The sequence below is a fragment of the Heptranchias perlo genome, chromosome 1 (assembly GCF_035084215.1).
Source record: "Heptranchias perlo isolate sHepPer1 chromosome 1, sHepPer1.hap1, whole genome shotgun sequence".
Classification (NCBI taxonomy): Eukaryota; Metazoa; Chordata; class Chondrichthyes; order Hexanchiformes; family Hexanchidae; genus Heptranchias; species Heptranchias perlo.
Window position 1 is genome coordinate 130,127,879 of NC_090325.1, and position 72,089 is coordinate 130,199,967.

Consider the following 72,089-nt stretch of genomic DNA (forward strand, 5'->3'; position numbering starts at 1 on the left):
CAAGCATTTTTAAGAACATAAGAACATAAGAAATAGGAGCAGGAATGGCCATATGGCCCCTCGAGCCTGCTCCGCCATTCAATCAGACCATGGCTGATCTTTGACCTCAACTCCACTTTCCCGCCCAATCCCCATATCCCTTGATTCCTCTAGAGTCCAAAAATCTATCTATCTCAGCCTTGAATATATTCAATGACTCAGCATCCACAGCCCTCTGGGGTAGAGAATTCCAAAGATTCACAACCCTCTGCATTAAGAAATTCTTCCTCATCTCAGTCTTGAAAGGCCGACCCCTTATCCTGTGACTATGCCCTCAAGCTCTAGACTCTCCAGCCAGGGGAAACAATCTCTCAGCATCTACCCTGTCAAGCCCCCTCAGAATATTTTATGTTTCAATGAGATCACCTCTCATTCTTCTAAACTCCAGAGAGTATAGGCCCATTCCACTCAACCTCTCCTCATAAGACATCCTCTCATCCCAGGAATTAATCTAGTGAACCTTTGTTGTACCGCCGCCAAGGCAAGTATATCCTTCCTTAGATAAGGAGACCAAAACAGTACACAGTACTCCAGATGCTCACCAAAGGCCTGTACAACTGTAGTAATACTTCCTTACTCTTGTACTCCAACCGCCTTGCAATAAAGGCCAACGTGCCATTTACTTTCCTAATTGTCTGCTGCACCTGTATCCTAACTTCTTGTGTTTCTTGTATGAGGACACCCAAGTCTCTCTGAACACCAACATTTAATAGTTTCTCGCCATTTAAAAAATATTCTGTTTTTCTATTCTTCCTACCAAAATGAATAACCTCATATTTCTCCAGGTTATACTCCATCTGCCACCTTCTTGCCCACTCACTTAATCTGTCTATATCCCTTTGCAGATTCTTTGTGTCCTCCTCATAGCTTACATTCCCACCGAGCTTTCTGTCGTCAGCAAACTTGGATACATTACAGTCAGTCCCTTCATCTACGTCAGTAATATAGATTGTAAATAGCTGAGGCCCAAGCACCGATCCTTGCGGCACCCCACTAGTTACAGCTTGCCAACCTGAGAATGACCCGTTTATCCCTACTCTCTGTTTTCTGTCCGTTAACCAATCCTCTATCCATGCTAATTTATTACCCCCAACCCCATGAGCCCTTACCTTGTGTAACAACCTTTTATGTGGCACCTTATCGAATGCCTTTTGAAAATCCAAATAAACTACATCCACTGGTTCCCCTTTATCTACCCTACTAGTTACATCCTCAAAAAACTCTAATAAATTTGTCAAACATGATTTCCCTTTCATAAAATCATGTTGACTCTGCCTAATCATATTATGATTTTCTAAGTGCCTTGTTACCACTTCCTTAATAATGAATTCCAGCAGTTTCCTGACGACCGATCTCAGGCTAACTGGCCTATAATTCCCTGTTTTCTCTCTCCCTCCCTTCTCAAATAGCGGGTTAACATTTGCTACCTTCTAGTCCACTGGCACCATTCCAGAATCTAGAGAATTTTGGAAGATCATAACCATTGCATTCGGTATCCTAGGAAGTAGGCCATTAGGTCCAGGGGATTTGTCATTTTTTAGTCCCATTAGTTTGTCCAGTACTATTTCTCTAGTAATATTAATTGTTTTAAGTTCCTCACTCTCATTTACTCCTTGGTTCCCCACTATTTCTGGTATGCTTTTTGTGTCTTCTACTGTGAAGACAGATACAGAATATTTTTTTATAACGCATCTGCCATTTCCTGATTCTCCATTATAATTTCTCCTGTCTCGTCTCAGCCTCTAAGGGAATAACGTTTACTTTGCTACTCTCTTCCTTTTTACATACTTGTAGAAGCTATTACAATCCGTTTTTATATTTCAGATTTTTAAGTCACTAAGCCCCAGTCCATCTTATATGGGTCCTAGCTGATTGTGGGAAACATATGTCAGTTTGTCCAAGAGATAGCTAGTCTCACAGCAAAAGTTGAAGGTGGAAATATCTAGGTGTGAAAACTTTGATGATTATTTGTTTGAATGTGGTGACAACAAGGTGCAAGAATATGGAGAAAGTACTGCAGTAGATAATCATGTGTGTATTCAAAACAGAGATTGAGGAATTAGCATGAAATCATGTTGTATTACCTTCATGTGGTTTTCTTGCTGTTTTTGAGTGGGATGAAGAAGGTAGCAAACATTGTCAATGAAAAAATCACAAAACCTCCAAAAATATTCCACTTCTGTGAAACAGTGGAGAGAATAATACATTTCCAACTTTGTGGATCTTAAGCGGACTTTGTACAGCATTCATCACATACTACTATAAATGGTCTTGCACTTTCTTTCATATCCAGATGTCCAGATGGATAACTTGACCAAAAACACATACAACAGAGGCTAATGCTGAAACATTAGTAATTGAAGTAGGAAACTCAGAAGGCTTCAAGACTTAAACAAGGAATTGGTGGCCAATGTTACATTAAAGTGACAAAAGTGTTGAGGGCTTGAGGCAAACTCTAAGTAAGATCAAGGGTTTCATTTTGACATGAAAGGGAGTTGGAAATAGCCACCAATTTACATCACAGGCTTTAATTTTGCAGATGACATTATACCACTATCAGATACCAACACAGGCATGCAAGAAATTGCAAACATTCTATATGACTCAACAGCAAGGATATGTTAGATAGGAGGCAAATGAAAAACAAAGTAATGGGTGTCAGCAGTGTTCTAGGTTGATCTGTGTTAACGATGTGGGTCTAAGGGCAATTACAGGAAGCAAAAGTATTTGTCATAGAAACATAGAAACATAGAAAATAGGAGCAAGAGTAGGCCATTTGGCCCTTCGGGCCTGCTCCACCATTCAAAATGATCATGGCTGATCGTCTAACTCAGTACCCTGTTCCCGCTTTTTTCCCCATATCCCTTGATCTCTTTAGCATTAAGAAATATATCTATCTCCTTCTTGAATACATCTAATGACTTGGCCTCCATTGCCTTTTGTGGTAGAGAATTCCACAGATTCACCACCCTCTGAGTGAAGAGATTTCTCCTCATCTCGGTTCTAAATGGCATACCCCATATCCTGAGACTGTGACCCCTGGTTATGGAATCCCCAGCCATCAGGAACATCCTCCCTGCATCTAGTCTGTCTAGTCCTGTTAGAATTTTATATGTTTCGATGAGATCACCTCTCATTCTTCTAAACACTAGTGAATATAGGCCTAGTCGACCCAATCTCTCCTCATACGTCAGTCCTGCCATCCCAGGAATCAGTCTGGTAAACCTTCATTGCACTCCCTCCATGGCAAGGACATCCTTCCTCAGATAAGGAGACCAAAACTGCACACCAAGATGTGGTCTCACCAAGGCCCTGTATAACTGCAGTAAGACATCCCTGCTCCTGTACTCAAATCCTCTTGCAGTGAAGGCCAACATACCATTCGCTTTCCTAACTGCTTGCTGCACCTGAATGCTCGCTTTCAGCGACTGGTGTACAAGGACACCCAGGTCTCGTTGCACCTCCCCTTTTCCCAATCTATCACCATTCAGATAATAATCTGCCTTTCTGTTTTTACAACCAAAGTGGATAACCTCACATTTATCCACGTTATACTGCATCTGCCATGTTCTTGCCCACTCACCCAACTTGTCTAAATCACATTGGAGCCTCTTTGCATCCTCCTCACAGCTCACATTCCACCCCAGCTTTGTGTCATCATTGTCCAGGTAGCCTTAGACTGGTAACTAGTAATGGAAAGTGTGGAAAAGAACTAAGATGAATTTTGCTCATTGGTGGGAGTGAGTAATGAACGGCCTCAATATGGATGTGGTACATCAGACATTTATTTAAAAAAAGAATGAAAGGCTGTAGTTATTAGGTTGTGACTGTGCTACAATGTTACATTTACACAACAGGAGTGATGACCACACAGGAGGAACAACTTGTCATTTTCCATTGTTACTGATTCCACACTGGCTCACTTAAGTAAAATTCTAGATGCTTGCAGATTTGTTGACTATATTAAGGCTCCTTAGTTTTTAAATAATCTTTCAACCTACAAAACTATGCCAAACAACGTTTTTATATGATCAAACCATTTCTCGGTATTTGCTTGTAAATCTTAGGATATTGACATTTCTAAACATTAACACCATTATGAAGATGAATGTATGTTTACAAATATTAGTTGGTCTCCTTTAGCATGGGTCGTGGACAAAGTTTAAATGAGATGTGCATCTCTCTCGTGCACCTGCTTCGCTCCCATTCAGTAATTCTTTCTGCCTATTTCTTTGTTTTTCTGGTTGTTTTCCATCTGTCTCCTTCCTCTCTCTGTATGCCTCTCATATACTTTCATTGTCACTGTATCTCTTTGTCTCCAACTCTATTTCTTACTGTTTCTCTCTTTCTTTAAGCCTCCATTTTCTCCATTTCCCCTCTCTTCTGTAATTCTCCCACTGTCTCTCTATACCTCTCACACATTCCTCTACTGATTCACTCAACTTTGTATTTTATACCTGTGTAAAATGCTTTGTATTTTAGGTGTACAGTGGTGTTTCCCCAGGGATCAGTGCTGCTTTTTTTGATATATATAAATTAATGACTTGGAGTTGGGTATACAGGACACAATTTCAAAATTTGCAGATGGCACAAAACTTGGAAGTGTAGTGAACAGTGAGGAGGATAGCGATAGACTTCAAGAGTTCATAGATGGACTGGTGGAATGGGGGGACATGTGGTAGATGAAATTTAACGCAGAGAAGTGCGAAGTGATACATTTTGGTAGGAAGAACGAGGAAAAGCAATATAAACTAGAGGGCACAATTCTAAAAGGGGTACAGGAACAGAGAGATCTGGGGGTATATGTGCACAAATCATTGAATGTGGCAGGGCAGGTTGAGAAAGCAGTTAAAAAAGCATACGGGATCCTGGACTTTATAAATAGTGGCATATGGTACAAAAGTATGGAAGAGTCTTGGGGGGCAAGTAAGCAGAGGTCGTTCAGAGCTACAGCAACATGTCTGAGTATCTATCTCTTTCCGATCAACAGGGATTTTCACAACAGAATCTTTCTGTCGTTCTCAACCCCACAACAGTGTCAAGTTCTCTCCTCACACCACCTCCCCACCCCCTTCCTCCCTGTCTCTCCACTTTACTGTCCTCCCTCCAACAAAGGCTCATTCTTCCCCCTCATTACGGTCTCTCTCCCTGTCCCACACCAACAAGGTCCTCGTCTTTTCCCCACAACACCAGGTTTTTTACTCTCTCTTCCATCCCCCTTAATGGGGCACATAACTGGTGGCATGCTTCCAGAGCACACCCAAACCAGGAGGCCCGAGGTTCATCAAAAATTGGGCCTCAGGCCTCATTTTAATAACGGGGGCAAGCTGCCAGTGCCTCCAGAGGCAACATGCCTTTGTAATCTGATCCAAATTGGGCTGCTTACCTTGCCAACAACAGCCCTATGGTAAGTCCTGGAAGGGGGGTGGGGGGGGGGTGAAGAACAGGAGGGGGCGATTGCAGGCTGGCAGCAGCCCTTAGGAGTGCTGTGCAGCCAGCAAGTTAAATAAAAAACATACTTTTTGGTGGCGGTTGCTTGTTTCGCCACAGTAATCCCACCAAAACCTGAGCGGAGTAGGCCCAGCACCTGCTCTGCTCAGCACTTACAAATTTTGCTCAGGGGTCCTTAGCACCAGCATTTGCAAGGGGCCTGAGGCCTGTTTAAGGTGTCCACCTGTGAAAATGGTTATTTTTGCCCATTTTCCACCCGGTATATGGGTGCAATGAGGACAAATTTCTACCCCTCTGCCTCCCTCCCTTCAATAGAGGTTCCTTCTCTTTCCCCCTCTGTGGGGTCACTCTCTCCCTGCCATCAATAGTGTTTTTCTTTCTCTCCCTCTCTTCAACATGGCCTTTCTTGCTCTCTCTCTCATTGTGTTTCTTCCACACAATGTCACAAACTGCTCTTGGTAAAATATATTTTTTAAATTGTGTGTCTCTTTCTCCCCCTACAATTGTCTATCTGTTTCTTTCCCACTCCACAATTCTTTTTGTTTTCTCTTTCTCTCTCTAAGGCTCTAACACACTTTCTCTCATTCTCATCTCTGTCTCTCACTCTATTGTTCAATGCAGATAAAAAATAAAAGGTTTAGTACTCAAGGCTGAAGTATCAACTGCCACTTGCATTTGACTTTCATCCTCCCCTCTGCCCCCATCTCCCTCCCTGAACCTGGGTTAACCTGTTTCTGGTTGCACTGCCCTGCTCCAAGCCCCAGCGTTCCTCTCACTTGTTTGACATTGAGGCTGAAGGCTCAACCCAGACTGAGAACATGCATCCTAGCAGTCCCCCCGCCGTTTCCCCCCCCCCACCCCACCCCACCCCGAAGCATTGCCTGTTGGAGGGCCAAACACCCAATACTGCTCAGCTGTTTCTCATTCTTATTGCATTGCATCAGGGGCAACATCCTACAGCTAGGGCAGATCAACCCTGAGCCTCTACCCTGGCTGAAGCCTCCGCATGGGCCAGTGGACATCCACAGCCAGCCCCAAAACTCACACGCCCAACCCAGATCCTGAACCAAGATTTGCAATAGAGTTTCTGGGGTAATTTGCCACCTCACTGCCTGGATGGTAATTCAGCAGAACTGACCATCAGTCCATTAGGGAACCTGCCCCTATTTTCATTCCGTTCAAATCAATGGGATGAAAATCAGCGGATTCTACAATGGGTGGGCAATCTACTCCACCAGGTTACCACCCAGGCAGTGAAGCTGAAAATTACCTCCTGTTCCTCTACCTACACCCCATCCTCAACAGGGACTCTCTCCTGTTTTCTTCTCCTTGTCCTTTTCAGGACAGGGTGCTGGAAGTCCTTGTATGGAACGATGCCAGCGGGGCTGTGTACATACCAAAGTGTCCCATATGGGCACCACGCATTTAGCAGTGGGACCAATGCCTGCGTATATTGGGCGCAGGCCATTCCACTAAATTGATATGCTTTGTTCCTGCTTTACACCCGAGAAACGGGCACAATGTTACCAATTTCTTCCCCAAACCCTTCCATATAATTAATGTCATGGAGCAACTGGACAGGAAGTTGTGGACCCAAAATGGCAAGTTTCTATGTGGAGTGCGAATGAGGTTTTTGTGCAGAACTCCATTTTTCAAAGCAGAAAGTAACACAGGAGTCAGAGGTAAAACTCAGATATGCTGGATTTGTCTTGTTGTCAGCAGGGACTGGTCTCAGGTCTGTAGTATAACGGTGACTTCAGTTGCAACTCAATTGAGAATACTGCTGCAGAAGGAAGATGAGGAGTTAGGCTCTGCTTAGCACCATCTTGTAACCACAGTGGCACTGGCAACAGCATATTCAATCTGTTCATTTACTTGAACAGTACTTTAATTTAATTATATCTTTAAAGCTTGGTCACAAATGACTTTTTTGCTTCAAATTTATGCTAGTCTCTGCCACCTCACTCTATTAAATAGGCCAGAATGCCGTAATACTGGCAAAATGAAATTGGTGACAAATACTCGGAGGGTTAATCTGTTGGCTTCAGATTGATTTCAGCTTCTTCGGTTAACTCGGAACTCGTATATTTCTGTTACTTGCTTTAGAAGATTTTGTTTTGGTGAATTATAGTTACAACAGTCTTGTAAGTCATAGATTTCAAGATAAATTTAGATAATTTATGCCAATCAAAATTTTAAAGCAATGTGCACATTGAAATGATTAAAAATGTATACAGAATTACAATTCAGTCTTTTGAGCATGGGGAACAGTATGTCAGTTTTCCACATGTGTTATTTTAATCAGTGTACACAAAGTACATTGCAGTATGGCTTTCATCCGGTGTTCCTGTAAATTTGGGTCATTATATGTTCTGGAGAACGAGGTATATACATACATAAAAAACTTTGTTTAAATCTTTTTTTAAAATGTTCTGCTTTTACAATCAAGTTTCCTCACTACCAAAGGTAATTTGATTAATTTTATTAAAATATTTTTGATGTATATGTTCGATTAAAAATCAAACACAAACTTGGGGGGGTGGGGGGAGAAGTTGTTTTTATTTAGTGTAGTGGAAACACTGAAGAAAGATCAACTCCCAACAATCTCCAGTTATGGACAAAATGATTAATAATCATGCAATACCTGTATGAGGAGGGAAACTTGCAACCCCAGCTCCCTTTCCAATTACAAGTATGGAATGAAGACTAGCCAGAGGTTCTGGAACTCCAGTTATTAGCAAAATTATTAATTATTGTCCAATTCTTGAAGACCTTGACAGAATAGAACTTCAGTACCCCAGTCCAGTTCCATTTCAATTACAAATAAGAACTGCTAACTGTACGCGAAATAAGGGTGGAAATTGCGGAGGTGCTGGCCATAATCTTCCAATCCTCCTTAGATATGGGGGTGGTGCCAGAGGACTGGAGAACTGCAAATGTTTCACCCTTGTTCAAAAAAGGGTGTAAGGATAAAAGGGGCAACTACAGGCCAGTCAGTTTAACCTCGGAGGTGGGGAAACTTTTAGAAACGATAATCCAGGACAAAATTAATAATCACTTGGACAAATGTGGATTAATAAAAGAAAGCCAGCATGGATTTGTTAAAGGCGAATCATGTTTAACTAACTTGATTGAGATTTTTCATGTGGTAACAGAGAGGGTTGATGAGGGCAATGCAGCTGATGTTGTGTCTATGGATTTTCAAAAGGTGTTTGATAAAGCACCACATAATAGGCTTGTCAGCAAAATTGAAGCCCATGGAATAAAAGGGGCAATGGCAGCATGGATACGAAATTGGCTAATTGACAGGAAACAGAGAGGAGTGGTGGACGGTTGTTTTTCAGACTGGAAGAAGGTATATAGTGGTGTTCCCCAGTGGTTGGTACTAGGACCACTGCTTTTTTTGATATATATTACTGACTTGGAATTGGGTGTACAGGGCACAATTTCAAAATTTGCAGATGACACAAAAGTTGGAAGTGTAGTAAACAGTGAGGTGGATAGTAATAGACTTCAAGAGGACATAGACAGGCTGGTGGAATGGGTGGACACATGGCAGATGAAATTTAATGCAGAGAAGTGCGAAGTGATACATTTTGGCAGGAAGAATGAGGAGAGGCAATATAAACTAAATGGGGCCTCAGACAAAATACAGTTAATGAGTTGTCACAAATGAGATGCCAAGATAACATTTGATGAATCAGTTTCCAAAAATGAGTTTTGTTAATGAGTTCTATTAATGATACAATTCTAAAGTGGGTGCAAGAACAGACAGACCTGGGGGTATATGTGCATAAATCTTTGAAGGTGGCAGGACAGGTAGAGAAAGCGGTTAAAAAGCATACGGGATCCTGGGCTTTATAAATAGAGGCATAGAGTACAAAAGGAAGGAAGTTATGTTGAACCTTTATAAAACACTGGTTTGGCCACAACTGGAATATTGTGTCCAATTCTGGGCACTGCACTTTAGGAAGGATGTGAAGGCCTTAAAGAGGGTGCAGAAAAGATTTACTAGAATGGTTGCAGGGATGAGGGACTTCAGTTACATGGATAGACTGGAGAAGCTGGGGTTGTTTTCCTTAGAGCAGAGAAGGTTGAGAGGAGATTTGATAGAAGTGTTCAAAATCATGTAGGGTTTAGATAAAGTAAATAAAGAAAAACTGTTCCCATTGGTGGAAGGGTCGAGAACCAGAGGACACAAATGTAAGGTGATTGGCAAAAGAACCAAAGGCGACATGAGGATAAACTTTTTTAAGCTGCAAGTGGTTATGATCTGGAATGCGCTGCCTGAAAGGGTGGTGGAAGCAGATTCAATCATGGCTTTCAAAAAGGAATTGGATAAATACTTGAAGGGAAAAAATTTGCAGGGCTAGGGGGAAAAAGCGGGGGAATGGGATTAACTGGATTGCTCTTACAAAGAGGTGGCACAGGCTCGATGGGCCGAACGGCCTCCTTCTGTGCTGTAACCATTCTATGATTCTATATGTAGTGAAGAAAGCTTTCCTACTTCATGATTATAAACATGGACCACTGATAACAATGCTCAACTTGAGAGTTCTGCAGCTCCTGGATATTTGCTTCTCAATTTCAAGCATCCTCTCAGTTAGGGATACTTCCTATATCGAATCTAACTTCCTGGTAGAAATTTCTCAACTACGAGTATGTTTCACCAACCATACAAGAAATTGAGGTCTTAGGTTAAAGGGATGTTGTTGCTGGATTGGGAAAATTTCAGACAGACTCAATTTCTGCACAGCCAGAAAGACTCTGCTTCAAAAACTCTACAGAAATTCCATCACACTGGCTAATAGAATAAGTTGCCACTATAAAGGGTGCAGCGCATTTTCTGACCTACAGGCATTAAGGTGCTGTAGAATTATTTGGTATACATTCTTTCACTTGGTGCCCATGCAAAAATGCTGCAATTTCTGATCAATAGCATCTTAATTTACAGTAAGCTGAGACAACAAGGAGTAAATTTTCCTCTGTTCTTTTTAGCAAAAAAAAACAGTAGATATGAATAAAAAGTACAGTTTCCCACTTTATACTCACTGCTACTTTTCACTAAAAAAGCAAATAGCAAGTCAGAGGGGGTTGGTATTATTCCAATTGACTACCTCAGTGAGGCCCCTTTATGTTTGCTAATGAATGCAAATTAATGTAATAATGTACACTGCAGATGATAAAACTGGAATTCAGAAAGTAGAGGCAGAAATGGCTGTTTTTCTTACTTCAAATTGTTCTTTTTAGTTATAAATACAGTTCCTAACATGTAAAGATGCCTTCTTCAAAAACTGCAGGGAGCCTTGTCCGCCAGCAGCAAATATCAGAAAGTTGTTGGCACACCATCCCACCCTTTGATTGTCTATCTTTTGGGCAGAGTTTTGCAGTTTTCTGATAGGTGCTGTCACCAGTATATACTCAGACATTTACCCTCCCCATAAGTCTTAATCACTTTTAGGAATATGTGAACATAGGAACAGGAGTAGGACATTCATCTCCTCGAGCCGGTTACGCCATTCAATTAGATCATGGTTGATCTAGATCCTAACTCTATTTACCCACCTTGGTTCCATATCCCTTAATACCCTTGCCTAACAAAAATCTATCAATCTCAGTTTTTAAATTTTCACTTTTAAAAAGCACACGCGCAGAACTTTATCGAATGCCTTCTGAAACCAAAATAAACTATATCCATCCGTTAATTTAGTTATCGCCTCAAAGATCGGCAGCAGATTCATGGATCATGACCTGTTGCTCTTAAACATAAGAACAGAAGAACATAAGAAATAGGAGCAGGAGTAGGCCATATGGCCTCTCGAGCCTGCTCTGCCATTCAATAAGATCATGGTTGATCTTCTACCTCAACTTTACTTTCCCGCCCTATCCCCATGTCCCTTGATTGCCTTAGTGCCAAGTATCCATCAATCTTCAGTCTTGAATATACTCAACAACTCAGCAACCACAACCCTCTGGGGTAGAGAATTCCAAAGATTTCCAACCCTCTGAATGAAGAAATTTTTCCTCATCTCAGTCCTAAATGGCCCACCCCTTCTCTTGAGACTAAGACCTCTAGTTCTAGACTCTCCAGCCAGGGGAAATAGCCTCTCAACATCTAGCCTGTCAAGCCTTCTAAGAATTTTATACGTTTTAATGAGATCATCTCTCATTCTTCTAAATTCCAGAGAATAAAGGCCCAAAACTAACGACTCCCTCTGGCCCCTGTTCTCTTTAGATGAACATTAAAGCATCCCTTATTATGCTCTTGAGTTCCTTATTATGGGCTTTAGGCTAACTTATACATAATTGCTGGATTCATACCTCGTTTGATTTTTGAACATTGAGATGAACAGCTATTATCCTCCAAACCTCAGGTACAGCCCCTGTGTTTCCGAAGTTTGTGAAAGGTTTTAGGGTATTTTAATGAGCTGTTTTCACTTTCAACAGTCTTGCTACTCTCCCCCTAAGCAGACCTCATTTTCCCGACAATACAGAAGCTGCTGTCCCTTAGGTTTTTGCCCCTGCAGAGAACTTGTACCGCTAGGACTCACACGGTTCCTAGTTCTCCAGTGTAACTGGCACTCTTCCTTTGGTGCTAGGTATTCCAGAAGATGGAAAATCAACACACCACATGAGTTAACCTCAGACACCAAAATTAATTACTAGGGCCAATTTTCTGTGACTTTGTTCACGACATGGAGCTTCATTAGCAGCATATCAGAAAATTGGGCCTCTGACCTCATGTTGCCCCGCACCCGATTTTCCGATAGCCATTTTCCTAGTAGTAAGTAGGCCTGCCTAACACTCATTTAACAATGTAAGTTATGTTAATAAAGTCCCACTTTATTAACATAACTTACATTGTTAAATGAGTGATTTTTCAACTTTGGGTGAGGATCAACCATCGGGAAACCTCTCACCTTTGTAAAATGGATACATCTGTTTAAAGCGGGATTGGCCTCCTTTAGAGCTTCTCTTAAAGTTGGCTTGCTATGATCTTCTGTGTAGTAATTTCAAAGGGATTTTTGTTTTTTGTCTGAACATTTTGTGTAGATGCATTGGACATCTTGCACGTTGTGTTTAGACTCTATTTTTGGGAAATTCTGCTGAAGCATGCATTTCTGCAAGGCACACTTGCCTGCAGCCTTGGCTGTTACAGTTGCTGTCCTTTGCATGACTTGGATGAGGAGGATGAATCCATATGGGCACATCATTTTCAGGCACCTCAGGGGCCAGTACTCAGGACCCAGTATGCAGATCATGCTGGTTGCACCTGGCGATATCCAAAGAAATCTGCCTTCGGCACCTCCTCTTCAGCAAAGTGGCAGTGACTGAGCTAGTGATCTTCAGACAACCTCCAGAAATGCTATGGCTCTACTCTGAGCTGAAGGTGACAAAGATCTTACATTTTTAATACCGGATCCTTCCAGGCCACTGCAGGGGACATAACCCAAATCAGCCAGTTGGCTGTACACAGATGTATAAATCAAGTGACATGTCATATTTGTCAGGGTTAGCACCTTCATAACTTTCCAAATGGAAAGATAAAAAAAGATAGTGTAAACTTTCTGCTTTCTCTTTCTGGCAGGTGGCCTTGTCTGCCTAGCGCGCATATCAGAAAATCGCATGATTGCAGCCCAAAATCCTGTGCTCCTGGCAGGCAAGGCCTTGTGCATGAAGTGCAGAAGCTGAAAATCTATCCTCATATATATGACCTTAACCACTTTCCTGAAACTGCCTTTCTATTCTCCTCTTACCCCTACCAATGGTCCTATGGCTCTTCAATTCCTTGCACTTTTAAAAAAATAACTCGCTTAACTTGTAGATTATTTTTGACCTTCTAATCCAAGCATTGTGGTTTTGGCCAGCTATTTTGCTCCTCTTTCTCATAGAGTTGTATTTCCTTTCCACATCCCTTAAAGTATCCTTGAAAAACATTCAATTTTTGTTCGGTACTTTTACTTCTTAGATCTTAATTATTCCCCAGAGTTCGTCTCATAGCCTCAAAGTTTACTCTTCTAAATTCTTTCCTATCTATGTTGTTACTTTTGGTATTGGCTCTTCTGCCCCCTCCCAATGTAAAGCTTTACTGCCAGCATTGATACCAAGCTAAACTCTCATAGTCAGTTGATAATTTTACTGGCAAGAGAAAAGTCTAGGCCCAGATTTATTTTGGCAGATTAGGCCTGTATTACATAAATCATACACACTAGATTTCTATAACCACAGAATGAGAGATGCCTGCCAGTAATCTTGGCCTAGAACTGGGTGCAGGGAACATTCCCTGCGGAACATGTAAACCCAAGGTCCACCCGATATCGGGCCTTGGGCCTCATTTACATCAGACCGGTGAGCGGTGATGCCTGCTGAGCAGCTCGCCAGCAAAGAGATTTTAATTTCAGGTCGCTGCATCGCCAGGTAGGTCTTTGAAGGCAGTGGGAATGATCAAGAGGGAAGCGGGCGATCAGGAGAGGGGGGAAGTGATCAGAAGGGAGGGGTGCAATCGGAAGAGGGGGGAAGCGATTGGTAGGGAAAGGGGCAACCAGTAGAGGGGGGAAAGTGATTGGGAGGGAGGAGAACCACTGGCAGAGGGATCAAGGCAGCAATTGGGAAGGAGGCAATCTGAAGGGGGGCTTGCGGTGATTGGTACCAGCCTGTGGTTTTAATGAGGAGCCGAGAGGGGCATTCCTGCTATTAGCCTGAACCTTGAATCTATCTAGCTCAAGCTTCATCTTTTATGGCATACTGTTTTCTTGAAGTATGCTGACATTTTCTTCTTTTGAATTTCTTCAGATTTCTTCATTATATTTGTAGTTTGGTTTATTTATGACTATTTTTGTTCCATGATATAGTTCCAAGCCTACTTTTTTTTTTATTCGTTCACGGGATGTGGGCGTCGCTGGCAAGGCCGGCATTTATTGGCCATCCTTAATTGCCCTTGAGAAGGTGGTGGTGAGCCGCCTTCTTGAACCGCTGCAGTCCGTGTGGTGACGGTTCTCCCACAGTGCTGTTAGGAAGGGAGTTCCAGGATTTTGACCCAGCGACAATGAAGGAACGGCGATATATTTCCAAGTCGGGATGGTGTGTGACTTGGAGGGGAACGTGCAGGTGGTGTTGTTCCCATGCGCCTGCTGCCCTTGTCCTTCTAGGTGGTAGAGGTCGCGGGTTTGGGAGGTGCTGTCGAAGAAGCCTTGGCGAGTTGCTGCAGTGCATCCTGTGGATGGTGCACACTGCAGCCACAGTGCGCCGGTGGTGAAGGGAGTGAATGTTTAGGGTGGTGGATGGGGTGCCAATCAAGCGGGCTGCTTTATCTTGGATGGTGTCGAGCTTCTTGAGTGTTGTTGGAGCTGCACTCATCCAAGCAAGTGGAGAGTATTCCATCACACTCCTGACTTGTGCCTTGTAGATGGTGGAAAGGATTTGGGGAGTCAGGAGGTGAGTCACTCGCCGCAGAATACCCAGCCTCTGACCTGCTCTCGTAGCCACAGTATTTATATGGCTGGTCCAGTTAAGTTTCTGGTCAATGGTGACCCCCAGGATGTTGATGGTGGGGGATTCGGCGATGGTAATGCCGTTGAATGTCAAGGGGAGGTGGTTAGACTCTCTCTTGTTGGAGATGGTCATTGCCTGGCACTTATCTGGCGCGAATGTTACTTGCCACTTATCAGCCCAAGCCTGGATGTTGTCCAGGTCTTGCTGCATGCGGGCTCGGACTGCTTCATTATCTGAGGGGTTGCGAATGGAACTGAACACTGTGCAGTCATCAGCGAACATCCCCATTTCTGACCTTATGATGGAGGGAAGGTCATTGATGAAGCAGCTGAAGATGGTTGGGCCTAGGACACTGCCCTGAGGAACTCCTGCAGCAATGCCCTGGGGCTGAGATGCTTGGCCTCCAACAACCACTACCATCTTCCTTTGTGCTAGGTATGACTCCAGCCACTGGAGAGTTTTCCCCCTGATTCCCATTGACTTCAATTTTACTAGGGCTCCTTGGTGCCACACTCGGTCAAATGCTGCCTTGATGTCAAGGGCAGTCACTCTCACCTCACCTCTGGAATTCAGCTCTTTTGTCCATGTTTGGATCAAGGCTGTAATGAGGTCTGGAGCCGAGTGGTCCTGGCGGAACCCAAACTGAGCATCGGTGAGCAGGTTATTGGTGAGTAAGTGCCGCTTGATAGCACTGTCGACGACACCTTCCATCACTTTGCTGATGATTGAGAGTAGACTGATGGGGCGGTAATTGGCCGGATTGGATTTGTCCTGCTTTTTGTGGACAGGACATACCTGGGCAATTTTCCACATTGTTGGGTGGATGCCAGTGTTGTAGCTGTGCTGGAACAGCTTGGCTAGAGGCGCAGCTAGTTCTGGAGCACAAGTCTTCAGCACTACAGCTGGGATGTTGTCGGGGCCCATAGCCTTTGCTGTATCCAGTGCACTCAGCCGTTTCTTGATATCACGTGGAGTGAATCGAATTGGCCGAAGACTGGCTTCCGTGATGGTGGGGATATCGGGAGGAGGCTGAGATGGATTATCCACTCGGCACTTAAGGACTCCATTGCAAGGACACCATTTGTAGTCTGTATTTCTGCAGCTGTTTAATCAACTACAACTCCTTCTTCCTATTTTAAAGTACTGAGTAGTTTTAAATTGATGTCCAGAATTTCAGCAACTAAATTTCAGGAGATGTATCTTTGTTTCACCTACATTAACTCCAGGTTAATTTAATCCCAAATTTATATTTTCTTGCACTTCTCAGCACAACCACTACTCCTATTAAACATATACCTGATTTTCCACAATTTGTATCGACTTATCAGGACTGTACACGCAGTTCAAATAAATAACTTCAAAAATTAGAAACACAGGGGTAAATTTTTCATTTTAACCACTTGGGCACAAAGCATTTCTTGGGTGGGGAAGATTGAACATCTGTAACAGTCTCTGCCCGATTTTCTGCCCATGTAAATGAATGAAAGAAAAGTCAGAAGGACTTTGTTACATATGTGTGATCCTCCCCACCTGATTTTCCTCTCTGCGCTCTACCCAAGTGAAACTTAACACCCAGGGGGCAAAGAAGAACACCTCCCTCAAAGGATTCATTTCAGAACTAGATACATAGGCGAAGAATTTTGCAGCGGATCTCCTGCTCACCCCCCATAACTTTGGCAGAAGAGCTGCAGAAAGCACAGAAAAATGGGCAAATGGCATTTACACCATTTTTCCAGTGTTTCTACAGCTTTCATTGAAGTTACTGTGGACAAATGGGAGAGCTCCCACGGACATTCACCCCATGGTAAGCTAGAAATATTTCTGGGGGTAAATTTAACCTCCAAGAACGGGTGGGTTGGGGGCGGTTGGGCAGTGAGAATACTAAGTTTTCGGAGCGGAACCGCATCCCGGCTCCAACGCGCCCACTTCCGGGTTTGACCCAGACGCATTTGGATGCGTGCATGCTTCTGGCACCCGGAAGTCCCACCGGCACTTAAAGCCGATAATTAAGGGGTCAATTTAGGCATTTAAACCACATAAGACGATTAACTTTTTGTGTATTGAGTTACACAAACCATTTTACATTCTCCTGAATCTGTCTCCCGTGGCCTCTGAAACACAACATGGAAACTGAGGCGAGTTGCAGCCGACCCTCATTTGGACCTTTAAACCAGTGACTGACACATGTGAATAAATGGTGAGTTTTTGCAGCAGGGCAATTAGTTCTCTCAGACAAACCTTTGGCTGGTTGTTCTTTGTGTTTAGACTGAGACTTCTTGGTTCACACTGAGAATTCTTTTGTTCAGACATATTTACCTACATTTTGGACCTTCTCAAACTGACATCGGGATGGGAGCACAATGGATCTATTCAGCATTACATCTGAGGAGGAGGCACATCACCATCTGCGGCAGGCACAGCGCGCACTTCTGTGAGTTGCAGGTGCACAAGAACAGAGGTGCGCCATAAGGACCTGCAGAAGAGCAGAGAGGGGGCCAACGAAGGGGTCAAGGTCACAGGAGGCACTACGCACGTGAGAGGGTCTACAGGCAGAGGCTGAACTTCCTGGACCTCTCTGAGGAGCAGTGCCTACGTAGGTTCATGAAGTAGGTTCAGATTGAGTCGCTAGGTGGTCACAGACATCTGCAGGCTCCTTTATGCAGAGTTGCTCCCGGCTGGACCTGGTGGTCACGCATTGCCCGTCGCAGTTAAAATCACCACTGCCCTCAATTTCTTTGCCTCCAGATCCTTCCAGAGCGCCACTGGTGACATCACCAGGGTGTATCAGTCGTCTGGTATATGACAGGTCACAAATGGTTTGTTTGCCATGGCATCCGACTGCGTCAACTTCCTCTGTGACGACATCAATCTGAATGAGAGGGCAGTGGGTTTCAACTCTCTGGCTGGCTTCCCACAGCTGCAGGGCACAATTGATTGCACACGTGTCGCAATCCGAGGGCCTCCACATGAGCCAGGAATGTTCATCAACCAAAAGGAACATCACTCCATCAATGGGCAGCTGGTTTGCGACCACCGGAGGAGGTTTCTGCAGGTGTGTGCCAAATTCTCGGGCAGCTGCCATGATTCCTTCATTTTGCGTGAGTCCAACATCCCGACCCTCTTCTACGCACAAGACACACTTATGAGCTGGCTCCTTGGAGACAAGGGATACCCCCTGCAGATGTGGCTCGTGACATCTGTGAGAAACCCCACCAACGAGGCACAGAAGCAGTACAACGACAGTCACATCACCACCAGGTCTGTGAGGGATCCCTTCAGTACTCACCAGCGAGGGTGTGCCGAATAATAGTGGTGTGTTGTGTCTTGCACAACATCGCTCAGCAGAGAGAGAGTTAGAGGTGGAGGAGCTCGAATGTACTCATGAAGCATCGAATGTACTCATGAAGCATCCTCATCTACCATTAAAGAAGAGGATGAGGAGAAGACGAGGATGAGGATGAAGATGGGCACGCCATCTCCAGAGCAGCAGCACACATGACTACCCGTAATGCCAGGGATTCACTCATATCAATCAGGTTCTCATAATAAGATCTACAAACTGAATAAGATCTACAAACTGAAGATAGTGAACTACTCAGACAGCCTGGAACAGCCACCATCACCAACACCAGCCACCCCCCCACCCAACCCCCCGCACAAAACAGTCCTTCAACCACACATACACCCATTGTAAACGCACCCAATGGGTGGCATCAAGTCTTGGCATTCATGATGAAGCACATAAAAAGACGCTTTCACAAAAGGGACTCAAGAATGGGCAAGACGTGGCAGTGGTGGTGAGAATTATAACATTTAATGTGCATTTAACAAAAAACAAATATAAATGAAAAACATGATGTTCCATTAGACACTCTTGTGCGTACCCTTGGTGATTACAAAACCTTCGCCTTCCTCTTCCTAGTGTGGTGCATTCCCCGTGGCTTCAGCAGAGGTTGTGGCAGGTTGCTCAGATTCATGCCCTGACTGCTGAGGTGCTCTCAGCTTACGACTTCTGGGTTTTGGAACTCATGAGGGCCCCACCAAAGACTGCACCACCTGCACCTGTGCAGGGGCAGACTCGGACATCAGGAGAAGAGGCAGCATTGCGGGTATTGGTTGAGGGGGGTCAACGGGTGAGACGTGGGAGTGGAGTCCCCACTTCCATGTTCCCTTTTGCCATCATCCCTCTCTTGGGCTGGCACAACATCACTCCAATCACTCTGCTGGACAGCAGGCTGGTGAGGAGATGTGGTGCTTTCTAAGGCCACAGATGAAGTTGAAGGCGGCAGACATATTGGTATCCAGAGTCTGCATGGCCATTGTCATAGCCTGCGTGGACTCATTTGAGAGCCGTGCTTGAAACTCAATGGTTGCTGCCATTCTCTTCATCGAAGACATTCCCGCGCTTACCTGCGCCACCAATCCACTAGCGATGGAGTTGGACTCTTCCATCCTATCTGCTATTGTGGGGAATGTGCATGGCATCTTTTCCATTACTTCGTAAAAGTGGAAATGTAGCTCGATCATTCTCACTCTCAACGATGTCCCACGGGGTTCACCATCTGTGTCCAGTTGAGCAGAGCTTGGAGAGGAGTGCGACCCCTGACGCGGACTCTCCATAGCTGCCCCTGCCACCAGTGTCTGCTCATGCTCACTTGTAAGTGGTGAATCACCAGTTGACAACCCAACTATCTGCCTTTCAGGACCTACCAAAGTGCCTGTATCAGTGCTGGTGCATGGCTGGATGTGATGAGATGGTGCGGCCTCAGAGGAATTGAGTTCCTCTGAGGAATCACCTTCTTCCATGGCGCCTGCCTCCTCATCAATCCGTGAAGGCCCTGGAAGAGAACATAAAGCAATATTAACAATCATCGCAGAAGTTAGTTTGCAATGAGGATACTGAGGGGTGCAACAGGTCAATCATTGATAACATCAATTCATGATGTGCGTGAAGGATGTTAAAGTTCTGTCACCGGCCATCTGCGGGTTGAAAATCTCACCATCTCTGACAGCCAGGCATTCAACCGTGCGGCTGAGATCCAACGCCTCTTCCTCCGCATCCGTCAGGGGTACTATTTGTGGATGTCCCCCTCCAGTCCTACTGCTCTCCCCTGCATTTTGCGCTCTCTTCTTCTACAAGGGGAGAAAGAACAGACGTGTGAGTGACTGAAGGTGACAAGTTCATCCAATGGATGCATTGCTTTGGGTGAGGCTACCAATGAAAGAGATACATCAGAGGGTGACTATCAGACACATTCATGACATTGCATCAGGATTGGGCTGAGTGGGAGAGGTGGGTTCACAAATGGGGAGGTGAGGAAGCGGAAAGAAAGTGAAGGTAAGTTGATAATGAGACTTAAGTGGGTGTGAGGTGTGATGTGATCGAGTAGGCTTGGCAAGACAAAGTGAGAGGCGGGTGTTGTACCCCACAGGATATAGGTGAATTAGTAATTGTACTCACTTTTCCTGACTTGGTTAGGTCATTAAAGCGCTTCCTGCATTGTACCTATGAACTTGCCACCATTCTCCTGCTGCTCAGCTCCTCTGCCACCTCCAGCCACGCCTTCTTGGTGGCAGAAGCAGGGTATTTCCTCTGGTCAGCCGAATACAGTATCATCCACCTGTTCCTCACACCAGCCAGTAGCAACTCAAGAGAGGAGTCGCTGAAGCGAGGTGCTACCATACTCCTTTAATGCTGCATCACTACACATTCCTCCTTTCTCCATCAAAATCCATGGTTGCAATGACCCTTCAAATACTCCAGCTCCCAGCACATCATTTGGGTGCACAGTACGCCCGCTGCACAGCATGGAGATGCAAAACCCGGAAGTTACATTAAGCGCCTTCAAATTAGTCATGATCGCTTGAGCCGACGCAGAGAAAATTTTTCCAGGTTTCCCATGTTATCCACCCTGCTGAGTTCCTGCTGCCATGTTAAAATTATACCCCTGATCTCCACACTTTAAAAAGCATATAGAGACACTGGAGAAAGTGCAAATAAGATTTACTATGATGATACCAGAAATGAGTGGTTATAACTATCAGGAAAGATTGAATAGGCTGGGGCTCTTTTCTCTAGAAAAGAGAAGACTGAGGGATGACCTGATAGAGGTCTTTAAGATTATGAGAGGGTTTGATAGGGTAGACGCAGAGAAGATGTTTCCACTTGCGGGGGAGACCAGAACTAGGGGCCATAAATATAAGATAGTCACTAACAAATCCAATTGGGAATTCAGGAGAAACTTCTTCACCCAGAGAGTGGTAAGAATGTGGAACTTGCTACCACAAGGAGTAGTTGAGGCGACTAGCATAGATGCATTCAAGGAGAAGCTAGGTAAACACATGAGGGAGAAGGGAATAGAAGGATATGATGATAGGGTTAGTTGAAGAAGGATGGGAGGATGCTCACGTGGAGCATAAACAACGGCATGAACCTGTTGGGCCGAATGGCCTGTTTCTGTGCTGTACATTTTTTGTAATTCTTTGTAAATATGCAGGCCTGAAAAAGATAATTAGAATCCATCTGGTCATTCCAAAGTTCAAAAAGTTTACCTCGTACCTTTCTTTGCAAAATATTTATCCAGGTCCCTCTTAAACTGGCCAACACTATCCAGCTCCACTGTCTTCCCAGGCAGTGTGTTCACCTTCACTCTTCTGAGTTGGAATCTGTGCCCCTTTGTGATTATGTCTAACATTTAGCACAGGTTCAATTTAGCTATAACCTTAGATATAATACTGAATATCATCTTTAAGATCTCACCTGAGTAGCCTTTCCTCCAGTGTAAACATTCCCAGTTTCCACAGCCGCTTCTAATGGATTAGGTGCCTAATCCAAGGTATAAATTTAGTTGCCCTTCAATGTACCCACTTGTTCAAGAGATGATAACATTATTCAAGTAGGATGCAATTAACTTGACAACAACATTTGTACCACTTCATTTTGGTCAGGCAGGTGTCTGGCACGCAGGAAAACCCATCATCGTGCTTAAGAGTTACCAGTTCTCCCAATATGGCCAATATTTATTCCTCAACTAACACCTAAAAACAGACTATCTGGTCATTATCACATTGCTATTTGTGGGAGTTTGATGTGTGCAATTTTGGCTGCCATGTTCCCTACATTACAACAGTGACTACACTTCAAAAGTACTTCACTGGCTGTAAAGCTCTTTGGGATGTCCTGAGGTCATGAATGATGCTATATAAATGCAAGTCTTTCATTTTTTCAAACCAAACTACTGAGAAATCCACACAAGTTGAGCTTCTGTTTGCCTGATATGGAATGCAGACTCTTTCCCCATAGGATCACACCCCATTTACCCAAGTCTAGAGAGCTTAAGCACAGGTTGACAAAAGCCAAGGCTTAGGGACTCCCAAGTGTGCACATAGGTTACTGCCAGAGTTTAACTAGCTTTCCACCCCTTGTCCAGCCAGAACCATCCTACTCGTTAAGACACTGACCTGTAAGGTTATCTGAAGCAGAGAGGGATAAATCTCAGTGGCAAGTTTACCTCTCCAGGACCCATTAATGAGCCAGGCTGGCTAGGCAATTAACAACAGCAGATATTGGATAACCAAGTTTGCCACAAAAGGTTCAATCAGTTCCAATCTTCCATTACCAGGTGCATCATCTAAGAATCATCTTGACCCCCAAAGAAAACCCACTTGCATCCCTCTCACCAGGATGTCCCCATTCTGTAGTACAGTGACCAGAATTGTACACAATACTCCATCTTGTTTTGGATAAAGTCAGGTACAAACAACCTGATACGCATCTGCGTACATTAGCTTTTCATCTTGGTATTCAAGGGGGAGTTAAAGTGATTTAAGTGGCATGCAAATGACCTGAGGGCACCATTTATATTATTTGGAACCATTCCCTCAGGATGCATTTATGCTGCACATCTAGTGTTAGTACAAAGTGATTTCAGTAAGCGTGCAGTGTAAATCCAGAATGAGGGTCTGACTTGACTTGGGAGGGGAGTGGAGGGGCGTGGAGGGAGACCACCTGGAGAGGACAGTCTCATGCCGCTTCAATTTAACAGAGTAGGGAATCTCCTCTCTGCACTCTCTAAACATTTAAATGTTTGGAGCGAGCTCACAGCATACATGTATCCAGGCATGTGCAGAGCTTTCTTCTGGACAGAATGGTTTTTCCAGCCAGGCAGGATTCAAGCAATGTAAACAGGGTTCTGCCTGACTGGAACCTGAACTGCAGTTGCCAGTCTCAGACTAGTAGCTGCAGTGTTAGCACAACCTTACTTTCCCAAGTCAGTTATGGGCACATGCAACCATAACGTAAGGCAACAATTCTTCCATTTAAAACTAATCAGATTTTAATCTGAGGACGGGGGGTGGGTAGGGAGGAGAGGGTTATAATTCAAACACTTGTTAGCACCCTGGCCTGACAGGAACAGGAATCCAATTCTAGAATTTTGTTTGTGTTTGTGTTAAAAAGTGAAACCCGACCATGCACACGGATCATACCTACTGCCCGTTGGTCTTCAGTGCATACAGGTCTAAGAAGCTGCTTGTAGCAATAGTTACACAGCTGGCTCAGTGAGAATCTTCCCACACCTTACAGACTTGGCAACAAATCATAATTTGTGGTTGCAACAAAATGAATTCCCCTTCAAAAAAAGTCCTTTTTGCACCGGGCACACTCAGGGAACTGCCCTGCAGAGTTTAGGATGTCCACAACAATATTTTCACCATTATAAATCTTAACCTGTTAACTGGCCATCTATTTATCAGAGTCTGATGGTTGTCATTATTCTATGCTTAAAGAGAAATGTTCAGCATTATTATATGATTTAATATTATTATATGAATTCACATTAATTATTATATGATTTAATGCAATTAAATGCAACTGCTGACAGTTTGGGGAAATGCTTGTCTTTTTGAGCCATCTACTTTTGGTTGCTTTTACAGCTCATGCACTAAATTAAATACCAAAAGGATAACTTTACATAAAAACAATGGCATTTAAACATTTTACCTGACGAGGGGCTGGAATTTGGGGCTGAACCTGTCCACACCCCTTCCGTCATGAAGTCACTTTTAGGGGGAGTGAGGTGTGGAGTGGACTGGTGGATGCCAGGCTCCCCCAGAAATTCAGCCAGTTCCGCAAGCTGTATGTGCTGGACACTCCGAGGAAACTAACTTTGAATCAGGGACGTGGACTCAACATAATTAACGTATGCAAATTAAAAGTAATGAAGAAAGTAATGGCACTAAAGAGTAACAAATCCCCAGGACCCGATGGTTTCCATCTCAGGGTTTTAAAGGAAGTAGGTGAGAACATTGCAGATGCCCTAACTATAATCTTCCAAAGTTAACTCGGTCCAGGAACCATTCCTCTAGATTGGAAAATTGCACATGTCACTCTGCTATTAAGAAAAGTGAGAGAGGGAAACCAGGGAATTACAAACCAGTTAGCCTAACATCTGTTGTCAGGAAATGAGTAGAGTCTATAATTAAGGATAGAGTGACTGAACATGTTGAAAATGTTCAGCTGATCAGAGAGAGCCAGCATGGATTTGTAAAGGGTAGGTCATGCCTGATGAACCTGATTGAATTTTTTGAAGAGGTGACTAAAGTAGTGGACAGGGGAATGTCTATGGATGTTGTTTATATGGACTTCCAGAAGGCATTCGATAAAGTCCCTCATAAGAGACTGTTAGCTAAAGTTGAAGCTCATGGAATTGAGGGCAAATTATTGACCTGGTTAGGAAATTGGCTGAGCGGCATGAGACTGAGAGTAGGGATAATGGGCAGGTACTCAAATTGGCAGGATGTGACTCATGGTATCCCACAGGGATCTGTGTTGGGGCTTCACTGTATTCACAGAATTTATTAACAACTTAGATGAGGGGATAGAGAGCCACATATCCAATTTTGCCAATGACAAAAAGATAGGCAGCATTGTAAACAGTGTAGATGGAAGCATAAAATTACAGAGATATTAATAGATTAAATGAATGGCAAATGGATTTCAATCTAGGCAAGCATGAGGTCATCCTCTTTGGACCTAAAAAGGATAGATCAGAGTACTTTCTAAATGGTGAAAAGCTCGAAACAGTGGAAGTCCAAAGAGAGCTAGGGGTCCATGTACATAGATCATTAAAATGTCATAGGCAGGTACAGAAAATAATCAAAAAGGCTAATGGAATGCTGGCCTTTATATCTAGAGGACTAGAATACAAGGGGGTAAAAGTTATGCTGCAGCTATACCAAGCCCTAATTAGATCACACTTGGAGTACTGTGTTCAGTTCTGGGCACCGCACCTTAGGAAGGATATATTGGCCTTGGAGGGAGTGCAGTGTAGATTTACTAGAATGATACCTGGACTCCAAGGGTTAAATTAAGAGGCGAGATTACACATACTAGGGTTGTATTCCCTGGAATTTAGAAGATTAAGAGATGATTTGATCAAAGTTTTCAAGTTATTAAGGGGAAATGATGGAGTAGATAGAGAGAAACGATTTCCGCTGGTTGGGGAGTCTAGGACTAGGGGACATAGACTAAAAATTAGAGCCAAGGCGTTCAGGAGTGAAGTTAGGAAACACTTCTACACACAAAGGGTGGTAGAAGTTTGGAACTCTCTTCCACAAACAGCAGTTGATGCCAGCTCAATTGTTAATTTTAGATCTGAGATTGATAGATTTTTGTTAACCAAAGGTATTATAGGATATGGGGCTGAGGTGGGTTTATGGAGTTAGGTCACAGATCAGCCATGATCTCGTCGAATGGCAGAACAGGCTTGAGGGGCTAAATGGCCTAATCCTGTTCCTATGTTCCTATGTACAGCCAGTGGTAAATGCATCTGCATGAAGCAGGTGTACTTTCAATGCAGTGCTGTATGTGAACCACATAATGGTGTATCTAAACGGCAATTGATCTCAGAGGGATTGACTGCCATTTGAATATGGTCAGACCAGCAAGGGAACAGCATTGGAGGGGAATTTAGGAGTATGGAGAAGGGAAGTACTGGGGTCTAATAGCATTGGGACAGGAATTAAAGGGCTATGAGCACTGAGAAGGGGGTACCAGGGTTCAGGACTACTGTAATGGTGTTCTGGGATCGAGTAGCATGGGAGGTTGTCTGGATCTAGCAGCATTGTCCGCCAGAGGGTCGGTGGGGGGACAGGTCTGGCGGCATTAGAGGCCTCAGTGTTTGTGGAGGAAGGGGCATAAAGCACTCGGGGAAGGGTGTCATGTTCGGGTATTCAGGGGGAGATGGGCCCAAGAGAATGTGACCTGACCCACGCAGCGTCCAATTCTAACCATCAAGCAGTGACCACCCCCTCCCCCCCACCCCTCCTTGTTGTGCTCCTTGGTCACCAGCCTAGGTCCAAGTCTGAAGTTACTAATACTGTAGTTGCTGACTGTATGTGTGCGTGTAGTCAACAGATACAGTATTAAAACGTGAGTAACTCTTAAAAGCAGTTTCAGACCAGGACTCGGGCTGACAGTCCAGGAATGCAAGGGAAGGTCCTGACAGCCGGGAACAGGTTGCAGCAGGTCACAGTGGGCCAGAAACAGGCCTCAGCAAATTGGGGTGTGCCAGTAACTTGAGCCCCATAACCCTAATAGAGGTTAGATCTCAGGGGGCATAAATTAATAGATGCCTTTCTGACAGAAGTTGAGCAATTTTATGGATGTTAGAATATATTTTGCATTTTTTTTTTGCTTCAATGTTACTTTTGTTACAAATTGAATTTTTTCTTCTGAATGTAGTCAGCACAGCAGATGAAAAGAATGGCTGATGAGTTTTCTTTCCCAAAGAGTTTCAAGCAATTTGGTTGGTTCACCTTCTTTCTAAAAAAAATTATTTGAATGAATCAAAATTAGGAAACTTCCACATCAGTCAATCAGAGTTCTTGCTGTTTTTTGAATATATAATTTGAGCAACAAATATATATTAACTATGAATACATAGTTTCACCAGTCAGATTAAAATGTGACAGATATTAGTTTGTTTACATTTGCTTGTGTGACAAGCAAATTCTCAATGGCATTGCTCATTGAAAGGCAGTGGGTGCTGTGTTTTTTAAAGACCAGGAATATTATACCATGTAAAACACCACATATTGTTCTTCTGCTAAAGTGTTGATGTAACTTTTAAGGTTATAGGCCTAGAAATTCAGACGTGCTCATTTTTGGGTGAGATTCCCTGCGCCTTAACGGTGATGCCTGAGGCGCCCCCGATATTGGGCCTCAGGTCTCATTTACATTGAGCTACTTGCACAACCCCCAGCACCACCCCCACCCATCGTCCCTCTCCGAGTCCAAAAATTTGGCAGCTCTGCATGCACTCCTGCTCCACCTAGCCCATAAGGAAACCAATAAAAAAAATTAAACTTACCTGTTTGGACTTGTTCTGGCCCTGGATCTATCCACCACCAGCTTTCCCGGGCGCGTTTGACACTCAGTGACAGCCACATGGCCCAGATTAAATTTGCATTGTGGTCCGAATTATGTCATCGGACTCTGACTTTTGAATGTTTATGAGGCCCTCACCTGTTTGCGCCTCCCGAAAGGCGAGTTAAAATATCGGCCGGTTGGATTTCGGCACAAACTCTGTTCTCGTTGGGTGGGAGGGGTTAAAATTAGGGTTGTAGAGTCGGTTAGAACTTAAATTCCTCTGCAGTACAGGTTGAGGAGCTGGGAGATGCAAAATTGAGTTGCTCTGGCACCACCACTGTCAGGAGAGTGTAACCACAGTGTCACAAGTTTACAGAGGCACTTTCCATTATAAATGTGGACCTTAGAACATACAATGGGAAAAAGTTAACGGAACAGTAGGACAAAAGATGACAATAGAAAGTGAGGTCTTGTAGATAGGAAGTGCACACAGATGTAAGACTTTTAATGAGACATATTTATAAATAAAATATGTCCACTCCCCATATTTGCACAGTGGTAAAGGCAGTGTAGTACTGAATCGTACAGATCAGAATATCTCAGATTTGACTCCTACCCTATGCTGAGTTAACCAATCTCAGCAGTGGCAGGTTGTGGAAGGAAAAAATCACCCAGGATTCCTACTCCTGATCGCTATCTAGTGACCACTGCTGGGAAAAGCATGTTCGGATGTTGGGTGAGGAAAGGATCAATTTTGACTGTGACGCCCATTAAAATCAAATAGCCTACTGTCACTCACACATTAAGAATGGCCACTTGGGAAACATACCAGAAGGCTGCAGACAATCAGGAAATCAGATACTGTATGAAGGAGAATTTGCATCTTTAAAAGGGAAAAAATTGTGGTGGGGCGGGGTGGGGGAATGAAAAGTTCAAGAAAATTCCATTCAGCCACCTAGCACATTGGCCATTTAGATCTGTGTTCTTAATCTTCACAAACTATTATCAGAGACCTTCTGTTAATATTCCACTTGCAATCAGTGGCACCATCTCTGACTCTAGCATTTATGAACAGAAAAAGATACAAAATGTTCTTTGTAAGAGGAGATGACCTATTACATCATCAGCTTAGCAATTATACAGGCCTGATTATAACTTAATATTTGCCTAGCGTGTTGCTAACATAGGTCCATAGTATTTTCATAGGATGTAAAAACATCTCAAAGAAATGAAATATCTAGTGAAAATAATAAATGAAATATGGTGTGCAAGTTTAGTAAATGCAATACTAGTTTGGAGAGCGGGAAAAAAAGGCAGACAATAAATGGCCTCTAAAGGGGCCTGTCAAATCTGAATCGTTTGATCATTCCTAATTTGTAACAGATTTAGCTGTCACTCATCTGAAAGCATCAGCTGATGAATGAAAAGACGCATTTGGAATTGCTCATGCTTGAAAAGGTTAAACATTTTAGAAAAGACTGAGGGGAGTACTAAATTACAGTTTTGCTGTTCTGCTGATTTTATTTGATTAAAGTGAGATGTTACAGTTACAAGAAAATGTTATATATTCATTAAGTGGTCCGTGTTGTATGTCCTCCAAAGGCTGCAGTCATTTTATACTTCATAATGTGGCTAACGTCAGCATTTTACAACAGATGGCATCTGAAGGCTATCCTTGGCACCTACCTTCAATAAAATTATAACAAGAAATTTGATCAAAGCTTCTTCCGAACTGCAATAGCAAAATGAAACAAAACATTAAGTTCATTTCATTTAACATTCTTCAGTAGTGAATGCATTTCCAGTGTTACAGACGTTAAGCAAAATTGTTTGTACGTTGCAATTAATTCTTCCTGGTGGAAAATATCCATCTGGAGTAAACTGCCCTTAGAAATCCACTGTTTGCATTCCAACTGTGAGGTTGTTGTTACCACACTAGAGCTTCTTAATTGGTTTCATTTGGTTTTACTATGCTGCCACAGACATAAATAAATGTACTGCACAGTTTTGTTACCTCCCATGCTGACAGCAGTGACATTATTATTATGAATCGGCTAATTGCACCCTTCAGATGCAGCAATATAATTTCAACCTATCGCTGTGAATACTATAATGTATTAATATACATACCAAGCTTCCCCAATACCATGGTGGGTAAATGCATCACACAATGTGGTACTGAGCCATAAAAACCAAGACGGTCCCAGGTTCAATTTCAGTTTCTTGCTGAGTTTGCTCATTTCAGCTGGGGTACTATGGGCTAGGGGGGAGGAGGAAATCAGCCAAGATTCCTACTCCTAATTGCTGTTCAATGACTCATATCAGAAAGTGTACGTGTGTAGACATCGATGAGGACAGGATCAGGTTCATCTGCGATGCTCCACATAGTCAAATAATTTACCAACGCTCAATGTCTGGGCTCACATACGAAGGATGGTCACTTGGGCAAATTGCCAGAGGGCTTCTATTATCCAGGGAACTGTACCTTAATAAGAGCCAGTGTTCTTCAGGAGAGGAAGGAAATAAATAATTTACACACTACATCAAACTGATCTGGTACATCATTGGTGCAACAGGGTCAGCTTTCCACTCCCCCGCCATTTCTTTACACAACTCAGGCGTTACATTATTTCTTCCTCACCTGAAGAAACACACTTGTTGTTTCCTGCAGTATAATGATGATACCTTCAGCACAGATGTGACTGGCAGGAGATGAAAATCTTCATGTTAACAATACACCACACATTGCCAGCATCTTCCACATTTCAATAATCTATTTAAAATCACTTCCAATAGTAGCTAATACAATGGTACTTGCATTTTAATTGCATGATCCTTTCTCGAGTCGAGGAAACAAAAGTTAAATATTCCAAATGGACAAATGAATCACAGGGCTGGTATTATCTTTGTCTGACAAATCTTGGAGGCATTGGATAGATTGCTGTGAAGGTTGCTACATTTTTTTTTGCAGTACATATCCACATGTAAGTCACAATTCAAATTCTAAAAAAGGTACATGAAAGTACTAATATCTTCAGTGTATTAGCAAAATCACAGTTCAGGTTGATAAAGACACCGCACTGTTCAAATGAAGTACATCTGCAGCCATCTAAACAGGTCTGATATTAATATCTGTGAACTAATTTACCTCCTGCTGGCTATTAAAACATGTAAAGCTTTCACATTATTTTTTTCAGAAATATGTATTCCATCTAATCTCTGATATAATACAATATAGCCAGACTGTCAAGTAGGGTACCACATGGGTCATAATACTAAAACCCTCGTATGTTACTGATAAACATTAAGAATGTATAGAACAGAAACAAAATTCAAAAGGGAACAGCACCACTTGGGAGAAAGCACATTTTAATGCAAGTTCTATTTACATGTTAATTGCAGAGGAAAAACTGCCCTTCAGAGCTAAGGTTTTATCCTCTATAATTACAGAGAATATTGACATTACAGAAATCAATTTCATTTCTCAACATAAACGAAAGTAGTGGACCAGTCCATATCATTAGAATTTGTTTTCAAAGTTGATAGTAAATGGTTGATCCTACTGATTTTTTTCGGTTGAATTTAACTTTAAGGCACCACAAATCATATTATGTATTTTTCAAAAAATGCACTATACACTTGTCACCACAGGGATGATGGCTGTCTAGGTTGTCAATTATTTCGCTGAAAGTTCAGCTCTACTCGATTGAATACCTTAAAAGTATCCTGCAATATTATTCAATATTGAGTAATGTTTCTCCAGCATCATTACAAAAGTCGTTGAGTTACAAAGCAAGCAAAACTATAAACCTCTGAGCATCCAAGTGTTGTGTTCAAGGTAGAATACACTACTGCAGTAGAACTGCAATGTTACACAAGAGTACTGGTGCGATAAAGTGTGGTTCCCTGTTGTTATATGGTTTGAAGATAATGGACTAGACACACTTAGAGCATTAACCTTAGTATTCAAAACCTTTCTTCACTAGTTTGTTAGGAACATAGGAACAGGAGTAGGCCATTCAGCCCCTCGTGCCTGCTCAGCCATTTGATAAGATCATGGCTGATCTGTGATCTAGCTCCATATCCCTGCCTTTGGCCCATATCCCTTAATACCTTTGGTTGCCAAAAAGCTATCTATCTCAGATTTAAATTTAGCAATTGAGCTAGTATCAATTGCCGTTTGCGGAAGAGAGTTCCAAACTTCTACCACCCTTTCTGTGTAGAAATGTTTTCTAATCTCACTCCTGAAAGGTCTGGCTCTAATTTTTAGACTGTGACCCCTACTCCTAAAATCCCCAACCAGCGGAAATAGTTTCTCTCTATCCACCCTATCGGTTCCCCTTAATATCTTATAAACTTCGATCAGATCACCCCTTAACCTTCGAAACTCTAGAGAATACAACCCCAATTTGTGTAATCTCTCCTCGTAACTTAACCCTTGAAGTCCGGGTATCATTCTAGTAAACCTACGCTGCACTCCCTCCAAGGCCAATATGTCCTTCCGAAGGTGCGGTGCCCAGATCTGCTCACAGTACTCCAGGTGCGGTCTAAACAGGGTTTTGTACAGCTGCAGCATAACTTCTGCCCCCTTGTACTCTCGTCCTCTAGATATAAAGGCCAACATTCCATTTGCCTTCTTGATTATTTTCTGCACCTGCTCATGACACTTCAATGATCTATGTATCTGAACCCCTAAATCCCTTTGGACATCCACTGTTTTTAACTTTTTACCATTTAGAAAGTACCCTGTTCTATCCTTTTTTGATCCAAAGTGGATGACCTCACATTTGTCTACATTGAATTCCATTTGCCATAGTTTTGCCCATTCACCTAATCTAGCAATATCGCTTTGTAATTTTATGTTTTCATCTACACTGCTTACAATGCCACCAATCTTTGTGTCATCGGCAAACTTAGATATGAGACTTTCAATGCCTTCATCTAAGTCGTTAATAAATATTGTGAATAATTGAGGCCCCAAGACAGATCCCTGCAGGACTCCACTAGTCACATCCTGCCAATGTGAGTACCTACCCATTATCCCTACTCTCTGTCGCCTTTCGCTCAGCCAACTTCCTAACCAAGTCTGTACTTTTCCCTCGATTCCATGGGCTTCTATCTTAGCTAACAGTCTCTTATGTGGGACCTTATCAAATGCCTTCTGGAAGTCCATATAAATAACATCCATTGACATTCCCCTGTCCACTACTTTAGTCACCTCTTCAAAAAATTAAATCAGGTTTGTCAGGCACGACCTACCTTTCACAAATCCATGCTGGCTCTCTCTGATTAACTGAAAATTCTCGAGGTGTTCAGTCACCCTATCCTTAATTATAGACTCCAGCATTTTCCCCACTACAGTTGTGTAATATATAATACAATAGAATAGGAAACTTAAGTATATGGGGGATCCAAATGAAAAAATAGTTTGTGGCTAGAACTTGCTGTTAACATGTAGGACAATAAAACAGTATTACTAATTGTGGCAGCGCATTGTGCTATGGTAGTAGGCACTCTTCTTTGCTAAGGTGATTTACATACATTTCTACCAATGTGGTTTGCCAGAAGCACCACAATTTTGAAGACACTCTCCCTCTATTGTGGATACAACTTGGAAAAGCATCAGATACATTTCCGAACCTTTACTTCAGAGTGACAATACTCATATCGTATATGTTTGTTTTCCACAATTATAACGTGACAAATAGTAGTAAAGCTGTACATGTGACTCTACCATCAATTATGTTTTGATGCCTTTGCCTCTCCTTAATAGCCAAGAGATAATTTGCAGTGCTGCAGTACTGCAAAAATATATCAATAAGAAGTTGCTTTTTATTGGAACAATGTATTAAAAAAATAATTGTTTTAAATTGTAGGGCAAAATATGCCATAGAATATTTTTAATACTATTTTATAAACAACAACTTGCATTCATATAGCGCCTTTAATGTAGCAAAACGTCCCAAGGTGCTTCACAGGAGTGTAATTAAATTAAAAAATTGACACCGAGCCAAAAGCAGTGACATTGGGACAGGTGACCGAAAGCTTAGTCAAAGAGGTAGGTTGTAAGGAGTATCTTAAAAGAGGAGAAGGAGTTGGAGAGGCGGAGAGGTTCAGGGAGGGAATTCCAGTGCCTAGGGCCTAGACATCTGAAGGCAGGCCACCAATGGTGGGGCAAAGGAAGTCGGGGTGTACAAGAGGCCAGAATTGGAGGAATGCTGAGTTCTCGGAGGGTGATAGGAGGTTACAAAGATAGGGAGTACATGGAGGGATTTGAGCACAAGGATGAGAATTTTAAAATTGAGGCATTCAGGGCCTGGGAGCCAATGAATGTCAGCAAGCACGGTGTGATGGGTGAACAGGACTGGTGCGAGTTAGGATATGGGCAACAGAGTTTTGGATGAACTCAAGTTTATGGAGGGTGGAAGATGGGCGGCTGACCATGAGAGCACTGGAATGGTTGAGTCTGGAGGTAGCAAAAGCATGGATGAGGGTTTCAGCAGCAGATGGACTGAGGCATGGATCTGTTATTACAGATATTACAGAGGTGGAAGTAGGCAGTCTTGGTGATGGACAACTGAATCTTACTCTTAAGTAACTATGGGTAAAGTAATTGGAAATCAAACTTACCCTATTTAATACTAACCCATCCAGGTGGCTTTATTTGGTGAAAAAGAAAGTCTCAAGAAGGCCATTCACCATGCCTGGAATTTTCGATCAGGGTGATTCTACATTCCGGTCCTCACTATGACCATTGCTCCCTGCTTCGAGTGCTGGATTCTGGAATTAGCTCTAATGTGTCATCTTTGTTCCTGAATAGTTAATACATTCAACATCGATAATGAAATCACATTTACTTTTTAAATAGTAGACATTCCTTTCTTTAAAAAAAACAGTTTTGCCCACATTGCTCAGTTGGCAGCACTCTTGCCTCTGAGTCAAAAGGAGTTCAAAGCTGCACTCGAGGATTTGAGCCACAAACTAGCTCATAAACCAGTGCAGTGGCATGGAAGTACTGTTCAGAGCTGTTGTCTTTCTAATGAGATGTTTAAGTGGTGCTCTGACTGCCTGTTTCTGTTGTTTTCTTTTTATTCGTTTATGGGATGTGGGCATCGCTGACAAGGCCAGCATTTATTGCCCATCCCTAATTGCCCTTGAGAAGGTGGTGGTGAGCCGCCTTCTTGAACCGCTGCAGTCCGTGTGGTGAAGGTTCTCTCACAGTGCTGTTAGGAAGGGAGTTCCAGGATTTTGACCCAGCGACGATGAAGGAACGGCGATATATTTCCAAGTCAGGATGGTGTGTGACTTGGAGAGGAACGTGCAGATGGTGTTGTTCCCATGTGCCTGCTGCCCTTGTCCTTTTAAGTGGTAGAGGTCGCGGGTTTGGGAGCTGCTGTCGAAGAAGCCTTGGCAAGTTGCTGCAGTGCATCCTGTGGATGGTACACACTGCAGCCACTGTGCGCCGGTAGTGAAGGGAGTGAATGTTTAAGGTGGTGGATGGGGTGCCAATCAAGCGGGCTGCTTTGTCCTGGACGGTGTAGAGCTTCTTGAGTGTTGTTGGAGCTGCACTCATCCAGGCAAGTGGAGAGTATCCCATCACACTCCTGACTTGTGCCTTGTAGATGGTGGAAAGGCTTTGGGGAGTCAGGAGGTGAGTCACTCACCGCAGAATACCCAGCCTCTGACCTGCTCTTGTAGCCACAGTATTTATGTGGCTGGTCCAGTTAAGTTTCTGGTCAATGGTGACCCCCAGGATGTTGATGGTCTATGATAGACTCTCTCTTGTTGGAGATGGTCATTGCCTGGCACTTGTCTGGCGCGAATGTTACTTGACACTTATCAGCCCAAGCCTGGATGTTGTCCAGGTCTTGCTGCATGCGGGCACAGACTGCTTCATTATCTGAGGGGTTGTGAATGCAACTGAACACTGTGCAATCATCAGCAAACATCCCAATTTCTGACCTTATGCTGGATGGAAGATCATTGATGAAGCAGCTGAAGATGTTTGGGCCTAGGACACTGTCCTGAGGAACTCCTGCAGCAATGTCCTGGGGCTGAGATGATTGGCCTCCAACAACCACTACCATCTTCCTTTGTGCTAGGTATGACTCCAGCCACTGGAGGGTTTTTCCCCTGATTCCCATTGACTTCAATTTTACTAGGGCTCCTTGGTGCCACACTCGGTTGAATGCTGCCTTGATATCAAGGGCAGTCACTCTTACCTCACCTCTGGAATTCAGCTCTTTTGTCCATATTTGGACCAAGGCTGTAATGAGGTCTGGAGCCGAGTGGTCCTGGTGGAACCCAAACTGCACACTAGTGAGTAGGTTATTGGTGAGTAAGTGCCGCTTGTTTAGGTGATATTAATGATTCCATAGCATTATTTAAAGCAGTTTTCTGCTGATCTGACCAACACTTCTCTCTCAACCAACACTTAATAAAAGTCATTAACTTCATTGCTGTTTGTCAGACCGTGCTGTATGTAAAATGCTGCTACACTTGCCTCCATAATAACCATCACTGCACTCTAAATTGTTAAATGAAACTCTTCGAGATGTTTCAGATGTGACAAGCCATTATGTAAGTGCAAGCCTTTCCTCCTTGCATAAATAGGGTTTTGGTGTTTATTATTTTTAGTTGTACCAAAATCTGGGTTTTACCTGTGCTTTCTGTTTCCATTTTGTTAAAAAATATAGAAACAGAGCAAAATTGGGCAATATCCAGGAGCAATTTCTGAAAATTATTTTGAGGCAGGGGTGAATTTCCATGGGGGTTCTCCTGCTTGTCCGCTGTAACTTTGGTGGAAGAGCCACGAAAATCCTGGAAAAGGACGTAAACAACATTTATGCCATTTTTTCAGAGTTTCTGCGGCTCTTTCACCAAAGTTACGGCAGACAAGCAGGAGAACCTCAGTGGAAATTAGCCACAATATCTCCACTTCAGATGATTTGGGTTTGCACAAAAGAAAGTAGCCATCTGCTGTACTCATGCCAGCCAGCAATGGAAACAAGAGCTGCAAGTGGGATCCCTGTTGTCATCTCCAAAGAACAACTCATACAAATGGTAGATATTGTTACTGCACTTCAGGTATCTTATTGATACATACCGCAAAACCTGAGGAAATCCAGGGCCCCTACATCAGGAGCCAATTTTTTGTGGAGTCCTGCATCAGGACCTGAACTAGTGAAAAGGAACAAGCAGTAATGATCAATAAAAAGAATTACTTAATATAATGTAAAAGGTACGAGTTTACTGGAAGTCTGGCAGCGAATGTCTGATAGTAATTGTCCTGGAGGTCAACAGTTTGAAAAGAATTGCAGTTTACAACATCTGAACCCATTGATGAGATTATTCCTAAACCCCCTTTATACCATGAGTTGCCTCTAATGGCAAGAGCACTGCCAGTAACAACCTTGTATCATGAATGACCTGACACTCTTGCTCTGGAATGCAGTTTTCACTCGCCGCCTGCAAGTGAAACTGTCTCCAGCAGCAAATATAAACAGCATGTGCTGGCAGCATGTTCATTGGGTGTACCATTTGGCTGTGGGTGGGCTGAACTGTTAGCTCACCTGTGCAGACCAATAATTTGCTTTTAACAGTATTAAATTCACATTTGTGACTTTGCAAAAGCTACAAATGCACGAATCTCACACATGAGCAGTACCCGTCATTGATAATTTGACCCATGGTATAAACAGGGCAGATTTGACAGAATAGAAACTATGACAGATGATCTGGTCATTATCTCATTGCTGTTTGTGGGACCTTGCTGTGAGCAAATTGGCTGCTGCGTTTCCTATATTACAACAGTGACTACACTTCAAAAGTACTTCATTGGCTGTAAAGCACTTTGTGGCATCCTGAGATTGTGAAAGACACTATATATATGTAAGATCTTTCTTTCTTTCTTTTTATTGAGCACAACTACTGAGCCACTGATGAAGATGTTAAATGAGGTTCAGGTGAGGGCAGACCCTTGAGTGTGAAATTGTGTCGTGGCAGACAATCTTTTCTATGGAAGTATCCTCCACGGAGCCAATACAGATAAAAGAGGCACATGTGCCAGAATGCACAAGTGATATCCATCATCTCCTTCACCATATTCCTGGAGCACATCAAATGTAAAACTTAGCTCACATATCAAATGTTAGATAAGCTTGGGGGCACTTCAAACTGGGTTCAACTACATGCATAAGGATTTATGTGCAATATGAAATATTTTGCAATATCACAGTGCATGGTTGTCACAGTAGGCCACCTCTCCAGTCAATATGATGCATATAACTGCTCCAGATATCCTCAGTATCATACATTCTGGGAGGAAATGTTGGACATCATGTAGGGATACAGTGGTTGATGTACCACTTCATCCTAAGAATAACTTTGTGAACGGTATCTACATTGGAAAATCCTCTCAAAACTCCTCAGAAAGCAAGGTGTGAAATCTGTAAATATACAAGAAATATATATATATAACTTATGAATATATATTTTTAAAATGTCAATTTATTACCTACGAGGAGTTTTCCTCCTTCCCTGCTGGTCCACTCCCTGATATTACCTGTGGGGAACATCCTCTTGTGGTATCATTGGAAACAACTGAGCTCAGGACTTCAGCCCAGCCTGGGAGCCCATTCTGACTGAAGAAGCTTCATGAACGTGCTTAGTGGAAATTTTACGAGTCTGTGTCGATGATAGGGAGCCTCATTGGCTAGGAACACAAACTCGTAATAATACCCTGTCCAGCAGATTTAAATGTTTAGGTTTCACTGTTTCTGGTCAACGAAGTATGCTGTATGTCAGTGGCTCCCAAATATTTTTTGTTAAGCTTGCCTTTGGAGATTCATGTCCCGTGTGCTAAGAAACAGTATTTTTGCATAATTAATGTTAGTGTAGATATAGCTGGTAACCAAGAATATTTTAGCAGTTTTGTCAGTTTAGATGACTTTCATGTACTTATTAAATTTTCTTTTTAAAAAAATACCCACTATATATTTGGCCAAACTATCAGGTTGGTAAAACTGACTCCATATCCCTCAAGAACTTATCTATTTGTTTATAGCAGAGAAGTCAAACATTACGAATATTCAGTAAATCTACTGCCAGGGCTAAACTTTTCTTGGATACATTCATTCCCAACGGTGGATCTAAAGGTTAACACGGCATCCACACTTGCTTATGCCAAAGGAACCTTGTCTCCTTTGTATCAAATTACTTAACTAATTTACCAACTAGCATATCCCATGAATTAGCCCTGAAACGTACCAGAGAGGAAAAAAAATGTCCTTTCTCTACCCACCCACCGATGTGGTAACACTACCCTCCCCCCATAAGCTGTGCTGACCTCCACTCTGGGGACCTGTATACACTACTGGTAAACAACACTGGTCTGGCAGGGTTCAGAGAAAACAGAGCCAAAGGTACCAAGTGCAGTATTTAATAAGGAGGCAGCTGGGAAAACAGTCGTAATTAAAACCGAATTCATTATGGATAACCAAACGTCCCCAAGGCCAAAATATTTATGTGTTTGCTTAGAAAATCTGGGTTTGTAGAAACATCACACCATTGACAAAATATTTATCTCTTTCTGTCATATTAAGTTAGCACCACATACTGAAAAACACACTGCTGTCTACAGTGCCAGTGCCATGGTTTCACCTTTGGGAAACTCTTAATAGATGGATTTCTGCAATAAGAAAGGATACCTCTTTTCAGTTAGAATGTAATAATTTTTCAAACAAAATAAAAAGGGGTCCTTTGATTGTAATTCAAATTCAATTGTTCTAAATGGTACTATAAACAGACACCGTACTGGGCTGCACTGATATTAAATATTCTGCTGTATATGCCAATTTATAACAATTAGCTTCATCTCCTGCAAACTATTCTTGTTAACAAGTTACAGCTTGTGTCAGCCATAGGCAATGCTTTAAAAGACCAACAATGGTAAAGAAATATGCATCAAGTCGTGGCACAGGAATACATATTAGATCTCTTAGATGACCAGTCCTTAGGGAGAGGTTTAAGGAAAAGATCAAAGCCAGTCTTTCCATTTTGAATTATTCCAGTATTGCTGAATGTGACATAATTACAAAAGATATTAGACATGCATCTCATCAGGATTATCTAACACTCATCTTTGTTGAAAAAGTCTTCCCAGCTGTTGCTTTGCCAGAACAAATGCAACAAGAGTGAATAACACAAAAGTACTTACAAGTGACCACAGCTAAGGGTCTCGCCTAAGATTAGTAGACTTGCAATCGATCGCTGTTATGGAAGGCAGCTACGTACACAAACTTCAGCCCTATCAAAGTACCCTCCAGCTGTTTCTAACTATATTGGTTAAAGTAGATTGTCAAGGCATAGTCTAAGAAAAAAAAGTATTACACGCATCTGCAATCAATAAAATCTTGCTTCGCAGCACATAACTAGTGCCGATAATCAATGAATTTCAGCAGGGGCCTTCAACCCTGTTTTTAAAACAGCCCAATTTAGATTTGTTTGTGAAAAATATTGCCCAGAAGGGGAAATAGTTATGTTTTGGGTGACAAAGAATGATCTAACAGAAATTCAGAAGCTCAAAAATATTTATAAAGAAAAATTACCTTTTTATTTCTTCCCCTTCATAGATTTCATTCTCTTCATCCATTATTAATGAAGTTAAACTACTACTAACATGCCAAATGTGCTGCATTGGAGATTTGTGCTTAATCCAGCACAAAACAGGCCCAGTCACATAATGATGAAAAAAAGAACAAATGTCAACAGTTTCACACTGAGACTGGATTAGGCAGACCATACTTACTTACTTCTTACACAGGGATTACCTCAGTTTTAGTGTCATTGAGGCAGACCACATTCTTTTTCTCAATTTTTTCTTTCTAAGACCAGAGTAGTAGCCAAATAAAATCCATGACAGTATTCTTAAGTCAGTAGGTAACATTGTGCACAGCAAGGTTTTTCTTCTTGCCAGTGTTTCAAGATTACCTCATTAGTCTGACCTACTATAAGTCAGCGAAGACTGGAAATCCAAATATAGCAGCAAGTAATATTGGTAAACTTGCAGGATTAGATCAGATTTGTACATTTAATACAAAACAGAAGAAGGTAAAGCGATCAGTGATACATATACTGAACCCATTAAATACATTATTTTGAATAAACCAGATATCTGGCTCAATGTTCAAGGAAAAAATTGTGAAATGTGTAAAAATATGAGCTTAGGACAAAAGTAACAGTAAACACCTAAGAAAAGGATCTTCCATTCGACATAGCACTGCCAGCACATATATTAGAAGTAATGCATTCGGACAAAACATTGTTTGTTTCAACAACAAAAAAAGGCATTTATTTTAATTGGCAGCTGCAAATACCCAAGCAATACAAATTCAGCCTCAGACTGAGGTAAACGCATTTCACCAATATATTTTCAGCCTGTAATCCTACTTCTTGTACCAATTTTTGCTCAATTACTCGGCCCTGAATATCCGCAGGGGGTTTTCCTGATCTTCCGCGGTAACAGGTAAGAGGTTGCTAGAACCTCCGGAGAAATGGCGTAAATGACCATTTACGCCATTTCTCCAGGAGTTCCAGTGATCTCCTACTAAAGTTATGGAAGGAAATCTGGAGAACCCCTGCGGAAATTCAGGGGTCTCGGAATCAGCTGTAATACTAGCACTTGAAAGGAAAAAGCATTACAGATAAGTCCTCCTACAAACGACCTCACCATTATTTACTCCCCTGTGGTCCAAATGCAAAACTTATTCAACATTTATTGCATTATTTATTTCAATTCATCGAATCTTGAACTCATGTACACTTCTGAAGAATTGTTGGGAAAATTGATTCCTCAGCACCTTAACCCTATTCACAATGTCACTAGAGCGGAATATCACAATGTCAAGTTCGATAAAAAATGGATGCTCTTAGGTTAGCTCTAACCAGCAGTTCTAAAGTATTAAATATGAAATTAAAGAACCATTGAGGGGCACCAGTAATAGTACCAATATCTTTATTACATTTAGGATTATGGTACAATTCAGTAGAACACACCCCTCTTTAATCCTGCTCTCTGAAAATAACTTTGCTATGGCAATAATTTCACAAGTATAATTTTTATAAAACTAAAAAGCAAGCGTAATGGGCCAGATTTTGCTGTCAAACTAATGGTGAGGCTAATGGCACTCGCCGTTATTTATGTGTAAATGGTACAGCAACTTCAGGCGAGGAGCAGGTACGTGGTTAAATGCGAATATCCAAACGTTGCTGTCCGAGTTGCACCGCTCCACCATTCGCTTCGCGAAAACAGCATCTCATTGTCTGCCTCACCATTGAAATGCAATGAATGTCGTGAAGTTGCTGTATTTGTGCGGTAGATACAAATTAAACTCGCCACAGAAAGTTAAGTCCGGTCATTTCAAGCACGAGTACCCTTTTAACAACGTGATATTTGTTCATTACTGCCAATCAACCTCTCTGGCACTGGAAATGAACTACTTTAAGAATGGAGTCTCACTCCTTCAGGTATTGATTGTTGTTGGAGATTTTAAAAATGTCAAATTTTTTAAATTTTTTTTTACTTTTCCTTTCTGGCTCTTTTCTCTTTCTCTCTTAATCCAATCTTTCTTTCCCTCTCCTTGGCCCCAATATTAGAGTGGAGGCAGGATGGCAGTGGTGGGGCGATTGATAAAAAATGTCCATTCCCCAAGCGATCGTGATTCAGTTGGTGCCACTTAACGTGACTTCCTGGTTTGCTGTTGGAAAGCTGTGTAGCGGGCGGACTGCGCACCCGCATTACAGGCTGCCAGCTGGAGGAGCTCTATTTAAAGGGGCAGTCCTCCAATGGCTTTTCCTGGAGCAAACACCCACACACCACAATGGAGCAGCACACGGGCTAGGCTGCTCCAAGATTCAACAATGCCTCACTCTAGGTGCTACTGGATGGAGTGAGGAGGAGGAGGGATGTGTTTTACCCGGCGGATGCGAGGACGTGGCCTGCCTCTGCCACCAAGAAGGCATGGCTCGAGCTGGCAGAGGAGGTCACCAGCAGCAGCAACATATCCCACACCTGGATCCAGTGCAGGAAGCGCTTCAATGACCTAACTAGGTCAGTAAAAGTGAGTACACTTACTCATTCTCCTACATTCCATTTTCCACATCACCGCCCCCACCCCCCAACTCATTCTGCACTGCCAACACTACTCAATCACATCACTCCTCACACCCACTTAAGGCTCATCCTCAACTTACCTGCACTTCCTCACCTCCCCATTAGTCACCCCATCACTACCACTCAACCCAATCCTCATACAATATCATGGCTCTGTCTCATACTCACCCTCTGATGCATCTCTTTCACGGTCAGCCGCACCCAAACCAATGCATTCATCGGTTGGCAACTTCACCATCACTCACTCACATGTCTGTACTTTCTTCCCTTTTAGGAGAAGCGAGCTCAGAATGCATGGGAGAGGGTGAGGACCAGAAGGGTGCCGCAACAAATCATCGTCCTCACAGAGGCGGAGCAGGAGGCGCTGGTGCTCAGCCGAATCCTCAAGTGCCTATCTGTCGGGGACGCCAAGACTGGCACCAGACGAACGTCAGGTGACACAACTTTAACATTCACCACACACAATATGAATTGATGTTAACATGACTTGCCATCTTCAGCACCTCAGAATGCTCATCGCAACATGACACATCTGTGACGATGCTTAATGTTGCCTTCTGTTCTCTTACGTGGCCTTCAGCGTTCGCTGTGACGGCAGAGGGCGATTCCTCAGAGGACCTACCGGCCTCTGAGGGTGAACCACAACATCTTAGCAAGCCATCCATCAGCGCAGATACTCACAACTTGGTGGGTCCTAGTCCTCAGTTAATTGGGTTGGTACCTGGTGAGTTACCACACACTTGTGAGCATGAGCAGACACTGGCGGCAGTGGCAGCTGCGGAGAGTCTGCGTCGGTGGGTGCACTCCTCTCCAGGCTCTGCTCAGCTGGATGCAGATGCTGAACCCTGGGGGCCAGCCTTTAAACACAATAGCACAGAGGATGGAGGATGGAGGAGTTCAACTCCTGCATGAGTGGAATGGTGGCACAGGTACGGGAGGGAATCTCTGAGATAGTGTCACAGGGAGGTGAGCAACTCTCTGAGTTACTGTCACAGGTAAGTGTGGGAATGTCTCTGATGGAGAGAAGGCTAGCCTCCATTGAGCTTCAAGCACGGCTCACAAATGAGTCCATTCAGGGCCTGACAACGGCTGTTTGGACTCACAGTGAAGAAAATTCTGCCACCTTAAACAAGCAGACAAATACACTAGCACTGGCCTTACAAGGCATCACACATGTCCTCCAAACTGTTGTCCAGCAGAGTGATAGAAGTGATTGGGCCTGGCCCAGGGGAGGGATGATGGTGAAAGGGAACATGGAAGTGGGGACGCCACTCAAAGCGCTCCCACATCTCATCCGTTGCCCCCCTCTCAACCCTCAGGACCCGCAATGCTGCTTCCTCTCCAGGAGGCTGAGCCTGCCCCTGCACAGGTACAGGTGGAGCAGTTTTTGCAGGGGCCCTCATGGGCTCCAAAACCCAGAGGCCGTAGGCCCAAAGCATCTAAGCAGTCAGGATACGAACAAGAGCAACCTGCCACTACCTCTGCTGCAGCCACAGGGGATGCACCACGTAGAAGTAGTCGGAAGAGAAAGGCGAAGGTTTTGTAAGCATGAAAGGTATGCAGAAGGGTGTTTGACGGTTGGTCATGTTTTTCAATTATATTTGCTTTTTGTTAAACTCACATTAAATGTTATGATTGTCACCACTACTGCCACGTCTTAGCCATTCTTGACTGGCTTTTGTGATAGAGCCCTTTCATAAGGTTCACCATGAACGGCAACACCTGATGCCACCCATTGGGTCACTTTATAGTGGGTGCATGTGTAGTTGCAGGACTGTTTTGTGCAAGGAGGGGTGGGGTGGGGGGAGGGTGCTGGTGTGGGCGCTGCTCTATTCAGGTGGTCTGAGGACTGGACGCTTCTCACTTTCTGATGTTAGGAGAACCGTTCACATATCAATGACTCCCTGGCCTCACGAGCTGCCAGGTGAGCCGCTGCTCTGCCCATGGGTTCCTCCTGCTCCTCCTCCTTCGCCTCCTCCTCCTCAATGTGGATGGCAGATGTGGATGGGGCCTCCTCTAGGGCACCCCTCTCTGTTGTGCCACACACTACTATAATCCCACTCTGTCTGGTGCGTATTGAAGCACTTCCACAAAGCGATCAAGGCACCTAAATCGCATCTTGAGCAGCCCTATAGCATGCTCAACTGTAGACCTGGTGGCGATGTGGCTGTCGTTGTATCGACACAGTTGCTCGGTGATGGGGTTCCTAAGAGGTGTCATGAGCCATGTGCGCAGGGGATATCCCTTGTCCCCGAGGAGCCAGCCCTTGAGCGTGTTCGGTGCGTGGAAGAGGTGTGGGATGTTGGATTCCCTGAGGATGAAGGAATCGTGGCAGCTACCAGGGAATCTGACGCACATGTGAAGGAATCTTTTGCGGTGGTCACAAACGAGCTGAGTGTTGATGGAGTGAAACCACTTCCTGCCGATGGGGAAGCTGACGTAGTACGAGGCCTTGCGAAACATGCCTTATGCACTTGTGTGCAGATGACTGAGAGACCCCGGTGATGTCCCCGGTGGCCCTGGAGTGATCCGGAAGGCGAAGAAGTTGAGGGTTGTGGTGACTTTGACAGCGACAGATAAGGAGATGCTGCTCAGCTCAGCCGGGAGCAGCTCAGCATGAAGGAGGCTGCAGATGTCTGCGACTACCTGGCAACTGACTCTGAGCCTCCGTATGCACTGCTCCTCAGAGAGGTCCAGGTAGCTGAGCCTCGGTTTGTAGACCCTGTGGCAAGGGTAGTGCCTCCTGCGACATAGGTCTCTCTGTTGTTGCCCTCTGTACTCTTTTGCCTGTGGCGCAGCACTGTGTTGTGGAGCTCCAAGTGGCGGAGATGGACGCCGTGCCTGGCAAGGCTGGTGATGTTGCTTGTCCTCGGATGTAGTGGTGAATGCAGCTATGGCGCCCCCCATTCTAACTGTGTCAGTTTGCGGGGGTCTGCAAAGTAGTTAGATAAGGTTGAAGAGAAGAATTTTGAATGGAAAGTAAGAATTTTCAGTGAAAACACAAAGATCTCACAGCCAAAATTTTGTTGGAAAGAACTGAGTGCCTTGCTGCAATAAGTGACCTTTTCTCCCCATCTGTGAAATAAGCATTTGAATGTGCAACTGGCTGCTGGCTGAAATACGTCTGTTGCAAAATGGAGTGTTTCCCACAGCACGGGATACACGCTGAGGATGCTTCAAAATCGCACCCCTGCCTCATTGTGGAGAAAATTAAGTAGTTCAACTACTTAAACTATCTCAACAACTGTGTCAAGTATCATCCCGCCGGCTTTAATTGCCAGTGGGACTTCTGCATTCAGGAGGCGCGCGCGCACCCAGATGCGTCAGGGGGAACGCGGAAGTCTGTGGGTTGGAGCCGGGTTCCAAACCCGATCAAGATTTCCCCGATTTTCAAAGCCCCCCGCCCCCAACGCACCCAAAATTACCCGGGAAAATTGAGCCTTTTATTTCTCTTTCTGTACCTGATTTGACATTGAGTTCACCCACTCTAATTTACACTTCCTTCTCAGTCCTTGCGCTGTTAATTTTACAATCCTTCCATCTGATTGATTAAGGAAATACACAGTTGCTTGCCCTGTTCACTCGGGTCCCAGATGCCCCGTTTCCCTCGCTAAGCCGTTATCAGCTCGCACTTTCAGTAACTTAGTGGGCAAAAATGTTTTGAAATAAAGGGTGCAGGGTCAAATCTAACTAACGGCAGATGCCGTTAGATGCCCTGCTACAACAAAATCTGGCCCATTATATTAATTTTGCATATATGCTGTTTCTTGCTAATTTCTGCCACACATTACATGAATTAGTATAAAGAAAACAATTGAAACATAATGCCTGACATAAATAGAAAGAAAATCGAGCGGGGTTTATAACGGGCAGCTGATTCATTACTGCCGGCGGAGGCTCACAGGTAGATGCTTGGAGCAGCCTGCAGTATTTTGTGGAGCCAAAAGAACTCCTGCTCCTTCCGGCTCCACAAAAAAATCAAGTTCTAACATTTTCTGGCTGTTTTTCTGATCAGAACGCCAGTACACATGGGCGGAGCGTTCGCATCGCAAGCTCTGCCTAGGTGTCCCTTTAAATTGGGATCAGGGTCTTAGCTACATCATTAGGACCACGATTTGTATGGGAAAGACATCTACGTTCTTTTCCAGGTGGCGCTTTGGTCACCTAGCTGTAGGCCCCTGTGAAAGGTACAGCAGGCCATTTGTCGGAGTTAATGGGGTGGTAAGACTGCCGATCCCATTTTATGGCCCTTACTGCCCCATTAATGCCGATTTTCCCAAGTGAAAATGAGCCCTGATCAATCAACTAATTTAGATTGTTTCCAGCTGTCAATCTTGTCTACATTTAGGTCAGTGTATACCACCGGAAGTAACATTTATAACGTACAATCATATAAAATATTACACAATTCTGAAAACAATCACTGCACTTACCCCCATTAAAATGTTTATTTAATGTTTGAAATGCATGCAAGAAGTTTGTCTCACATGGACTTGCCCTTTGGTTTGGAACCTGCGGCTTGGTACTAGTGATTTCCAGCTACTGAGAGACAGAGAGAGAGAGAAAGAGAGAGAATGTGTGCGAAAGAGTGTGCGTGTGATAGATAGATCGATAGGTCGATCGATCTTTGGAATTGCAGTATTCACTCTACTCTTGTGGCAAATTTTAAGGGCTGAGTCATTAGAATGTGCAGAGCAGGTGCATCACATCAGTAATGGCGCTTCCACAGTACCCGCCCCAATAAGCTGGCTGGAATGTTGAAGCAGCTCCATGCCACCCCAATAGAGTAGAGGAGGCCCTGGGGCAGCCCAATGGAAAAGGAGAAATGGGAATCTTCAGCTCCTTGGGGATCTAACAGTCTTCAGGTAATCAATCTCCTCTGGGATCAATTACCTGTTGATGCAATGGTTCTGGGGCCTTTTCTGGAAAATTGTTGTCCCAGCAAAAATGGATTTCATAGAATCTTAGAAAGGTTACAGCACGGAAGGAGGCCATTCGGCCCATCGAGTCCGTGCCAGCTCTATGCAAAACCAATCCAGCTAGTCCCACTCCCCCGCCCTATCCACGTAGCCCTGCAATTTTTTTTCCTTTCAACTACTTATCTAGTTCCCTTTTGAAGGCCATGATTGAACCTGCTTCCACCACCCCCTCAGGCAGTGCATTCCAGATTCTAACCACTCGTTGTGTAAAAAAGTTTTTCCCCATGTCACCTTTGTTTTTTTGCCAATCACCTTAAATCTTGCCCTCTAGTTCTTGACCCTTCCACCAATGGGAACAGTTTCTCTCTATCTACTCTGTCTAGACCCTTCATGATTTTGAATACTTCTATCAAATTTCCTCTTAAACTTCTATGTTCCAAGGAGAACAATCCCAGCTTCTCCAGTCTATCCATGAAACTAAAGTCCCTCATCCCTGGAATCATTCTAGCAAATCTCTTCTGCACCTTCTCTAAGCCGTCACATCTTTCCTAAAGTATGGTGCCCAGAACTGGACACAATACTCCAGCTGTGGCCGAACCATTGTTTTATAAAGGTTCATCATGACTTCCTTACTTTTGTACTCTATGCCTCTATTTATAAAGCCCAGGATCCCGTATGCTTTCTTAACTGCTTTCTCAACCTGCCCTGCCACCTTCAATGATTTGTGCACATATACCTCCAGATCTCTCTGTTGCTTTACCCCTTTTGGAATTGTGCCCTTTAGTTTATATTGCCTCTCCTCATTCTTCCTACCGAAATGCATCACCTCACATTTTTCTGTGTTAAATATCATCTACCACATGTTCGCCCATGCCACCAGCCTGCCTATATCCTCTTGAAGTCTATCACTATCCTACACACTGTTAACTACCCTTCCAAGTTTTGTGTCATCTGTAAATTTTGAAATTGTGCCCTGTACACCCAAGTCCAAGTCATTAATAAATATCAAGAAAAGCAGTGGTCCCAGCACCAGCCGCTGGGTACACCTCCCTCCAGTCCAAAAAACAACCGTTCACCACTACTCTCTGTTTCCTGTTACTTAGCCAATTCTATATCCATGTGCTACTGCCCCCTTTATTCCACGGGCTACAATATTGATGACAAGCCTACTATGCGGCACTTTATCAAATGCCTTTTGGAAGTCTATATTCACCACATCAACTGCATTGCCCTCATCTACCCTCTCTGTTACCTCATCAAAAAACTCTATCAAGTTAGTTAAGCACGATTTGCCTTTAACAAATCCGCGCTGGCTTTCCCTAATCAATCCACACTTGGCCAAGTGACTACTAATTCTGTCCTGGATTATCGTTTCTAAAAGTTTATCCACCAACGAGGTTAAACTGACTGGCCTATAGTTGCTTGGTTTATCCTTACACCCTTTTTTGAACAAGGATGTAACATTTGCAATTCTCCAGTCCTCTAATAGCACCCCTGTGTCTAAGGATGGTTGGAAGATTATGGCCAGTACCTCTGCAATTTCCATCTTTACTTCCATCAGCAACCTAGGATGCATCCCATTCAGACCGGGTGACTTATCTACTTTATGTAAAGAATCTTACAACACCGGGTTATAGTCCAACAATTTTATTTGAAAATCTACTTTAAGTACAGCTAGCCTTTCTAGTACTTCTTCTTTATCAATTTTTAGCCCATCCAGTATCTCAACTATATCTTCTTATAATGAGACTCTGGCAGCATCTTCTTCCTTGGTAAAGACACCTGCAAAGTACTCATTTAGTACCTTGGCCATTCCCTCTGCCTCCATGAATAGATCTCCTTTTTGGTCCTTAATCGGCCCCACCCCTCCTCTTACTACCCATTTACTGTTTACATGGCTATAGAAGACTTTTGGATTCCCTTTTACATTGGCCACCAGTCTATTCTCATATTCTCTCTTTGCCCCTCTTATTTCATTTTTCATTTCCCCTCTGGACTTTCTATATTCAGCCTGGTTTTCACTTGTGTTATCAACTTGATATCTGTCACAGACCCTTCATCTTACTCTATCTCTTTTGTCATCCAGGGAGCTCTGGCTTTACTTGCCCTACTTATCTCCCTCGTAGGAATGTACCTAGACTGTACCTGAACCATCTCCTCTTTAAAGGCCGCCCACAGTTCAATTACAGTTTTGCCTGCCAATCTTTGGTTCCAATTCACCTGGGCCAGATCCGTTCTCATCCCACTGAAATTGGCCCTCCTCCAATTGAGTATTTCTACTTTAAATTGTTCCATAGATATTCTAAACCTTATGATACTATAATCGCTGTTCCCTAAATGCTCCCTCACTGACACTTGCTCACTTGGCCCGCCTCATTCCACGGAACCAAATCCAGCAATGCCTCCTTCCTCATTGGGCTGGAAACGTACTGGTCAAGAAAGTTCTCCTGAACACATTTCAAAAATTCCTCCCCCTCTTTGCCCCTTATATTATTATTATCCCAGTCTATATTAGGATAGCTGAAGTCTCCCGTTATCACTACTCTATGGCATTTGCACCTCTCTGTAATTTCCCTAAAAATTTGCTCCTCTATATCCTTCTCACTAGTTGGTGGCCTATAGAATACGCCCAGTAGTGTAATGGCACCTCTATTGTTTCTTAACTCTAACCAAATAGATTCTGTCCTTGACCCCTCCAGGACATCCTCTCTCTCCAGCACTGTAATATTCTCCTTAACCAATACTGCCACCATGACCTCACCCCCACCTTTCTCTCCTTCCCTATCTTTCCTGAACACCATGTATCCAGGAATATTTAGTACCCAATCCTGCCCATTTTTGAGACGGTCTCTGTTATCGCCACAACATCATATTCCCATGTGGCTATTGGCGCCTGTAGCTCACCAACCTTATTTACACACATGCACTGCTAACCAGTCTGAGACTTTCTTGTACTCTCTCTTAGTCGGATCCCACCTAATACTGTACTATTTCTGATTCTACTGCTGCCTTTCTCTCCCAATCCTTTGTGCACCTCGTTTCTCCTTTCCAGTTTTCCAGTGCTACATCCTGGTGCCCATCCCCCTGCTAAATTAGTTTAAATCCCGCACCCCCGCCACAGCACGAGCAAACCTCCCCACGAGGACATTGGTCCCAGCTCCGTGAAGGCTTTTTTTTATTCGTTTGTGGGATGTGGGCATCGCTGGCGAGGCCGGCATTTATTGCCCATCCCTAATTGCCCTTGAGAAGGTGGTGGTGAGCTGCCTTCTTGAACCACTGCAGTCCGTGTGGTGAAGGTTCTCCCACAGTGCTGTTAGGGAGTTCCAGGATTTTGACCCAGCGACGATGAAGGAACAGCGATATATTTCCAAGTCAGGATGGTGCGTGACTTGGAGGGGAACGTGCAGTTGGTGTTGTTCCCATGTGCCTGCTGCTCTTGTCCTTCTAGGTGGTAGAGGCTGCGGGTTTGGGAGGTGCTGTCGAAGAAGCCTTGGCGAGTTGCTGCAGTGCATCCTGTGGATGGTACACACTGCAATCACAGTGCGCCGGTGGTGAAGGGAGTGAATGTTTAGGGTGGTGGATGGGGTGCCAATCAAGCAGGCTGCTTTGTCCTGGAGGGTGTCGAGTTTCTTGAGTGTTGTTGGAGCTGCACTCATCCAGGCAAGTGGAGAGTATTCGATCACACTCTTGACATGTGCCTTGTAGATGGTAGAAAGTCTTTGGGGAGTCAGGAGGTGAGTCACTCGCTGCAGAATACCCAGCCTCTTACCTGCTCTTGTAGCCACAGTATTTATGCGGCTGGTCCAGTTAAGTTTCTGGTCAATGGTGACCCCCAGGATGTTGATGGTGGGGGATTCGGTGATGGTAATGCCGTTGAATGTCAAGGGGAGGTGGTTGGACTCTCTCTTGTTGGAGATGGTCATTGCCTGGCACTTGTCTGGCGTGAATGTTACTTGCCACTTATCAGCCCAAGCCTGGATGTTGTCCAGGTTTTGCTGCATGTGGGCACGGACTGCTTCATTATCTGAGGGGTTGCGAATGGAACTGAACACTGTGCAATCATCAGCGAACATCCCCATTTCTGACCTTATGATGGAGGGAAGGTCATTGATGAAGCAGCTGAAGATGGTTGGGCCTAGGACACTGCCCTGAGGAACTCCTGCAGCAATGTCCTGGGGCTGAGATGATTGGCCTCCAACAAGCACTACCATCTTCCTTTGTCATAGGTATGACTCCAGTCACTGGAGAGTTTTCCCCCTGATTCCCATTGACTTCAATTTTACTAGGGCTCCTTGGTGCCACACTTGGTCAAATGCTGCCTTGATGTCAAGAGCAGTCACTCTCATCTCACCTCTGGAATTCAGCTCTTTTGTCCATGTTTGGACCAAGGCTGTAATGAGGTCTGGAGCCGAGTGGTCCTGGCGGAACCCAAACTGAGCATCGGTGAGCAGGTTATTGGTGAGTAAGTGCCGCTTGATAGCACTGTCGATGACACCTTCCATCACTTTGCTGATGATTGAGAGTAGACTGAAGGGGCGGTAATTGGCTGGATTGGATTTTTCCTGCTTTTTGTGGACAGGACATACCTGGGCAATTTTCCACATTGTCGGGTAGATGCCAGTGTTGTAGCTGTACTGGAACAGTTTGGCTAGAGGCGCGGCTATTTCTGGAGCATAAGGTGCAACCCACCTGGCCTGTACAGGTCCCACCTCCCCCAGAATTGGTCCCAATGTCTCAGGAATCTAAAGCCCTCCCTCCTGCACCTTCTCTCCAGCCAAGCATCATCTGCTCTATTCTCCTATTTCTATACTCGCTAGCACGTGGCACCGGGAGTAATCCGGAGATTACTACCATTGAGGTCTTTCTTTCCTAACTCCTTAAAATCTGCCTGCAGGACCTCATCCATCTTTCTACCTATGTCGTTGGTACCGATATGGACCGCGACCTCTGGCTGCAGCCGCTCAGTGACATCCTTGACTCTGGCACCAGAGAGGCAGCATACCATACTGGAATCACGTCTGCAGCCACGGAAACACACGTCTGTTCCCCTAACTATTGAATCCCCTATCACTATTGCTCTCATGACCTTTCTCCTCTCCCCGTGTACAGCAGAGCCACCCTTGGTGCTCTGGTCTTGGCTCTGGCTGCACTCCCCAGAGGAACCCTCTCCCTCACCAGTTAGAGAGTGAGATGCACTCAAGGGACTCCTGCACTACCTGCCTAGTCCGCCTTGTCTGTCTGGCAGTCACCAAGTCCCTCTCTGCCTGCACACTCTTAAGCTGTGGGGTGACAACCTCCTGAAACATGCTATGCACGATTTGCCCCATTTTCCAGGCCCCTGTCGAAGAGTTACCCTGGGATTCCACCTTGGCCCTGGATTTTGGGTCCATAGTATTTTCTTTACCTACCGCAAATAGATAAATAAATAAATAAATAAACACCAGTAACAGAAAGAAATCTTTTCATTAAATATGGGAAACCGGTTCTTCTGCCCATCCATTTACAGTGTGGCTTTTTGTAGTGAAGTCACAAGAAATATTTAATCTTTCATCTTTCCTTCTTTGCCAAGACCTTTGCAACAGCACTTACAAAACTTAAACATAATATTTTGTAAAACATTTTAAATTTCGGGCTTTTATTTAGCACCTTCCACCAAGCTTAAATAATGGTAGTCTTTCCACAAATTGTTACCAATTTAATGAGAAAACCTTGTTTTTAAGTTCTCCGTATAAATCAATATAAGGCGGCTACTGTAGCCATTTAAAATTAATTTCCAAATATATAAAGATTCCACTCTGAAACTTAGCATTATTTAAACTGACACATTTATAGCATGCTGTAAACAACCACTTGAATAAGGCAACTATCTTGTTTTTTTCTCAGGAAAATTAGCCTAAAACTGTTGAAGAGTTAATGCCTTACCTTGTCTTTAATGTTTTATACAAAGCAAAAACAAATGCCAGTTACTTTATTGTCCTAAAATGGTTACCTTGGGTATTCTCTTTCTCAGTAATTTTCTAGTGAAGAGACTGGGGCTTACAAACAGAAAATCCTGGCACATTTTGTGAATGGTCAATCTTGCTGCCAATCTTAGAAAATTCTACAAGTTATACGCACAAAAGCACATGGGCTTGCTAGCAAAAAAGAACAATCGGATTCACCTGAAATAATTCGGAATAATAGTTTTAAAGCGTTGGCAAATGGTTTTAATAGCAGAAAACACAAATTAAAGGTTAAGAGGAAGAAGGAAATATCAGGCAGTACTTTTTTCACCCAAATGTTGTGGAATAAGTTACTAGGGCAATGGATAGTAAGTTTCTGGTGAGAGAAAGGATTGAGAGATACGGTGAGTGAAAAAGGGACAGGCCTAATGCCTTTTACTTATATCAGTGAGACACTTGACCTGTGTTGATGACTTGTTCTTCCACACCGTTCAGGAAAAAGTAGAAAATTGCATCAAATGCAGACAAACTGCAGAAACCTACAGTTTTCAAATGCAGCACTCAAATACATAGTTTACAAAATATAGGAATTTCTAAGAAAAGAAGGGTTAATTCTGCCAGTGAAAGTCAAAACCTAGCATACAAGACAGAGGAAGTCATACCCAAACTGTATAGTGCTCCAGTCAGAAAACACTTTGAATACTGTGTTCAGTTTTGGTCATGAGACACAAATAAGGCATTCAAGCCCTGGGGTGTTTCAGAGACGAGCCACAAAAGTGATCCCTAAAGTCAGAGGATTGAGCTATGAGGAAAGACTGGAGAAACTTGGGTTCTTCAGCCTTTAAAGCAGATAACTGAGAGGTGACTTCATAGAGCTATAGGAGATGGTAAGTGGTATGGAAAAGGTACATCCAGAAAATTATTTTAAACTAAAGTGAGAGTAGTACTAGGGCACATAGGTTCAAAACAGTAAAAGGCAAATTTAGGACACAGACTGATAAAAATGTGGAATGTCAAGGCCAGAAAATCATTTAAGAAACAATTGGGTGGCATGTTGGGTGGACTCTAAGATCTTTCTAGGTGGATGAGCTGCATGGGTTTCTTCATCAGTATTTATCTTATGCTCCTGTGATAAGACAGACACGTAAGCTGGAGTGCACAGCAGCTCCTTCTTCATCTCCATCACCAATACTAAGACTACACAGGAGAGAGAGCCAACCCTATGTCAGCTTTTTCTCCTCCTCACCAATTTTCTTCCCTCTGCTCCTCTCTTGGAGGCACTGACTCGTTGCTGGGGTATGGTTCCCCAGATGCTGGCAGCTTTTCAGTACTTAACCAACTGGCTATTCTTCATGTGTGAAGCTTGACAGTGAGCAACATCTACAGACTCAAGAGGCACTGCTTCTATGTGAGGTTGAGTTCGCTGTGTTGAAGCTCATAGCCTAGGATAATGGATAGGTACAGTGGTATGTCTTCTATCTCCTTTCCACTCCCTCTCTGCGGTTTCTTTCATCTGCTGCTTTATCATCTTGGGGTCAAGTTTCCGTTAGATTGTGTTCGCGCAATCTGGCCGAATCAGCGCAAAATATTCCAGAATTTCGATTTGCACAGGGCATAAATTACGCCCAGCATAATTCGAGTTTCCGCAATCTTTTGCGCTGGCTCAAAAATCATCTCGATGAAGCTGGCCCCGCCCACAAAACTGGCCTCGCGGCCCCCCCCCCTCCCCATCGAATGAAAGAACGAGGATGGCAAGTTTCCGCCGATTGTGCCCGCCTGCGGCCGTTCGAAGAGGGTCTTAAAATTAAGCTAGTATTCTTAGGCGTACAGGCACTAGTAGGCAAGTTTTAGATGTTTTTAAATATTAAAAAAATATTTAATTTAATAAGGAATTGACTGGTGTACACCAATGAAAGTAGTAAATGCTTCAGTATAGTTTTTTCAAGTCATTTTCAGTGATTTAAAATCAGGTTACTCACAGGTGGAGGACTAGACATTTATAAAAAATGTTTATTTTTTTGTGATAAACCCATTTTCAGCTGTATTAATAAAACTGCACCAGGTTACCACTCTTAAACACATCTTAAATACATCAATGAATATTTTTTATTGCAAAGAAAATAAACGATTATGCTCTGTTAAGCTGCCGGATTGCGCTGATTCATGGAAGATTTTACGTTTGTGATTATGTTCATTCATTTTAGTGGAAACTTGGACTGAAACTCTGCTTGTCCAAATTTTGGGCGCAATTTGTGCCCAAATGCCGATTGCACCCAATTAATGGATTTGCACTTATTCTGTAGCTTTCAGATATGCCATTGGAAAATCATGGGCAACTCAGCTCTATAGAAAAGCCTGTCTTTTTTATCAACTCCACTATACAATGCCAATCCTACTGCTGTTGCCCTAAATCTTGTGCATAGCACAAATTCCAGTGAGATTTGTGTTGCCCGACATCAATAATGCCTTTAAAGTTCTTCACAAACCTTTAACAATACATTTATATTGGTGAACCCATGTTTTGATAATATCCTTTCAGCCTTTTACCTCTTTGAGCAGCCAAAGAAATAGCATTTAATGTTCTATTTTACAATTGAAACTCATAAGAATCAAGAACTAACATTTATACAGTGCCTTATCACATCCTAAAACACTTCATAGCCAGTTAAATACTTATTTTTGAAGTGTTGTCACTGGTGTTATGTAAGCAATCCTGGCAGCCAACTTGCACAAAGCAAGGTCCCACAAACAGCAGATGAAATAAACAACCAGTTAAATCTGTTTTGGTGGTGTTTATTAAGGGATGAATGTTGGCCAGGACACTAGGAGAATTCCCCTGCTCTTCTTCAAACAGTGCATAGGATATTTTACATCCACCTGAACAGGCAGATGGGGTTTCAGTTTAGCATCTCATCCAAAACATGACACCTCTAACAAAGCAGCACTCCCTCAGTACTGCACTGAAGGGAAGAATTTCCATTGTATTTACTTCACACTTTGTTACGAGGAATATATGGGCCTTAATTACCTGAGAGAAGTAAACAATCACAGGTAAACCTTCCAAGAAGATAAAGCTGATAATTTCTCCCTGACCACTCCAAAGATAATCAAGCAAAATTCATCATTATAATCTTCATTAATCAACCCTAATCAGTTGGATTCCACAGATGACATTATCACAGGCCATGCACCTTAGGAGACTGTAATGTTCAGAGTATTTAATAATGTGCACCTGATCTTTATAATTTGCAGTCCTGTTCTTAACCAGAAATTCATCCAGTTGCTTTCTACAGAAGTTGATTGGCATGACAATTGCTGTTTTTGAAGGCATCTGTTCCACTTAACAACTCTGATGGAAAAAAGGAAAAATGTATATAATCTCACTTGAGGCTTGTTAATATCATTATACTCATAATTATAATCCATCTAGCTTAAGAGGTTGATCTTTGTGAAGCATTCTGTAGCCCCATAGCTCCATTTTGTGTCCATCGCCTGCTTAATGTGATGGCAATATTTTAAATTGCTGTTTATACCACTAATTCTAATAGTTTATTCCTAATATCCCTTGCATTAGTATGAAATTAAAGATTATCCATTAACACCTTCTCATCTCATTTATAACCTTTCATATTAACTAGTGAATCTCCCATGGCATTGCACATGGTTACTGAAGAGCTGCACTGGAGTTACACTTTAGAGATACAGCTGACGATTGTAATGACACGACTGCAGAAAAGAACAGATGAAGAGAGCTCCATCAAGTATTATATAATGGGCGAAGTGTCAGGAAATAAATGTGTCAACTTGTGTTAGCCCAACCAGGTTAGCACAACCGTGGTGCACAACCAGGAAAGCAGCTCTGAAACTTAGCAGTACCAAACAGAATTTCCATTAATATCTTACCAGAACTGATGTTTCCTAATACTTGAAGTATTTCCATGCTGGAGTACAGCAACAGCTCCCACTCCACCATTGAGAAGCAAAGCAGAGGTAGAGACCGGGCATGACTTTTACACCTACACTTATAATGCAAATGACAAAGTCAATATCCTTGATTTTCACCATGTATTTGAAAGTGGAAAACTCACAAATATCTGGATAAAACAGAAAAGGAAAGAAATGTTCATATTTAAATAATCAATCACTTTCAGTGTCCAAGGATTACATTGTTTTCTCCTCAGCAGATCATTTGGAGAATACACAAAAAAAAATCCACAGCAATAAAATCTATTATAATACAACAACACAGCAGCCATTTGAAATTAAGAAAAAGACCTGTGAGATCCAACAGCGTAAAACCACAGGAAGAAGGAGGGGTTGCAAGCAATTGGGCAAATATTTGCATTATTTTTCGCATCCAAGCTCAGAATAACAATAAAAGTGGAAGGAAAGATTATTAAATTATCAAGATATCTGCAGTCAGTTTCTTCTGATGGGTTGAGCAGGACTGTTGGTTAAGGTAAAACTGAGAGTCAGGTTTTGGAGAACCAGGGTTACATGTTTAGAATGAGCTAATCAGAGTTAAGCAAAAGAAATGTAGTGGGAGTTATTGGGAGTTGAGAGCTAGGAAGATTAAAAGGATCAGGGTTGTGTGGTTGTAATTAGCCAATGAAATGCAGCCAAAGAAAATTATAAATGTGAGTATCAATAAGAGTGACATAAATGTGATGTGACAGAGAGTAAGTGTTACACTTATAGGAAGTGCATGGTATACAGAAAACTTGTAATATATTAAAAGTGATGTTCCATAATGCTGCTCACAGTGAAGTCAAAGGACGCACAGTTTATAAAGTCAAGTAAATTATACCAGCTAAAGTAGAATTTAGCTGTACATCCCTTTAAGGCTAGAAGATGTAATTTTGAAATAAATGATGGACTGCCGGTCAGAACCCAGGCTTTGTTTGATTGATAGGTCAATTAAGAAGTTGGAAGACAGGAGTGTGGATTCCCTGCTCAGGTGCTCCTGGTGACAAATGGAGGAAAGGATGGAAAAATCAAGATCTGCGAGCCTGTGACTAGTGCTCTCTGTAAGCAAAACATCCAATCAGGGAATCAGCTCTACAGTGAAACTGTAATGGTCTTGGAGAAAAAGAACTGAAATGCAGCAATTTAAGAATGTTTTAGAACTGTAAGAAGGAGAACCGTTTGCAGAATGCAGATGGTGTTAATTATTCTGTTTTCAGCTTTTCGGACTTTCCCACATTCATACCTGGCTTGGAGCCGATCTTGCTATCTCTCGTGGCCTCTCTACTCCCAAGGCCTCAATCATTGACAAAGCCATAATTTCCTTGCCTTTCTTTCCATTCACATCTTCCTTCCTTCCCCCATTTCCACTTTTCTTGCCATATGCCCTTGAGAAAACTTTCCTCCAGCTCCCTCACTAATTCACTCTCAAATTCCCAAGTCCCTCTCCTCTAGTCCTCTACCCATCACTACATGTCTGCTGTTACTGATCTGCCAAACTGCCCCCTCTCCTCTGACTCTGATATACTCATTCCCTTCAAATCACTCAATATCTCCCACACCTGCCACTTTCATGTTGCAGTCCCAATCTTTGCTCCATGAAATCAGAGGGTTGCAAATTCAAGCATTTGGCATGCAACTGGTCTCGTCATTCTAACTATGTCAATTTCTCCTCAGCCAAAATCACCTACTATGCCAGGATTATCCTGCAGGACAAGGAGAACCCAAGGATCCATTTCTCTATGGCCCATCACCTGCTCACACCCCTTTCCCCCAACCCCTTGATCCTCACCTAATAGCAAGATAGGACAATACACTTTTGTGCTTCGACTCAGAAAAATCTACTAATGCGTGCTGGGAAATTCTGCAAACTGCACATGCTTAAAATGCACAGCATGCATTCTGGAAAATTCTGCAAACTGCATATGCTCAGAATCCACAGATGTGCTTGGTAAGTCCCTGCTACTATTATGAGGGGGGTGGGTAATATACAGTTGAAGCCTAGGCTTTTGCGAAAGGTTGGGTCCTTGAAATAAAAACTTTAAACAAAGGTTATAAAAGATACAAAAGACTATTCATTGGGCAAGTTATTTTGAAATAGATTTTTTTAATGTTTTATTTCAAAAGCTTTAGCATTTGTAGTTTCTTCAAAATAAAATGATGGATTTTTTTTTCCAGAAAGTACTTTGAGTGTTCATCGGTTATCCTTTTTTTAAAAATTGTATGGTTAGGTTTTTATGAATGTAATTCAGGCACAGGGATTGTACCCTGCGCGCCCCCCTCCCCACCACCCGCCCCACCGCCACGCACCCAAGAATGAAAACAGCTTACTTTAAACCCCATTAGATTTTTGATTTCAGAAGACCAAAGCCTTACCTTTGGCCCCTCCCACAAACTTCAAAACCTTGCCAATAACTCCATCCCCTCCCCAGACACTGTCTCAGGCTGAACCAAACTGTTTGCAATCTTGGCATCCTATTCAATTCTGAGCTAAGCTTCTGATCCCATATATGCTCCATCAGAAAGATTATCTACTCCCACCTCCTTTGCCTCAGCCCATCTGCCGCTGAAACCCTCATTCGTGTCTTCATCACCTCCAGATTCCACTAATCCAATGTTCTCTTGACTAGTCTCCCATCCTCCACCCTCTGCAAGCTTCAACTCATCCAAAACTCTGCAGTCCATAATGTATCCCTCAAGTCCCATTCACCCATTAGCCCTGTCCCTGTTGACCTATATTGACTCCCATTCTGCAAATGCCTCAAATGTAAAGTTCTTATCTTTGTGTTTAATTCCCTTCATGGCCTCGCCCCTTCCATCTCTGCAACCACCCCCAGCCCTAAAATTCCTCTAAACTTTCCATTCCTCTGAATCCAGTACCTTGTACAACCCCCTCCAACTTTCGCTCTACCATTTTCAGCCATGCCTTCAGCCGCCTAGGCCAGACGCTCTGGAATTCCCTCTCCAAACCCACCTCCGCCCCACCACCTTGTCCTTCTTTAAGACTTATCCTTAAAACTTACCTCTTTGACCTCCTAAGATCATCTTTGGCACATCATCCATTTTTTTTTGATTATGCGTCTGTGAAATGCTTTGGGGCATTTTTCTACATTAAATGCATTATATAAATGCAAGTTGTTGTCATTAATACAAAATAGATATAAATTTCTCTTTTTCCCCTGAATTCATGGTCACCAATATTAATTTGATCACTTATGTTGGCCAGAGTATTTGCTCTTCTTTCTATATCTAGTTTTAAATGAATCGTAATTAATGTACTTATGTTTTGAGGCGTCAAACTAGCTTCCCATTTGGTTATATATGGGCCATCCTTCCTGCCAAAGTTCCTTCTACCTAAAGAACCCTCCAGTTCCTACAAACTCACAAACCATTTTAATAACCATTTGCTGAAATCAAATATTCTGCTTGTTCTCTGTGACTTCAGATAGCATTAATTTATTTACTCAAACGTATTTAGTGAACTGTCACTCGCCAAACCGACAGTCCAATAAATTCCTTGTGGTACTGTTGTAATTTGGAGTACAAGAAAAATTATTCAATACCTGATTTTTCAACTCAGCACCAAGGGTCTTTTGATGAAAACACTATGGGTATGATTTTTACTTGGAGCCAGGAAGAGAGTGCTTTAAATTCAATAGCCAGGTGGTGAAGGATAGAATACTTGAGCCTGATCTTCAGTTGCTTCCAAGCCTTTATTCACAGAGCGCCACATTACCCACACCCTAGATCAGCTCATATATAAATGGATACAAGAGAGTCCCCAATCGATACGCACCACCTGAATACAACTAACACTAATTGATATAAATCACACAGATATAATTAACAGAGAGCGGAGTGGATAGATTTTCCCGTGGAAAACCCGGAAGTGAAGTGAGCGCGTGGGAATCTACGATCGCAACTCAATTGAAGACAATTAATTTTACTTCCACGTTTCACATCTCCAAGCTGTGCATCGGGCATGACACGATCTGAAGTCCACTATTTAAAGGGCCAATGCAAAAAATAGATTTTGGAGGAGAAAGGAGGAAATACAGGAAAAGATTCCAGAAGAGCAAAGGCAGCAACCAGGTTTAATGATGCCTCACTGGAAGTATTGCTGGGTGCAGTGAGAACCAGGAGGGAGATCATTTACCCAAGTGACAAAGGTGGAGGTGGCAGAAGAGGTGAGCAGCAGGAGCATGGTGCCAAGCGCTTGGATGCAATACAGGAAGCGGTTTAATGACCTAACCAAGTCAGGAAAAGTGAGTACATTTCCTGATTCACCCACATTCTATGTTGTAAAAAAACCCCTCTCTCATTCTGTCTTGCCAAGCCTACTCCATCACAATAATCCTTAAGTGTCACCAGCAGCCATCCTTCAATATCAATGCATTTGTTCACCTCCCCATTTCTGCACCCACCACTGCCACTCATCCCAATCCTGATGCAAAGTGATGCATCTGTCTGATTGTTACCCTCTGATGCATCTGTATGATAGTCAACCTCACCCAATGCACTGCATCCATCGGTTGAATACTGCACCTTCAGTCACTCACAGGTCCGTTCTTTTGCCGGTTGTAGGAGACGAGAGCGCAAAACTCAAGGGAGAGGGCGAGGACTGGAAGTGGACCTCCACAAATAGTCCAGCTCACAGATGCTGAGGAGGAGGCCATGGAGATAAGTGGGACAGCTACATCACAACTCATAAGTGAGCATAAGCAGACATTGGCGGCAGGAGCAGCTGTGGAGAGTCCACGTCGGAGAGCGCATTCCTTCCAAGTTTGCTGAGCTGGACGCAGATGCTGAAACCGGGGCCATCATTGAGAATGAAAATGATTGAGGTACAGCTGCACCCTTGCGAGGTACTGGAAAATGTGCCACGCACACTCTCCACAATAGCGAAGAAGATGGAGAACTCGGCCGCCTCCCGATATTCCCACCATCACAGAAGCCAGTCTTCAGCCAATTCAATTCACTCCACGTGATATCAAGAAACGGCTGAGTGCACTGGATACAGCAAAGGCTATGGGCCCCGACAACATCCCGGCTGTAGTGCTGAAGACTTGTGCTCCAGAACTAGCTGCGCCTCTAGCCAAGCTGTTCCAGTACAGCTACAACACTGGCATCTACCCGACAACGTGGAAAATTGCCCAGGTATGTCCTGTCCACAAAAAGTAGGACAAATCCAATCCGGCCAGTTACCGCCCCATCAGTCTACTCTCAATCATCAGCAAAGTGATGGAAGGTGCCGTCGACAGTGCTATCAAGCGGCACTTACTCACCAATAACCTGCTCACCGATGCTCAGTTTGGGTTCTGCCAGGACCACTCGGCTCCAGACCTCATTACAGCCTTGGTCCAAACATGGACAAAAGAGCTGAATTCCAGAGGTGAGGTGAGAATGACTGCCCTTGACATCAAGGCAGCATTTGACCAAGTGTGGCACCAAGGAGCCCGAGTAAAATTGAAGTCAATGGGAATCAGGGGGAAAACTCTCCAGTGGTTGGAGTTGTACCTAGCACAAAGGAAGATGGTAGTGGTTGTTGGTGGCCAATCATCTCAGCCCCAGTACATTGCTACAGGAGTTCCTCAAGGCAGTGTCTTAGGCCCAACCATCTTCAGCTGCTTCATCAATGACCTTCCCTCCATAAGGTCAGAAATGGGGATGTTCACTGATGATTGCGCAGTGTTCAGTTCCATTCGCAACCCCTCAGATAATGAAGCAGTCCGTGCCCGCATGCAGCAAAACCTGGACAACATCCAGGCTTGGGCTGATAAGTGGCAAGTAGCATTCGCGCCAGACAAGTGCCAGGCAATGACCATCTCCAGACCAACAAGAGAGAGTCGAACCACCTCCCCTTGACATTCAACGGCATTACCATCGCCGAATCCCCCACCATCAACATCCTGGGGGTCACCATTGACCAGAAACTTAACTGGACCAGCCATATAAATACTGTGGCTACAAGAGCAGGCCAGAGGCTGGGTATTCTGTGGCGAGTGACTCACCTCCTGACTCCCCAAAGCCTTTCCACCATCTACAAGGCACAAGTCAGGAGTGTGATGGAATACTCTCCACTTGCTTGGATGAGTGCAGCTCCAACAACACTCAAGAAGTTCGACACCATCCAGGACAAAGCAGCCCGCTTGATTGCCACCCCATCCACCACCCTAAATATTCACTCCCTTCACCACCGGCGCACTGTGGCTGCAGTGTGCACCATCCACAGGATGCACTGCAGCAACTCGCCAAGGCTTCTTCGACAGCACCTCCCAAACCCGCGACCTCTACCACCTAGAAGGACAAGAGTAGCAGGTACATGGGAACAACACCACCTGCACGTTCCCCTCCAAGTCACACACCATCCCGACTTGGAAATATATCGCCGTTCCTTCATCGTCGCTGGGTCAAAATCCTGGAACTCCCTACCTAAGAGCACTGTGGGAGAACCTTCATCACACGGACTGCAGCGGTTCAAGGCGGCGGCTCACCACCACCTTCTCAAGGGCAATTAGGGATGGGCAATAAATGCTGGCCTCGCCAGTGATGCCCACATCCCATGAACGAAAAGAAAAGAAACTCCAACATTAGTGGATTGTCGTCGCAGGTAAGTGCGTGAATATCTGCAATGAAGAGAGTTGCAGCCTCCGTGGAGCTTCAAGCAAGGCTCACTTGAGCCATGAGTCTATGCAGGCCATGACCACAGTCATGCAGGAGATGTGTGTTGCCTTCAGCCGGATGACAGATACCTAATCCGTGGCCTTACAACGCAGCACAAATGTTGACCAACCTGCTGTCCAGCAGAGTGGTAGGAGTGGTCCTGTAGAACACGTTTATGAATATGTGCTATACAAACAATGCTAGTTCACACATAAATTGTTCCGATGTCATTTTGCTAGGGGTCAAGAAACCTCCTGTTAATCAACAGATGCTATTCAGTGGGTCATGGAATCAATTTTAAAGCATAAGATGTTTTAAAATCCATAGTAGCCCTGATTCTCCCTTGATGTACTCTAATTCTCCTATTTGTATTTTGAAATTTGAAGGTGCAAGAAAATTGAAGCACTTTTAAAAACTGCAAAAATGACCTAGCTGGATTAGCGCCGATCCATTGCGATACCTGCCTCTGGACCTCTCTTTCACTATAATGTAAAAATCGTCATTCAGTTTTTTTTATAAATGTCATTTATTTTTCTCTTTTATTCTATCATTTTTCTTGGTGTATCTTTCTGTACATTTTCTTACTACTTTTTAAGCTTTATTTTCTTACTTTTTCTTCCTATTTCTGTTTCACTAAATTTTATCCATGTTTTATTTTGTTTAACCCATGTTTCTTTATTTACCCATAGCTATTTCGCTTTTGGGGTATATTTTTCTCCATGTGTAAAGTTAAAGAAAAATTATTTTTCTTAACTGTTATTATAAATCACCGGCAGTTTAGTGATATATTTTTTAACTTTACACACAGAGGAAAATGTATCTCTTGACTTTCCCATTCCAACCTTGGAAGTTTTCTATCTCACAAAACTGGTATAAACCCTTGCAGGTTGCTGCCACCATTTTGATGTAATGTATGTAAGGTCGTCCCCTATAACATGTCGTCAAATAATATCTAACATAACTGCTATACAGATCACATGGTATAACAGCACTTCAGGTCAAATCATGCTGTGCAAATTCCACCTCACTTCAAGTAACATGATTCATTAGCAGAAGCCTGTTATCCATTGGAGTCCACTAAGAAACCTGTTGCAAGCAAACCAAAAAAATGTTGAAATAAAATAAAGCCATCAGCTCTGCTTTGCACTCTACAGCACAACGTTTCTATTTGAAAGACAACAAAATTCGGGGTTGAGATGACATTGATTAACTACTCAACCTTCTATCTCGTGGTATATGCTGTTATCTGAACCCAGTGATGAGTTACTAGCTTGTTCCAGTCTCTATTATCCTGTGCTAAAATTGCTGCTGGTTCTATTGCTACAACAGTGTTATTTGTGTAAATTTAAACCTTGATCTTTAGCTTCACTAATAAAAAGGAATGTAACTAAAATCAATACTAAAATATTATTCTGCACCCAAATGGGTTTTCAATCCAGTTCTTAAATTATTTGAAACATTTACACAAAAACATCAACAAAAGTGGTTCAGTAATGAGTAATTTCAAGCCTCACTAAAAAAAATAGAAAAGCATTGTGTAATTCACAAAAATAGATTAATGGCATTTATAGTCACTACCACAGAACAGTATAATTTTTCAAGATGCTTCTCTTCTAAAACTTACAAAACATTCACTTCTAATCCTATAAGTCTATCAAGAAGCACAGCCTTCCAGACAGCAAGATAAATTACCTTGAGAAGAGAACAATAAAATGTAACTGTGATCCTACTGTTAAGTTACAAGTGCAGCTTTGGGCAGTGGTGTTACAGGAATGATGGCAGCAGAAGCAATTAAGAAGCAAATCCTTAGTCCTGCAAACGGGAGTGGCAAATATTGCGCGCAAGGTTTTTAAGAGCTGTTCAATTTATGACACTGCTTTGCTGGTTCTGGTTAAAAAAAATCAATATCACACTGATTTATGACTCCTAATAAGAGATTAGGGTCACAAATATCAGTGTTTTGAGCCATGTAACTTATCCATGACAAAGTACTTTGTCATTACTATGTTTAAATTGTTTTACAGTTATCTAGCTTTATTTGCTTAAGCTAGAAGAGTAGATTCGCTGTGAGAGAAAAGATTTCTAGAGTTTGTATTCAAAACAAAATGCATTCTATAAAACCTTTCACTTGTGTCATTTATTGTTTTAGCTATTTTTATAAATCTATTTGTTACGTTGTCTGTATAATAAACTGATAGATTAAATGTGACTCATCTGTATGTAAAGATGTTATATCACCAAATTAATGTTAAAATAAGCTCACTTGAGTTGCATTATTTAGTACTGTTGAATTTATCTTGCATATCTAAGACAAACACTTCTGATTTTAATTGCAATGTAGCAACTTCTGTTTATCTTAGAATTGTAGTCAATGTCTACATGTAAACACTACAGAGTAAATTTTCTGCGAATCAAATATATACGCACTTATATTTTAAGTTGACACATCTATCACGTAGAGACAAAGTATTGCCAAATAGTTACTTTAACTGTCAATTTTACTGGAATTAAACTTGCCTCCTTGCTAAATTTCTTTGGAAGTCTACAACAGAGTAAGAGCACTTTCTGCCATATGCTGACATCAAATATATTTTGAGCCATCACAATTAAGTTAAACAAAATATAAAGACAATAGAGTGTCAGCATTATACTATGGCAATTAAAATGAAAAACTACAACCCTAATGATAATTAGTGAGAGGTGAAGAAATGACGGCACAGGCCTCCAGGGTTTAAAACAGTGCGAAACATTACTTCTAAGAAAAATAATGGATTCTGCGGTCAATAACTCCATGTTTGCATATGTGCACTGAATTCTTGTTATCTAGCTAAGCTGTTTTCCATGCATTTGAACAGGATATGTCACACACATGTTATTACATCAGTTTCATTCCTGGATGATTGCCCTTTGGCGTGTTAGTGACAGTTTTCCATTGATTGTTCATTCATCCTATTGATTAACACCTGCTGGACCTATTTATTAGTCCCTGTGAATCCATTTTAAAATTTAGGTTGTTAGTAATGGATAAAGACAGAAGCTACTGGAGAATAGATTGGAAAAGTTGGTCATTTATGCATGCGCATTAATCATTGTGTTTGTCCCAGAGAGAATATTCAATTCGTTACTGCTTGGATAAATACAACTTCTATATAAATGTCTACATTGATATATAATTATACACATATCACTAAATAATCCCTGTAACACCCACATAAAAAAAGATTATCTTTGTCTTGCCCACTCGCCCGATTACATAATTTCCCACTATGAGTGCTTACATAGCAGCAGTAGGAGATCCTAATCAAAATGGCAAAACATGGTTTTTGCAGCAAACAATGGAAACCCAAACAGCAAAACTGGGTGATGAAAGCTGAACCCAAATGGCAAACCAGAAGATGGTACAGTAACATCAGAAATAACAAGTGCGTTACATAGTGGGTTACAAGCTTGTAACATAATCTCAGAATTTAGATGACCTTACAAACCACTTGAGCTTTACTCTCAGTTTGTGTTAACATCTGAACCCCTTGAATATGTAACCCATTCTTAGACTCCTGTTATTCCATGTATCTCTGGAAGATGGCAGTTAGGTACTCAAGTCATTACATGGTTTCAGAACCAGTGACCCGGCCATGCATAACACACGAGCACTGAAGTCTTGAGTGTTTTAATAATGGCTGGTTTTCACCAATTGTAAAAATGTGGTAGCACACCCAGAACCTCCTATACTGTTTATAACACCTAAAAATTCTGATAAATAGAAGCATTTTGATGCTATTCACATTTGTTTTCCTTCTTGGAAGGAATAATTACACATAGGTATTCATTTCAGTAGAAGTATCTCATTACCTAATGGCATCCTTTTAAATGATGAGATGTTTACTGCTCCTATAGCATGAACATGGGGACTCGATCATGCACACAAGTGGTAACGACCTCTTCAGTATATGATATATACAAATAAGTTTAATTGCTCCACTTTTCTGAGTTTCTTTTTTAAATTGAGTATCTCTATGTGGAGCTTTTAAATGTATACATTGAAACCCATATTGAAAGATTTCGGCAATAGTTTATATATAGCTGTGAGAGCACTGTCATTTAAAGCGAGATCCTGGACAAACTCCAGACTGATGACAACTGTGTCCAGTTTATTTTAATACAGTCCAAATGATAAATAGTGGAAGAAATTACACAACATGTAATCAATTTAAGTGAATATAGATGTAGTTGTAATAGTATCATTCCCATACATTCTCTATTAAAGGCCAACTTTTGAAATAAGTGTCCACTAGTTACATTATTACAGTTCAAAGTCTACTTTAAATCACATTTTTAATCATATTAAGACCATAAAATATATATCCACCTACTGAACCTGAAAACTGTTGAAATGTATACTGTTCTTCCCAACCATTCTTAAAATGGTTACAAATTACAATTCTTTAAAAAAAAGGACTCAAATACTTCCAGAATAATGGAGTGGAATTTCCTCCGTATTTGCGGCAAGAGACACACAGAGCTCAATTTTGAAATGGTGGCGGGTTGGCAGCGGTGAAGGTGCGTGTGGCAAACCCGAATAAACAATCCTTACCGTTTCCGACGCGATCGCATCATAATTGATGATGATTAACGTGCTCTCCGGGTTTCGCACCCAGCAGCCAGCCTGATTGACAGGCTGGCTGCTGTCAGGAGCTCCAACGCGGGGTGGGGGAAGAGAAAGAGAGAGAGAGCGAGACGTCATCCGGCGCTGGAACGGAAGATCGGTGGGGGGGGAAGAGTGAAAGGTCGGGGGCAAGAGGGGAAGATCGGGGGGGAAAGAGTGGAAGATCGGGGGAAGGAGAGAGTGGAAGATCAGGGGGGGAGAGAGTGGAACGTCAGGGGGGGAAGAGGGAAAGATCGGGGAAACATCGAGGAGGTGAAGAAGGGGAGCTCAGGGGGACATCGGGGGGGTGAAGAAGGGGAGACCAGAGAGGGAGATAACGGATATCGGAAAGGTAGATTGATTTTGTGTTTTAACTTCGTGCAATGGTTTTTTATGTAATTTATTTTGTTTCTTTTTGCCTGATACAGGCATGAATCAGAAGCCATGGGAAAGCCGCCCAGGTAAGTTAAAAAATTATTCTAACCACTTAATCTGTCACAAGTAAAGTAACTTTAATTGCCGGCGGGACTTCCGGATTTGGGAAGCCCGCGCGCAAACAGGTGTATCCGTGGCGAACTTGGACGTCGGCAGGTTGGAGCCGGGCGTCGAACCTGAACGAGATTTCCCCGATTTTTGGAGCTCCCCCCCTCCAACGCACCCGCAATTTCCCGGGAAAGTCAAGCCCACATAATTGGGAAATAAAGCAAAGCTCAAAAGTTTGAAGAAAGTCAAGTACAAGTGCGAAATGCATGTAATTCCACTACACCCCAATTTTCTTGATCGTTTATCTGATGTTTTATTGTGATTTTTAAAAGATTTTTTTAATCCTCACTGAGACCTGCACTGTATTTTCTGTTTCTTTGAATGTATTTTTATGGCATCAGTTTGAGTCATATTAAAAACTGAAAAGCTTCCACGATTGCACGTTCTTAAACAAGCTGGTCCAGAGTTTCCGCTAGATAGCGCTGTTTTTTTCAAATCAGCGCAAAACATCGCAGAATTTTCATTTACACTGGACGTACGCCCAGCATAATTCAAGTTTCCTCAATCTTTTGTGCTGGCTCAAAAAAATTGCGCTGAAGCTGGACCCGCCCACAAAACTGGCTATGCCCCCTGAACGAAAAAACGAGGGTGGCAAGTTTCTGCTGATTGTGGCTGCATGCAGCTGTTCGATATGGGTCTTCAAATTAAGCTAGTTTTCTTAGGCTCTCAGGCACTGGCAGGCATGTTTTAGACATTTTTAAATATTAAAAAATATTTAACTTACTAAGAAACTGACTAGTGTACACCAATGAAAGTAGTAAATGGTTCAGTATAGTTTTTTTAAGTCATTTTCAGTGATTTAAAATCAGGTTACTCACAGGTAGAGGACTAGATACTCTTACTAAATATGCATATTGTTTGTGATAAACCCATTTTCTGCTGTATTAATAAAACTGCACCAGGCGATCACTCTTAAATACATCAATGAATATTTTTTATTGCAAGAAAAAGAGTAAACGATTACGCAGATGCTGGATTGCGCTGATTCCAAGAAGATTTCACGTTTGTGATTATGTTAATGCAATTTAGCGGAAACTCGCAATAAAATCCAGCTGGCGCGATTTTGGGGCCCAATTTGCGGCCAATTGCCAGTTGCATCCAAAGTGAAAATTTAGGACCATTGTACCTAATATGCATAAAAAGATAGCTAGATGCCTTGAAAATTTAATTTTTGTATTTAAAGAAGGAATATATGGGGGGTGATTTTAAACCCCAAAAATGGGTGGGTTGGGACAGGTGGGAGTTGAAAATAGTTGTTTTTTTGGGTCCGAACTGCAAGATTTTCGGACTTTGCATTCCCAGTGGGAAGCCTGTACTTTTCCACACCAACATTAAACCCGGAAATAAAGCCGGGTTGCGATCGCGACCCAAAAAACAACTATTTTCAACTCCCACCCGCCCCCAACCCACCCGTTCTTGGGGTTTAAAATCACCCCCATGGTGTAAGTTCTGCACTTTCCTCAGGCCACGATAGTTTATGTAGACTTCTGCTTGTTTACATCGATTTTCACGTTATGGTCAGTATGCTAATGAGATTGACAGGAAATTTAGGCGTAAGTTGACTTCAGCAAATTGCGCTCACGAATGGACACAATTTCTGGATTAACCTCCGATTACGCCCCTACAGGAAATTTCATCCTAATGCCTTTGTATTTAAAACTGTTTCTTCTTCTAGTTCACATTTATTAGTGTATTGTGCTAATGCAGAAGCAGTGCTGTGATCCTAAAACAAACACATTCTGACATTTCAGCATTATTTTTATTGCCAGTAATAGTGCATCATTTTAAAGGGCAAATATATCTTGTAACAGTCATGCCTAGCAGTAATCTCCAAGAAAATCGGGGTTTTGAACACCTCATTTTTGTTTGATTCATTCCTTATTTTGATATTGATTTACTTATATGCTTCCAATCTTAAAAACATGATTCTGTCATTATCTTGCTGAGGTTCATGTTGAAAATACTGAAAACCATAAAAAAATGTGAAACTTTTTTCTTCCCACATGCTCTTTTTAGAGTTTGGGACTTTCTTTCTGGTGAATTAGTTTTAATTATGCAGGTAACACTGTAGTACCTATAAAATAAGGATACATTTGAATGCATTCACAAAATACATTGGGCCATAATTTGCTGTGAATATAACAGTGAGGCTAATGGCACTTGCCGTTTATGCGCAAATGCTACAGCAACTTCAGGCAAGGGCAGATGCGCGGTTAAATGCGGAAATCCAAACGTTGCTGTCCAAGATTTGCTGCTCCGCCGTTAACTTCACGAAAACAGCATCTCGCCATTGAAATACATTGAACGGCATGAAGTTCCTGTATATGCGCAGTGGACGTGAACTAAATTCACCACAGAAAGTTAAATCTTGTCTATTTCAATCTAAGTACCTTTTTAACCATATGATAAGTCTTAATTATAGCCAGTCAACCCCTCTGGCACGAAAATTAACTATTAAGAGTGTGGAGTTTTATTCCTTCAGGTTTTAATTGTCCTTTCTATCCCTTTTCTCTCTCTCTTAATCCAATCTTTCTTTCCCCCTCTTTATTTCTCTTTCTGTTCCTGATTTGATATTGAATTCACTCACTCTAATTTACAATTCCTTTTCAGTCCTTCCGCTGTTAATTTCATAATCCTTCAATCTGATTGATTAAGGAGATACCCTTTGGCTTGCCCTGTTCACTCAGGTCCCAGATGCCCTGTTTCTCTCGCTGCGCCGTTATCAGCTCGCACTTTCAGCAACTTGCCATGCAAAAATGCTAAAAACCTAAACGTGCATGAGCAAGTCTAATTAACGACAGACGCAGTTAGATGCCCTGCTACAGCAAATTAGGGCCCATTATTTTAAATTAAAGATGCAACTCCTGAGTTGAATATTTAATTTGTAGGTAAA